At 43.2% G+C, this 72,089-nt stretch overlaps 3 protein-coding genes and 1 pseudogene across 3 annotated transcripts in view; 1 reads left to right on the top strand and 3 right to left on the bottom strand.

The window, feature by feature from the left end:
- Positions 1 to 9,029: 9,029 nt before the first annotated feature.
- LOC139471262 (uncharacterized) lies at positions 9,030 to 44,645 on the top strand. The gene is made up of 8 exons (XM_071253560.1): positions 9,030 to 11,144; positions 25,532 to 25,740; positions 36,724 to 36,877; positions 37,277 to 37,403; positions 38,092 to 38,201; positions 39,374 to 39,517; positions 41,270 to 42,115; positions 44,172 to 44,645. The coding sequence occupies exons 1-8, from the start codon at positions 9,030 to 9,032 to the stop codon at positions 44,229 to 44,231; spliced, it is 3,765 nt and encodes a 1,254-aa protein (XP_071109661.1). The 3' UTR covers positions 44,232 to 44,645.
- A 3,752-nt stretch (positions 44,646 to 48,397) lies between these two features.
- LOC139471297 (complement C1q tumor necrosis factor-related protein 3-like) lies at positions 48,398 to 49,594 on the bottom strand (annotated as a pseudogene).
- A 4,063-nt stretch (positions 49,595 to 53,657) lies between these two features.
- On the bottom strand, positions 53,658 to 56,143 carry LOC139471198 (beta-1,4-galactosyltransferase galt-1-like). The gene is made up of 2 exons (XM_071253483.1): positions 55,644 to 56,143; positions 53,658 to 54,576 (listed from the first exon to the last, which is right to left on the bottom strand). Exons 1-2 carry the CDS (start codon positions 56,141 to 56,143, stop codon positions 53,658 to 53,660), a joined length of 1,419 nt encoding a protein of 472 aa, XP_071109584.1.
- A 4,124-nt stretch (positions 56,144 to 60,267) lies between these two features.
- Positions 60,268 to 72,089, bottom strand: part of LOC139471275 (perlucin-like protein) — a 12,502-nt gene continuing 680 nt past the window's right edge. The window contains exons 2-6 of the mRNA XM_071253575.1: positions 70,863 to 70,920; positions 69,584 to 69,868; positions 65,051 to 65,206; positions 62,806 to 62,991; positions 60,268 to 60,456 (exon numbers count right to left, since the gene is read on the bottom strand). Coding sequence (XP_071109676.1) covers positions 60,347 to 60,456; positions 62,806 to 62,991; positions 65,051 to 65,206; positions 69,584 to 69,868; positions 70,863 to 70,911 — 786 coding nt within the window. The 5' untranslated portion in view covers positions 70,912 to 70,920 and the 3' untranslated portion in view covers positions 60,268 to 60,346. The remainder of the gene's footprint in view (positions 60,457 to 62,805; positions 62,992 to 65,050; positions 65,207 to 69,583; positions 69,869 to 70,862; positions 70,921 to 72,089) is intronic.

Genomic DNA, 72,089 nt, shown 5'->3' on the forward strand with positions numbered 1-72,089 from the left:
AAAACCTCACTCACTCACTCACACACTCACTAAAAGTTCTGGAGGTCTACAGAAGAATGTTTTAAAAGTCTGATTATTTATTTCGTGCTGTGAAATGACGTTATATATAATACCGATCCGTCAATATTTTCAACTTTAATTTGAACACGCAAAAGTGACACCCATTATAGATTTCAAAGGATATTTCCTCAGTGTGAAGGATGCGACGCTAGCACTCTTTATTCTAAGCCACAGACCGACCCCAGGTCAGCTGTGTTTTGTCAATCCCGAGGTCCTGAGGAGGCTTGTTAATGATGCGCTGAAAACAAATATTGGTGAAATGCAGTCTAAATAAACTACTGTCATCTCAAGTGTTTGTTCAGGCAATTAGCATTGTTGAAAGGCAGGTTTAGACTCCAAACATTGTTCAGAACAAATAACACTGAGTCTCACTGAAGCAAATACAAGAATGAGCCGAATTATTGTCATCGGGGGATTTTAAACAACGTCAGATTGCTCCCTCTGAGTTACGCGTTGGGCAAAGAGGTCAAGTTGTTCTCTATGACGTCCGCGCTATATAATTATGTTTTGATATCTGACACACCTACCATTTGTGTTGTCACCATGTATGAGATGATCGCAATCGTTCAATGGACTCTGTTATTAGTGTAAATTTCTCATTATGGAATTATATTTATCCCTTTTTATTTATTTTTATTTATTTCTATTTATTTTTATGATTGATGACTGTCTAGCATATGCAGTAGTACCTACATTGATGAAGCCGATGGATATTACAAGCAATAGGTAGTATGAATATATTTTTCACTTGGTATGTAAGCATAAGTTTTGGCTGAGGAACAGCCTTGTCACTTTAATCTCTACATAGAATTGATACCTTACCTTCATTTGTTGGTTCTGGGAAGGGCACCACGTACACACGCTGTATATAATTATTATCTCTCAGTCTACAAATATTTAATTTTTATTGACACAAATAAAGGGAAGCGTATGTATGAATTAATGATGTGAGGAATTCCAGTAGGAATGTAGCGAGTGAGTGAGTGAGTTTGGTTTAACGCCGCTTTTAACAGTATTTCAGTTATATCACAACGTGTTAGCTTAGTTAGGGAGTAAAGCCCGAAGTGATGCAGGTCTCAGACGTTTACCACTTCGGCGAAACCCACGATCACGAGTATGGTGCTGACAAACCTAGAAACATAATCGGGGCGAACCGGGATTCGAACCTACAATCATGTGTTTCTGGCGTGCCAAAAGGACGCAACGCTGCACAGCGAATCGCGGCGCCTCAGACGACAGGGCCACCCGTGCCCCCTAATGAGAATGAACACATACGTGATTGATTGATTGATTGATTGAGAATGTTGAATAGAACAGGAAAGTTTCGAAGGTGTTCGCGAGGAATTGTCCCGTGTTTGCCCAGCTAAACAGTTGACTTGCTCTTACATGTGCGGGATACGCTCACCTTTTCGCGAACACACGGTATCATCTCTAACTGATAGTGATTCATAAACATATGTCAGCATTGTACAAGTGACTATGGTATTTAGCAGAAATTTCTTATAATTATATAAATCCCAAGGACACCAAATTGGGGTTGGATAAATGTAAAGAAATGGTTAATGGAAGAGACGGTATGGGAAATACAGACTACTGGATTGCGTGGGTCAATATAATTAAAAAAACGATCAAATTACCACACTATATGCTCACGGATAGCACAAGCTGGTGTTCTCATATATGCACAGTCGCAATTTATGAACTGTAAATATGCCCTTAGGGAATTTCAAATATGTCTCCCATATCCTTCTTTGATTATTCTTCTAACAAAGTGAGCATGTCTTTAATGTAATTCAAACAAACATTTCAAAAGTTAGTTAAGGAAAGCAATCACACATGTTGTGTTATTTTACCAGTCTTGCATGTCCCCGTGAGCGAGTTATTTTAATCAAAGGAGCGATATTGACTCAACAAATCAACATTTGATGTTTCCCGTCTGTCAGATATGAAGCAATGTTGTAAGCATGCCTCGCATGAAATACAAGGTGTGATTCACTCCGGGCAACTTCTTCATTCATTGAAGACGGCTGGGTAGTCCAGTGGGTAAAGCGTTCGCGTTTCACTTCCCAAACTTCTGGTGTCCCCCTCCGTTATATTGCGTAATATTGCCGAAAGCGGCGTAAAATTCACTCACTTACTCACTCACTCACTCACAATGGGATAGCGTAAGGATATATTTGCCAGCGTCGCAGAAGAGGCGACTAACGGGATCGGGTGGTCAGGCTCGCTGACTTGGTTGATGCATGTCATCGTATCCCGATTGCGTAGATCGATGCTCCTGATATCAATCACTGGATTGTCTGGTCTAGACTCGAATATCTACAGACCGCCGTTATACAGCTGGAATATTGCCGAGTGCTGCGTTAAACAACAAACAAACCATTAAACCAGCGTCGCTTGATAGCGACTTCACGTTTCCCCCACATTGGAGCGTGGGGACACGTCTTGGGCGACGACACACCTTGGAGGACGACGGCACGTGTGAGATTAGCGCCATGGCTGTGCCAGTTCCGCCTATATGTGACATAATCTTCTCGGGATTATCTAAGAACTAGACCATTGTCTTCCAAAGCTAACTTGAGGGAGAATATTTGTTAGGTTTACTCGGATGAAAGTCATGACATAATCTGTTTAAAGTCGGCACAATACTCGGCACAATTCGCGAACAATAGCTACTGTTTGCTTCTTTGATTGTTTTACTAGTAATCAAAATGCGCTGACATTATGTATGCATGTTTCTTATATTGGACAAACATCTTGTCTCTGAAGTGAACATATTTTGATGAAATATCACGGATGTTAAATTATATTGATAGAATGTGATAGAAATGAGACCAGAGACTTTTCTGGACTTGCATGGGCTGTATTGGATATACGGGACTAAATAGCTCTGAATCAATCGGTTCCCACCCTTTGTATCGGATAAAGCCGAGTGTCGGATTAACGAGGCTTGACAGTATTGGTTTCAGGGTCGAAATGACAGACAAATTTTATATGGCAAATATACATCCGATAATGTTGTCTGAAACGTCAGTACATTTATATCTGTATTAATGGGTGTTTGGGGACAACGAGGACGCCACTTTTAAAGTTTTATTTAGCGTAGGACATATTCTCCCGATCTCCCGATCAGAGTGTTCACATGTGAGTGAGTGAGTGAGTGAGTGAGTGAGATGTGTTTCACACACTGTTCCCATATATTGTTTATTTGTTTGTATAACGCCGCGCTCAATAATATTCCAGCAATATAAGACAGCGGTCTGTTAATAATCGAGTCTCGACCAGACAATCCAGTGCTCGACATTATGAGCATCGATCCACGCAATTGGGATCGATGACATGCATCAACCAGCTCAGCGAGTCTGACCACCCGATCCCGTTAGTCGCCTCTTACGTCAACCATTGTCGCCTTTTACGGCAAGCATGGGTTGCTGAAAACCTCCTCTACTCCGGATCTTCACGGGTTTCCCATATATTGAATCAAACTTCTAGCTTTCATCTGGATACAGTGAGTGAAGGGGTGAGTGGTCCACACCATCACATGGCACGTTGAAGTAGTAATCCATTCATGTCGCCGCCGAGCGTTGGCCTTCAAATAATTCTCTCTTAGATATTTAGCGGCAATTCCTATCGCTTCATACACCAAAACATAAGCAGGTGACACCTTCTACTCCGGACCGACCGTAGTCCCATTGTGGTTGTGTGATGTGGCACCTGTTAACTCAGCAGTAACCGGTAGGATGATTCGCGGATGATGGAGCCATCTGGATCCGCACTAAAAGCATGAAAATGGCCAAAAATCTACTCCAAAAATCTCTTAATAAAATACAACAATGGGCTGACAAATGGGGCTTCTCCCTTAACACAGAAAAAACAACAGGAATAGTATTCAAACATAAAAACATGAAACCCGCCTCCCCAATCCTCCAGCTAAACAATCAAACAATCAAATTTCAAAAACAAACCAAATTCTTAGGACTTATTTTCGATGAACATCTCACCTGGGATGCTCACATCCAAAACCTAACAACTAAATGCAGTAAAGACCTAAACACCCTAAGATGCCTAACTGGCTCTAACTGGGGAGCCTCCAAAGATACTCTCCTCTCTCTCTACATATCCCTAATTAGATCAAAACTAGACTACGGCTGCGCCATATACAACACCCTAAACAACTCTCTATCTAAAACACTTGACTCAATACAATATCAGGCTCTCAAACTCATTACACGCACCCAACATGGCACCTCCTACACCTCACTTCAGGCCTTAACAGGAGAAATGCCACTAAGTCTACGCAGGGAACAGCTAAGCTTAAATTTCTGGGCCGCGTCCCAATCAAACCCTCTCATCCAAAACTTAATAAACCAAAACATCAGCCCCCAAAACCAAGCTCTAGCTCGTAAACACCCCTTACTTACCCCAATATCCCAAAGAATAACAAACTACCTAAATGAACACCAAATTAAAAATCTTAAACAAAACTGCAAACAATCAAATATCTTCACCCCTAAACTTAAAATACCCAAAATAGACACAACACTAGCTAGCCAAATAAATAAACAAACCGACCCAAACATAGCTAAAACTACCACACTAGCATACATACACAAAAATTGGCCAAATTGGTGTCACATTTACACGGACGGATCCTCAGATCCGACCTCCAAACACACGGGTTTCGGAGTCCATACCACACAACCAACTAAAACCACACAATCCTTCCGACTCCCAAATAACCAATCAATATTCACGGCCGAACTAATGGGCATGGCCTCAGCCCTCCACAATCAAGAATCCAAAAACAACCAAAAAATCCTAATACTTACTGACTCCCTAAGTGGACTACAAGCCCTCCAAAACAAAAATACCAAAAACCGACCTAAATTAATAAATCAAATACTTAAAAGCTCCAACGACCTAACAAAAGCAGGCAAACAAATAACCTTCTTGTGGATACCCGCCCACGTAGGAATATACGGTAATGAAAACGCCGATAAAGCAGCTAAACTATCACTCAAAATCCCAGAAATAAGCTTAAACTTACCCATCTCAAAATCAGAAATTAAAAGTGTAAACAAACAAAAAATCACAAAAAAATGGCATAACCTATATCTAAACTCAAATAGCCAAATCAAAAGAGTGCTCAGCAAACCACTAACCAAACCAAAAATTCTCCATCCATCAAAAAAAATCGACAGAGTAATCACTAAACTCCAAACAGGACACACCAACCTAAATAACCACCTAAAAAAACTTAAAAAACACACTACAGGTAACTGCCCACACTGCAAACAACCAGAAACCCCAGAACACGCACTCATCCACTGCACACACTACCTAACACATCGAACCGCATTACAAACCACCCTCAATCTAAACAAGGCTCTCACTCTAGAAGCAATACTAAACCCACAAAATAAACTAGAAAACTTCAAGGCCTTAGGCGTATTCTTAATAAAAACGGAACTAATAAAACGCATCTAAAACCATAATAACCTACCAAATCAAAATCACATAAACAAACAAACATCCACCATACCCAGCTCCCTTAGTTCTCCTCCCCAACCCCATCGGCATCTATTCCAAATCTCAAAATTCCCAAATTATATATAAGCAACCCCTAAAGCCCCCTCTTGGGTTGCACAGACCACCCTCGCCCCTCTCGGAAACACATTAAATGGCCTGGCCGGGCCCGTGTGCGAAAAACGCATCAGTCGGAAAGCGCACGTTAAATCTCCAAAGTAACTAAGTAAGTTAGGATGACTGTTTACTGTCTAGCGCCTCACTAGCAGCTTGGGATGTATTCTACACAGGGCTCTGAGAATGAAAATCAAGTGACCTGACGAAGTTTGAGCGTGAAGTCTTGCAGGGAAAATGCAAATTACACGAATAATAGTGAGTGAGTGAGTGAGTATGGTTTTACGCCGCTTTTAGCAATATTCCAGCAATATCACGGCGGGGGACACCAGAAATGGGCTTCACACATTGTACCCATGTCGGGAATCGAACCCGGGTCTTCGGCGTGACGAGCGAACGCTTTAACCACTAGGCTACCCGACCGCCCTACACGAATAATAATAATAATAATAACAATAATAATAATAATAATAATTAAAAAAGAAGAAGAAAAGAAGTGGTAGTGATGATGATGATGATGATGATGATGATGACGATGATGATCTCTTACAAGCTTCAAGACCCACTGTGCAGTTATCATGAATATTTAGCACTACAAAATACACGGAAGCAAGAAACGGGTTTAGGTCTAATCCGTTCTGTGTAATCCGGTTTGCTGACTGAACGTCACGCAGACACCAATCCTAATCCGGATTATGTAACCGGATTAAGGTGTGATCCAGCACAGCTCAGCAATCCGTTATGTAAATATGTCCCGTGCAGGTTTTTCAACACAGACAGTGTGTTTATGAGAGGTACATGTTTTGTAGGTAAAGAGTCTTTTGACCTGCGATCGGGTTTAAGTATTAACTTGAGGTAATGCATACGTTGAAGATCATCTTCATGCGGGGTTTATGTTTATTCCGATAGTCATTTCATGATAGAAAACCTGTTTTATTTTCATTCTTAAACTTTTTGAGTGAATGAGTGAGTGAGTATGGTTTTACGCCGCTTTTAGCAATATTCCAACGAGCCAACGCTTTAACCACCAGGCTACCCGACCACCCCTTAAACTTTTTGAATTTTTAAGACGTCGGTTCCGAAGAAAGGGGCGATGGGGGTAGCCTAGTGATAAATCGTTCGCTCGTCACCCCAAAAACCCGGGTTCGATTCCCAAGGGTGTAATGTGTGAAGCCCATTTCTGGTGTCCCCTGCCGTGTTATGGTTAAAAGCGGCCTAAAACCGTACTCACTCACTCGCTTCCAAGACGGGGACGACATATTTATATTTTTGAATCAACGCCGAGATAACGAGTGAGTGAGGCAATTCTATCTAACGGACAATGGAACAGTACCTACAGTTACGGTGTTCCCATAGAAACCTGTCTCGGGACTCATCGCTGCATAGCTAGCGGTGGGTTGGTTGATGTGTTGTTTAACGCCGCACTCAGCAATATTCCAGCTATATGACGGTGGTCTTTAAATAATCGAGCCTGGACCAGACAATCACGTGATTATTATCATGAACATTGATCCACGCAATTGGGATCAATGACATGCATCAACCAAGTCAGCGAGGCTGACCACTTGATCCCGTTAGTCGCCTCTTACGACAAACATAGTCGCCTTTTACGGCATGGGTTTCTCAACCTATTCTACCCCGGATCTTCACGGGTCAAGTAGGGTGAAAGATGGGGCCTTGATGTTAAAACATTAGAACGTCACTCCGAAGACCCAGGTTCAATTCAACACATGAGTACAATGGGTGAATCCACTTGCTGGTGTCCCCTGCCTTTATATAGCTAGATTATTTCTGACCACGACGGAAAACTGCCAACTGTACAGTTAGTTTCCTCGCCATTGAGCACTGAACTTACATTGCATTGACCTGGGTGTTGGTCAGACATACATACAACCGTATGCGAGACCCACCAATTTATATACTGCTAAAAACACGCTTTTTCTGTTTGAAGAATTTGAATTTCGTTTTTGTAAAACCTGGACAAATTATTGTTTAACGTTTCTCTCAATCAAATTATTATTGTTATTTTGAAAAAAAATATCCCAGACCCCCATAATATTACTTCATCACGTCAGGATATAGACCTACAACGAATTTATCTCACCACAATTTGAAAACAAACGGAGATAAAGATACGATTCGATTGTATGTCGCCATCTTGTCAAACGAAAATGTGTTTGTTTAGGCTCTGTGCACCACGTATATCTAAAGTCAGTATTAATATATATGACGCGACGCCGTTTCGCTGTAAGGAGCTTGAACCCTAGACATTCCAGAGATCAGACGGCGGGTATATTTACTCCAGCTGTAGCAGAGTACATAGTAAAATATCTTAACGTCATTGACCAATAAAATTCGAGTGTTGTACATGCAAGGAAAGATAAATAAACACTATAACTCTTGTAACATAAAAGTACTTTCATATGAACATATCACACCTGATAAAGGAGTAAGCATATACTCCAAGACGTTATGTTCCTCATTATAAAGAAGATGACATTCATATATTCTCCTCCTTATGTGTATCGATTCTAAATGCCTTTCAAAGTCCTCACACATATATTGTTGTGTTGTTAATATACAGTAAACTACGGTTATAACGAACTCAAAGGGACCACTAATTTTGGTTCGTTATAACCGTAGTTCGTTTTCAGCATATATACAGCATATATACAACAAATAGCCAGGGACTCAAAAAAAGTTTGTTATATCGGTCAGTTCGTAATAAGCGTGTTCGTTATAACCGTAGTTTACAGTAGTATCTATTTTAATGATAATTTAGTTTCAACACACGCCCCAAATGGGTATTTTTGTCGATCCATGTCATGATTTTCTGTGCTATACAAACCACAGTTTTATTTATTTCTGCCCTTTATCCCGAACTCCGGTTATGTCGAAGAATTGATATAGCTTCGTATGGGCCCCGTGTAATAGGTTCCCAGTAATATATTACTTGTAAGAGGCGACAACATGGGATAAGGTGAGGCGAAGTGGCTCGGTTGATCGAGTGTCATCGTCCCTAGACGGCATGGGACGTTGCTCATAATATCAACCACTGGTTTGTCGGACATAATATCTTTACAGCCCTCTGTTATAGTGTTATGATATTGTGAATGTAGTGTTAAACATCAGACTAACGAACAATCATCCTCCCCTAATAGAATGCATGACATGTTAACATCACCAAGCTAAAACTCCACTTTTTTATTTTCCAGAATGACTCTGACGACGACGACGATGATGTAGATGCCTATTCCCCATTATCCACTCGATCCTGGAGGCTGTGTAACACCACGCCCCCCTGTCCGTCACCCCCTCCTGGCCTCACGATGAACGGGCACCTGCGTCCTTCCCCTTCCAAACAAGGGCCAACTATGAGATCCGGCAGCTCATTGAAAAGGAACAGCATGGTGCATGATAGACCTAAAAGAATGAATGGACTGTCAGTGTCCGCTGACGTAATCACACTACGAGAAGAATCCAGTGTGAACTTCCCTAAGATCAACGGCTTGAGTCAGTCGTATGACCAGTCTAATGTCCATAACGGTTCCTGGAAGTCACCCAAATCAGCTAGTCCAAAGACAAAACAGGCCCCTCCCCCTCCTCCGCTCCCCAAGACCAGCCCCCCGTCCCCCAGGCAAGTGTCCTCGTGCGAGGTCACGAACCCCGACCGGACGGGATGGCTGCTGGATCAGCTCAGGGGGGAGAAGGTTTGGTGTGTGGTAGCTGACATGTTGTTTTGTGTGTTTGAATCCGACACTGCTGAGAGTTCCAAGGATGTGATCTTCCTGCCAGGCTGCAGGGTTAGATCTCTCGTGTTTAACAGTGCTAAAAGAGACAGTGTAGGGAGTAAGGATGGCGAGGAACACACTAAGACAATCACAGGTGTGGACAAGTATCAGTTCTATATCGAAAACGTGAGTATAAGGAGAAAATACTTGTTCGGGGCGAAGGGTAAATCTGATCTGGACGAGTGGGTAGATGTTCTGACCAGGGCGTGTGATATAGCTGTGTTTGACAATTGTGCTAACCAGGCTCGAGACTCTGATGGCTGGGACAGTGCTGACGACTCTGTGTTCCCCCCAGCCAATGGAAGCTATTACCCATCCCCCACACGCACAAGGAGGATGAGCATGATCTCCATGTCGCTAAGGGACAATGGTCTGGGTGATTCAAAGTGTGACTTCAGAAAACGTTTACGTAAGGAAACCGATGATCCTAAAGTAGCGCCAGTGAAAGGACTCCACATTATGGAAGCTCAAAAGCAGCCTAAGAAGTCAAGGTCGTTCTTAAAACTGAAGTCCTTTGGGAGTCTGGACAGCCTTCTGAAAAGGAAAAGAACTAGAAGTGCTGAGAGGGCAGCCAATCGTGATAGTCATTCTCTGGATGAGACCAAATCTCTGAACATCCCCGATTCCCCGAACTCTGACGTGTCGGACACTTCTGTGTTATCACGACCAGTCTCCTCTTCCCAGTCATTTTTATCGAGGTCGTGGGATTCAGGAAAATCTTCCAATGGTTTAGGATCGAGCATCAGGCGACGAGCTTCGGACCTGAAAGACAAGGTGTTTGGTGGAGGAAAGACTACGCACTGTTCCAGAACTCCTGGCTTGAGACTGAGAGACCTGAACGATATCAGGATAAGTGGCCATTTGCAATACAAGTTTATGATGAGGTGGATTAAAGTGTGGTGCGCGGTGAGCAGAGGGTGTTTCTATGGGTTCAAGTCTCAGAATGGAGGTGAGAGTCCCATGATTGCTGTCATCCTGACGCAGAGCATCGTCTCGTATGTCACGGAGCCTGAGAAAAGGAACAAGAAGCTGTATGTATTTAAGCTCGCGCAGAATCATTGTAAGAATATTTACCTCTGTGCACAGGAGGAGACGGATCTTTCACGGTGGTTGCAGACGCTGCAAATGGAGGCGTGTAGAATTCAGGCAGACGACAATCTTGCCTTAGAAAGCACGTCTGATTGTAACTATAGCGTTGACAGCGCGCTCAGTGCTATGTCAATCGCGTCTAGTCATACCGACATTACTGACAATTACCACACATTCAGTACTCATCTTGCCCTTAGCTCTACGTCACATTCAACAGATGCTCAGGACTATGTTCCGGGAATGTATGACTTTGCCGGAAGTGACGTCACGGGTCGTCTGGACAGCACAGAATCAGCAGACGACTGGGACAACTCAAGTCAAAGCTCAACAAATGAGGCTCCCTATCCTCGTTATAATGACGTCACACCCAAACATGACCCCAGCGTCTCGTATTTGTGGGGCAAGGACAAGGGGTACCTGTTCCAGGTTATACGAGCTAAGCTGCGGAAGGGGAGGAGAAGTCGGGGGGAGGGGACGCTGTATGACCGGGAGGTGTCACGGTTGGAGGGAGGAGGGTCGCTGCTTCTCATCCACGATGATGATGACACATTCAGACAAAGACAGGTAGGGAAATCTTGCTTTCTTCTTGTGATAAATTTTGTGACGAACATTTTTAATGATAATTTAAAAAAAATAATTCTGCCTTAGTTTTTGTAGAAAAAAATCTAAATTGTTCGGCTTATAGAATGTACGTCTTTAAAATATTCTGTCTCCAGACAACAACCGTTCCAAATATTGAATGGTGGGCCTTTATAACACTGACTGAATTTTATCGAGTGGTCAGGCGCGTTAAACTTAAAAACAATGCATCTTTATTTTAACAAAGGTTGTTGCCATGTTTTAATATTAGAGTTGCTTGTTTCGTGTATTTCTTAATTTATGAATAAACTTTTCAACTCGGTCGTCGTCAGCCCAACCTACGTACATGGTAATGCACGCTAAAACTCGCTTGTCAAATTCAACGCTCGCAATCTAAATATTTTATAATACTTCAATCGGTTCTCCATCACCAAATCGCCACATAAGAAAGGGGACATAACTCCTTTCTCCTTCCTCAATCTTCAACTACCGTGTACATCGTATCTTGATGAACAAACAATAGTTTCAGAGAAGGAATATTAATACTTTGCTACATCGAACATTCGCCAGACGTAGGGTATAAACCAACACTTGAACTAAACAAAGAAAATTAACCAGGCACACTGAACTAATGAAATCCAAATATTAACATAGAGAAACATTCCCACGCAGGTGCCACTGGTTTTATTAAATTCTGTTGCCGGCAATCCACAGCACACAATGGACGTACACACGTGTAGCTGTAATGACTTACAAGCGCCCGTTATAGTGGTTTAAAGGACCTGTAAATGTTGAGGAAATAAATCCAGGAAATTGCTTCACATACTCGTGTACACAATAGCAGGTCGTTACAATGTTGTTTTCATTTCGCGATTCTTTCTTGAGCCGGCTTTGAAGTTTCGCGCATTGTGTTAGAGGTATACTTAGTATTTATATATGTACATGATATCAGGAAGGCGAGGCAGGGTTTAAGGACTTGCCTTTCCTCACACATTTACTTGCCACGCCGTTAAATAACTGAAATACTGTTGAACCCAAATTACTCATTAACTCAAATATACAATCACGTTGTTTCCTGATACGAACAATCGGTTGTGACTAGAACTTTTAATACAAAATAACCCCGGTACTGTGGAACTCATAAAACGTTAGAGTGAGTGAATTGTGTTTCACGGTACTGTCTGTGATATTCTTCCTTTACCTCAGCAGCCTACAAATATTCGATCCTGAGCCATTGAAACGAGTGGTTGATAGCACGAGCAAAGCACGCCACAGCTTTAACGTTGATTTACGATCGTCATAACGCTAGACCCATGAAAAACCGGGTATGAATAAGTCTTCAGCAACCCATGCTTGTCGTAAGAGGCGCCTAACAGGATCGGGTGGTCAGGCTCGCTGGCTTGGTTGATGCATGGCATCGTATCCCAATTGCGTGGATCGATGCTCATGGTGTCATTCACCGTATTGTCTGGTGCAGACCCGATTATTTACAGACCGCCGTCATATAGCTGGAATATTGCTGATTGTGGCGTTAAACAACAAACAAACATAACGCTAAAGTTGTTTTGTGCAAGAGGTCTCTGGTCACAATGGAACTGCAATCAGGCAACGTCTATGGATGATGGTTAACGCCACATCAAGCAGCATCCTAGCAATGTCACGGCTTGGGTCACGAATAATAGGTTTGCTTAATTGTAACCAGGATAATGTACCCGCTTATGTTGGTTTGTTGTTTAACGCATCACTCAGCAATATTCCAGCAATATATGGCGGCCGTATGTATATAATCGAGTCTGGACCAGACAATCGAGTGATTAATATCATGAGCATCGGTCCACGCAATTGGGATACGATGACATGCATCAACCAAGTCAGCGAGCCTGACCACCCGATCCCGTTAGTCGCCTCTCACGAAAAGCAAAGTCGTTTTTTACAGCAAGCATGGGTTGCTGAAGACCTATTTTTACCCCGTATGTTGAGTGGTCGAATCCGCCTATGTATTACTGATGCTAATGGCATGCGGGGGCTGATGGGTAGTCCAGCGGTTAAAGCGTTCGATCGTCACGCGGAACGGACGGGTTTGACTTCGACTTCCAACATTGGTACAATGTGTGAAGCCCATTTCTGGTGTCCACTCCAGTGACATTGTTGGATTATTACTAAAGTCGGCGTAAAACCATACTCACTCATATTAGCTCATAGAAGCAGAACGACGAGGGAATACATCATTTGTGAGATATTGACTCCATGATACATTTAAGAAATCACACGTGACTTCATGGGCCACTCCCTCAGCCCGACATACACATGTGTAGGTATGTTTATGCGTACGTGACGCCCGTGCATCTCAGTGACGCCTAATGGTGTATCACGTGACAGGCTATTACCACGCCTTGCATCACTAATGGCCAATAAGGATCATCATCGACGGGCCCAGTTATGTGTAACGAGTAGTGGTGGGTCAGCGAACTTTCGCCCACGCGATGGGACCAGAAGCATTAATTGATTGACGTGTGACATAACTTGATCATACCGATCCAGATTTGGGGCAAGCACGTTTCAAATCATTTCATACCAAACAAAAATAACGGCAAATTTACTTCAACATTTAAGTAGATTCCTAACCACGTTTAGGGTGGTGCGAGATGTATAACCAGCCCGGAGCGAGCGTACGCAATTGAAATTTATTGAGCATAGCCATTGCTTTCTAAGCAGGCCTGGGACCTTGTTGATTTTATGACCCGCCCGGATCGAGTGTTTATGTGATCTTTTATGCTCCGAGTTCGTGTGGTTAAGCCTGAAACTAGACAGATTGGTGACTGACTGACTGACTGGCCAGTTGGACACGGGTGTCAGTATCACAGAATATAGAGTGAAATACACATCAATGTATCACCATGGATTATAGGCTGAGATAACACGTGTGAAATATACATCGATATATCATCGGGATGTGCTTGGATAATACGTGTAAAACGCACCGATACCAGGTTCGCATTGGACTCAGGTACGTTTTGAAACCATAACCTTGAGAAGACTGATCCTAAATTTCTGGCTGCAGGTTTTATATATACTACTCATAAAAATTAAAGAACACCCGATGTTTTCATATTTCCATAATTAATCCGTCACCTGGGTTGTTTAACTGCATGCCAGATTAACTATAGTATTATGAAAGAATCCGGTGTTTTTTAACTTCTTTTATGATATATTTAGTTTCAAGAATTTCTTTTTATTGTACAACATGAGTGAGTTAGTGAGTATGGTTTTACGTCGCTTTTAGGAATATTACAGCAATATCACGGCGTGGGACACCAGAAATAGGCTTCACACATTGTACCCATGTCGTATAACATGAGCTATTGCATATATGTGGTGTGGTCTATCTTACAGACCCGAGAGCCTATCTATTTATTATGAAACAATTCATATCTCACTCCCATTCAGCTTTGTCAGCCCATTTTCTCTCTCTCTCTCTCTCTCTCTCTCTCTCTCTCTCTCTCTCTCTCTCTCTCTCTCTCTCTCTCTCTCTTATTTATGAATTACTGCAACCACTTAAACAGAAAATTAATTTTTAAAGTCTAAAATTACAATATATCATGATTATATTCACACGAATCACTGATTAGAGAATTTCACAAACAACAGCAGTTTTGCGGATATATGGTAACGTATTTTCTTCAGAAATCGAGAACGTGAAGATTATCAGTTTTTAAATTCTGTTTTTAATTCTTGTGAAAGTACTCGACCAGAGACCACGTGGTCGACAAAAACGTCTCAGTTTAAACATATCTGTCGAAATTACGATTCTATATGTAACATATATGTCTTTGTTACATACGTGCATACCTATATTTATGTTTATATATACAATACCAGTGACTTTGTATCTTTTCAAATACGAATATTTTACACCCCATTTTCACTTGCATGACATTCCTGCCTTTGGAAATAAAAGCAATCAAGTGGAAGAATATATTTTTCATTCTAAAGAATCAACCCATGGTTAGTGATAAGTTACAACCTCATGTTTGACCCCGCATTGCTCCCGTTGTTCCCTTGGTTGTTGACACGCTTAGTTGTATTGATATTATAAGGGAGGTCAACTGAGATAGTAGTTCCGGGTCACTGAATTATGGGCAAAGTTCAAACAAAACTGAAGACGCAAGCTTGAACAACGTATTTATGATGTAAATTGAAAAACATTTCGGTTGGTTGTCTCCACAAACTTTCCCTTTTCGTTTATCTGATGAATCAAGATGAGAGATTTGTTCTCTCTTGTACATGTTCGTTGAATGAAGAAATCGCCACCCTAACTTCGCTACTCGAGTTGGGTTCGAGTCATGTCCTAGTTATTTTAACCAACAGAATTGCCTGTTTAGTGCTGCGATTACCATACATTCGTGGCCCGTGAAGATCCCGGGTAGACGACTTCAGCAACCCATGCTTGCCGTAAGAGGCGACTATGCTTGTCGTAAGAGGCGACTAACGGTATCGGGTGGTCAGGCTCGCTGACTTGGTTGATGCATGTCATCGATCCCAATTGCGTGGATAGATGCTCATGATATCAATCACTGGATTGTCTGGCCCAGACTCGATTATTCACAGACCGCCGTCATATAGCTGGAATATTGCTGAATGCGGCGTTAAACAACAAACAAACAAGATGCCTGTTTTCTTCCCACACCGTCGGGGTACGATGCCACACAAATCACCCAGCCAGATCACACGATCCACGAAGTCAACTCTATCGACCAGCCTAAGTTACTGGGGACATACTCAAACCAGAAACCATTATAGGGGCTCCTTATTACATACAAGGTGAAGGTCACACTATTACATGTTTATTGCACCTACGGCTTATTAAGAGTCACTACATAACAGGGTTCGATTCCCCACATGGTACAATGTGCGAAGCTCATTTCTGGTGTCCACCGCCGTGATATTGCTGGAATATTGCTAAAACGGCGTAAAACCATACTCACTACAAAACAGTAGTCCGCAACAAGGTCGGTCCGTGTGCGAAATACGTTACAGTCGGAAAGCGCACGTTAAATCTCCTATATCAGTCAGTCAAGGTCGATGTCTTCAAGTCTTGTCACTTCAAAACGTCAAAGACAGAAAATAACCAGTCTCGATTAAATGCCGAAACAGATTAAATAGTGATGAAGATTATATGAATGAGATTCAGTGATAACACCAGGTGTTCTCGGATCCAGCCCTCCAGATAGTATCCGCAACTCACACAATTTTCATTGTAAAAAAGTAAGTGTTTGTTGCCTAACGCCTCACTCAGCAATACTCCTGCCATACGACGACGGTCTGTAAAATAATCTGGACCAGACAATCCAGTGATCAGTATCATGACCAAAAATCCACGACGACGGGGTACGTCTCCACTCTGTCGGCCAAGTGACCAAGGCTGAACCCCCGATCCATCAACGCAAGTGTCCTTGAGTAGGAGATGTAAAAACTCCGCTAAGGTCATAATGTGGGATTGTATCTCGCATCATGTTGTCAAGCAAACGCAGACAGGTTCACTATTTCAATTAAAGCAACTTCAATTCCTTTTATTGACTGTAGGGGCATCACGTAAGACTCTCGCAAATCCTCAAACAGCAGTACGAATGTATGGTTTGTTTGTTTGTTTAAAGCCGCACTCAGCAATATTCCAGCTGTATGACGGCGATTTGTAAATAATAAAGGCTGGACCAGACAATCCAGTGATTGATATCATGAGCATTGATCTACGCAAATGGGATCGATGACATGTATCAACCAAATCAGCGAGCCTGACCACCCGATTCCGTTAATCGCCTCTTACAAGCATAGTCACCTTTTACGCAAGCATGGGTTGCTGAAGACCAATTCTACCCCGGATGTTCACGGGTAAAGGGCACGTTACACTCATGCCGCTATCTGTGATAGCATAGGTACACGGAAGTAGTCATCTATACATAGACGTTGCTCACAATATCCGTCACTGGTTTGTCTGGTCCAGATTCGATCATTTACAGGTCGCCGTCAATGTTGGGAGTTAACTGGGTGCTGCGCTAAGCTAACAACGTACGAACGAACTGCCTACAAACGAACTGCCAACAAACGAACTGCCTCGTCTTTCAGACCCAAGCGTGTCCACCAGCCTACGCCAAAGCGTAGTTTCCAAAAAGAGACCTAGACTTAGATTTGATAGGTCGTTCATTTGATTACAATAATTAAGTTTACAAGCCAGTATAAATCTGAGACAGTGTTGAAATGTAGATGAAAGAAATACGAAATGAAGGAATTTGGAATACAAATGTTTTTCTGACGATATTCAAATTTGGTAATGATAAATATATATATATATATATATATATTTCTTAAAACAAATAGTGCCCTGATAAGAGATAAAATGCCCTGACACAAATTGTCCCATGAAAGGTCACTGGGTACGTACTGCTGTTGAAACATTAATAATTACAAGTAGATTACAAGATATTCTTTTCCACGTTTACACCAAGGCTACTCAAACACAACCAACCATATTCTCACGCCAGTTATCAAATAACACAAAATGGCGGCCATCACAATCCTATCACGTGACTAATGATGACGTCACGGACCAGGCGTGTTCGCAAGTCAATTAGCAGCTACGTGTTGTTAAAAGTATGTTAATGAATTAATGCGTGGTTTCCGTTTGTTGATGCCGCCGGTGTTGTGTAATGATCAGTTTTGATAGCCATTTGAGACGCCATCTTATAATCCAGGCTATTACTTACCACAGTCATGATAATAACCCTCGAGACAATTGTCTTAGTAAAATGAAAGCAAATATACATTGACTAGACGATGTTATCGTAATGATAATATAATGTTAGAAAACTTGATTAATATGGAATGTATGTTAGGGAAGAACGGGACTCAGTCTTCAGTGAGTTTGAATTGGAAACAAAAGCGATTCGTTATTCCCTAATGTAAACGCACCGGGGGTACCTTCTCTCCCGTTCTGCCCCCCTCGCTCACCCCGTCAGGGTTATTCCGTGCCCCGGATAAACCTCACACCAGTCTACCGAAACATACATTGAGCTAAGGTCGTCATAATTTTCTATTGTCTGTAGCTATAACGGGAGGGTAAATGTAATCAGTGTTTGCACCTACGTTGGTATAGAGCACGTGGGTTATCGGGGTGTTAGGCAGCGTTCTCTTGTCGGGGGCACAAGTGCCCTGTCAACTGTCGCGTCGCAATTCGCCGTACAGAGTTGCGTCCCTTAAGCGTGCCGGGAAGCTATGATCGTCGGTTCTAATGCCGGTTCGCCCTGATTATGTTTCTTGGTTTGTCAGCACGAAGAGACAGTGATAGACAAAATGTTCGTAGAGAAATAGACGAGTATAATAATAGTCGGAAAGGAATTATATAAATAATAGCCAAAGAGAAATACTATTCGAATGGTAATACTAGTGGTGTGGAAATGGTAGAAATAGTAGTCGTAGAGAAAAAATAGTCGTATGAAAATTCAAAAATTAATTATTTTAACACAAATGTTAATGCAGTTCTACTCCATACAGCATTTGCTGTATACACGCTGTAGACGAAGACAACTGGCTCAAAGAATATAAATGTCGTTTTCTCGATGCCGCCTTATAAACAGTGTGCAGTGACACCACCTCAGTACTGACCTGCACTAAGAAGGTTTGGGGGGCTCGTTTAAGGTGCAGAGTTGCGCCCCTTAGGCACGCCAGAAACCTATAACTGTGTGTTCGAATTCCGGTTCGCCCCGATTATGTTTTAAGGTTTGTCAGCACCATACCCGTGCTCGTGGGTTTCACCGAAGTGGTAAACGTCTGAGACCTGCATCTTTTCGGGCTCCCCCCTCCCCACGTCAAACTGACACGCCTTGGTATAACTGGAGTACTGTTAATACCGCGTTAAACCCGACTCATGCACTTTAGAACTTTACTATTTGAAAGTCTACACAGGGACAATATTCCGATCCGTATAACTAGGATCTGTTGTTCCGCAGATGTACAACTCAAAGGAAATGAAAGAACACCCGATTCGTTCATATTACTACAGTTAATCTGTCATGACTATTTACAGACCGCCGCCATATAGGTGGAATATTGCTGAGTGCGGCGTTAAACAAAAAAACAAACAAACAAACAAACAAACAAAAGACGTTAAGGAACACCTGAATCGTTCATATTACTGCAGTTAATCCGTCATGGAAAATAAAATCTTGTGTCTTAAACTTCTCTTGAGTAGTATAAATTTCTCCGGTACTCCTAGGGACTGAACTGTCTGGATAAACGGGGTTATCTTGTACATCCGACGGTGTACTGATCACACCAAGGACATCGGCTGATTGATTGGTAAATTACGCTATTTAGTACCCCTGTGTCAGATGCTTGACAACCGTTGGTGCCCTCTGGGCAGGGGGTCAAGGTCGACAAATTGAGGAAATGTCGTGGCTTCCTGTTTTGGCAATCCTGCCCGGGGTATTATTGTAGTAATTTACCGGGAGGGCTTTCATGGTCTCGTCAATTTTCGATAATCCAGTGCAAATGTTAGACCGTAAATATGTTTGTTTTGTTTCTCTTTTCGTTCTAAAACAAGTCTGGGCGTTTCGCCATACATCATGATCATCACATGATCTTCTTCTTCTTCTTTTCTTCTTCTTCTACGGAGCGGGTCACGGGTGGCCCAGTAGTTTAAGGCGCCGCGATTCGCTGTGCAGAGTTGCGTCCCTTGGGCACGCCAGAAACCTATGATTGTGGTTCGAATCCCGGTTCACCCCGATTATGTGTCTAGGTTTGTCAGCACCATAGCCGTGCTCGTGGGTTTCACCGGAGTGGTAAACGTCTTAGACCTGCATCACTTCGGGCTTTCCTCCCATATTAAGCTGACACGCCGTCATATAAACCCAACTCACTCACTCTTCTGCAGAGCGGTGGAATAGTCTAGTGGTTAAAGCGTTGGTTCGTCATGCCAAAGTTCACGGTATGGAATCGCTCAACGGCAGATTTGAATTACAATTTGAACAGATTACATAAAAATGGCCGCAATTTGCATGGCATTCGTCCAGGTTAAATAAGCCCAATTGAGCCCATAAATATGTAATGTTCATTTTTTCATTTACATAACCTAAAATATATCCTGATATCTGTCATTTCCGTGTAATTTAAAGGTCGAGTTACCAGTAGAATTGGGCAAAACAGCCACTGCAACTCAACATCACCATCTTCTCAACAGGAAATGAGAATGATTTTGCTCATAATAACATATATCATCTAAATAAAATCAATCCTCATTCAACATTGGCAAACATGTTAAAGTAATAAAACTGATTTCGTTCTCAGGGACTAGCTATAGGGGCAGAAAGAGGTCTACCTTTGATATGGTATTGAACGACTAACATCCTTTACGTTTAAAGCGATTGAACGAATTATGATTCCCTGAATGTCCTTAGCGTAAACCGCTCAGCAGGATTACTAGTGACTTTCTGTATCCATGGTATGCCTTCTTTCCAGACCAAAAGACGTTAAAAGATGGTACTTGTTGTTACCCTGTCTGGCGCTCGGCATTAAGGGGCTAAAACAAGGACTGGTCTGCTCGGAGTCAGTATACTGTGTCTGAGTGGGGTGTTCATGTTAAACTGCGGCATGGTATCTCAGTGAGCTAGCACTATAAATCGGCATCAGTCCGGACTAGTACAAGCAGCCACACAAACACACACACGTACATGCACGTCGCTATATAAGTGCAATAATCTTGGACGCGATGTTAAACCCCATTCCACCACCACACCACCTTCTTTCCAGGTACATTATAATCAAGATAAAAATATTTAAATCAGTGCAGTGAACATCTTTGAAACTATCATTTGGAATGAAGAATACTTGTCAAATTTGTAATTTACCCGTGATATCAAAGGAACAGCATTATTGCAATTGAATGTTTTCGCGTTAAACAATACAGAGTGTTATCGGTATATGTACAGATTTTGACGTGGTGTACATGACGCATATATACATATAGTGTGTCCAATTTAGTTTGTATCTCCATGGTGATCCTCATAATCACGGTTATCATTGTTGCCGTCGCCGTCATCATGTAAAAACATTCTCCTCCTTCTTCCTCAACCCGCGAAGATCCGGGCTAGATTAGCTCCTCAGCAACCCATGCTTATCGTAAGAGGCGACTAACGGGATCGGGTGGTCAGGCTCGCTGACTTGGTTGATGCATGTCACCGATCCCAATTGCGTGGACGGGGTAGAATAGATCTTCAGCAACCCATGCTTATCGTAAGAGGCGACTAACGGGATCGGGTGGTCAGGCTCGCTGACTTGGTTGATGCATGTCATCCATCCCAATTGCGTAGATCGATGCTCATGATATCAATCACTGGATTGTCTGGTTCAGACTCGATTATTTACCGACCGCCGTCACATAGCTGGACTATTGCTGAGTGAGGCGTTAAACAACAAACAAACAAATAACAAGAACAACGATTATCAGAGATACTGATCATGTGCAACAATACTTTTTCAAATCCGGGTATTTTGTAGAATAATGCTACACCAAAGCATGTCAATATGGCCCTAAACACTGTAGTATCGGTTCAGCAGGGCGGGGACACGTCAGCATGTTATCTCCTTGTGGCACGGCGAACTTCTGACCCTCCCCATACCTGAGACAAGCCCCTGGGGGCAGGAGAGGGAGCTTGTGGGGTGGGGGATAGATTGGGCATAGACGGAAGGGTTTATCCATGTAGCGGGTCGGGGTTTGAGAAATGGAGTGACAGTTACTGGGAGGCGAGGAGGTGGTTTGGTTGTTCGGCGTTGTCTGAATTTGATGGAACTGTGAAGAAATCAGTGGGAAGGGATTATTGTTCTTGGGAGCAGTTAGTGTTACATGGAGGGGTTAGTGTTATGCTGAGACGTAATTCTTATGGGGAGGGTTATTGTTATGGATGGGCTTAGTTTAAAGAGGGGGAGATTAGTGTTTAGGGGTGGGGGTCAGTGTTTTGGGGTGGATTCTTGTTATTGCTGATTTTTGTTATGGGGGATTAATGTTATTAGTGTAAAGAGGGAGGGGTTAGTGTTAAGGGGTGGGGTTAGTGTTTTTGGGTGAGGGAAGGGTTATTGGGCGAGGGTAGAGTTTTGGGGTTGGTTGAATGGTATGGGGAGGGATTAGTTTCAAGATGGGGGTCTCAATGTTATGTGGAGAGATTAGTGCAATGGGGTTGGTTATTGTTATGGGGATGGATTAGTTTCAAAGGGGGGGGGGGGGGCGCTGAACACCCGGGTTCGATTCCCGACATGGGTACAATGTGTGAAGCCCAGTTCTGGTGTCCCCCGCTGTGATATTGTTGGAGTATTGCTAAAAGCGGCGTAAGACAAAACCATACTCACTCACCCACAAAGGAGGGTTTAGTGTTCTGGTACGTGCGTACGTGCGTGCGTACGTGCGTGCGTGTATGCATGTGTCAGTCAATGTGTCGGCGTAAAGAGTTGATAATGGAGCTGGTAAAGATTGTGACAGTTTGCTAAAAACAGATAAAGATGACACTTAGAATTGACACTTTGCCCTAAAACCCAGATCAAGATATTTTACAATTAAGCGCGGGACGGTTTTAATTCTTTTACAATGGTTTCCGACAAGTGTCAGCCTTACGTCACGTGTTCGGCATTTCCTGTATGATAACAACAACAACAACAACAAAAACAACAATCATTTTCGAAAATTACACGAACAGAAATTAAGAATTTAACATAAACTTGCAGAAAATATTAAATGTAATCAAGTCAGTAAAGTATGCGCGCAATTACCGGTGCGCGTCTAGCGTTGTTTGTAGACAGAGCCAAGTCGGAGACACATTCCCGCGACGTGACGAGTTGTTCCAGGCCTGAGCAATCCGGCAGGTGTCGCGACAACATGTGACTAGCTCAGTATGACCGTCATTGGGTATGTTTTCAGTTATCAGGTTCATTCATGGCTTGAGGGCTGGAAATGGAGAAAAGAAAATGAGGAATTTCCGAATGCTTCTGGGTAATCCGATCGCAGGGAAATATTTTGATTTAAGAACTGCCGCACCTGGTCAGCAAATGTGTTCAAACTTAAGAGCTACTTGCCACACTTTCCTGCTCTGGTCCCGCAGTCCCGCTGCTAAATATTTAATGCCCTCGCTAAGGGCTCTGCACTTACACCATCAGGCCCTTTTCGAGTATAAACGGTACTGTATCGTGTTGACGCTGAGTGTAGGAGCATTTAGTGCAGCGACACAGTCTGTGAGTGGCTCTGGAAATACGTATCTTTTTTTAAGATAAATGTATATAACTTTAGAACGTATCAGTGGTTCTATTGTAATGCTGTCCTGTTTCTGACCTATAGGTGAGGTGAAATAGGGTTTAACGTCGCGTCCAAGATTATTGCACTTATATAGCGACGTACATGTACGTGTGTGTGTGGCTGCTTGTACTATTCCGGACTGATGCCGATTTAAAGTGCTAGCCCACTGAGATACCATGCCGCAGTTTAACATGAATACCCTACTCAGACACAGTATACTGACTCCGAGCCGACCAGTCCTTGTTTTAGCCCCTTAATGCCGAGCGTCAGACAGGGTAACAATTTTTTAACAAGTACCATCTTTTAATGTCTTTTGGTATGACGCGGTCGGGGATCCAACCCCGGACCTTCCGCTCTCCGGGCGGACACTCTACCACTAGACCACGGAGGCGGTCTCTGACCTATATTGTATATGTAGAAGTCACAGGTACTGCTTGGTTAGCGTATGTTTAAAGGGTTAAGTGAAATGAGGTTTAGAGTTGCGTTCAAGATTATTGCACTTGTATAGCGACGTGCATGCATGTGTGTGGTTGCTGGTACTAGTACGTATTAACTCTCAGCCAACCAGTCCTTGTTTTATCCCCTTAATGCCGAGCGTCAGGCAGGGTAACAACAAGTAACAACGTCTTTTGGTATGACGTGGCCGGGGAGCGAACCACCGACCTTCGCTCTCCGGGTAGACGATTTATCCACTACCCACGGTCCGCATATATTTTTTCGAATCACCTGCTTTTATTTTCCGGGACACGATATGGTTCCTGGTAGGGTGTCATACTATCAAACGGACCACAACTTGTAATCAGGGTTTGCAAAAATGCTTGTTATGATAAGTCAGAGACCATCTGTATTTGATGTCTGGTGTTACTTAGAACTATATTTACAAAATTATTTTAAAAAACCGTAAGTTTAGGATTAATCGCGGCCTCAAAAGGGTCTTCACAAATTGTTCCCATGTAGAGAATCGAACCCTGACTTCGGTATGACGAGCGAAGGCTTTAAGCACATAACAACATATTATACTTAAAGCAATATAGACTAACATTTAGTCCCTGAAATCTTATATTACACAATATCCTTCTTGACTCTAAAAATAAAACAAAAATCCCTATGCTGATTTCAGAATAGAGCTAGCTTGAGCTGGCTAGACTTGCATTTCTAAATAATTTTTTTCCCATAAAATAAACATATACAACGGTCATGGTGCAGGACTAAAAGAAATATAGTGGTCCGAGATTTAAAAAAAAATGGTAGTGACATACAGTTATTTTTTAATGACGTTAACAGAACTAAGGGTCAAAGGTTTCTACATGGAATGGGTGGCCTATAGATAATTGTATATATAAGTAGGGTTATCTATACGATCTCTGAATCCGCTATTTCATTAAGTATTTCCAGTGTGTATCGATTACGTATAATCATTGTTATGGATCGATAACATTGATCACCTGCCCATGTCGCGTGGTTAACCCATGTAATTATGCTACGGGGAACTGTATAGGATAAGAAATAATTATTTACAGGAATTTTGATTGTGTGGTTACATCGCTACATTTTTTCCAGCACTGAATTGTCCGAGAAACTACAAATGCCCCGAGTCACGGTTAGAGTAAACTTTATAATAAACGTGAATTTGTTTGAGGTATCGAATAATTTTCGCTTACAAATTACATAAGAGAAAAGTTTTACGATCTGAATAAAAATGTTCCCAGCATGAAAACATATTTCACCCTTACAAGGCCCCTCGGAAACAGCGCATATGGTGCCTTGCAAGGACACCGAGGCAGGCTCTGACATTCAACTGTGTCTCCCAGATAACACTCTACACATGAGCAGGAGACCTGCTGTAATATTATCTTAGACATTCCGGATCAATTACATCGTTAAGAAACCGATTCCAGAAGCTTAATCCGGAACTAGTTCTGATACAATTTACATTATCACCAAATGGCGCGTGAAGTACCAGAACGATGGTAACGGATTCCAGAATCATCAACCGTTACAAGATTCCGCATCGTTCACATGGTTGCTGTGTTGCTTTCAGGGTCCACTGGACGTAAAGGCGGGACGATCCAAGTCGTTTGGCGATCCCCACACCCCCTGGACAGATAGCGTCACCCCCGAGGACAAAACCCGAGGGGGTAGAGCAAGACCCCGACCCCTCACTGTAAGAAGACTCCCGGCCGAGGAACTAGAGTCTCCCTCTATTGCAGGATATTTGGAGCGCAAAGGATTTATTGGGCAGTGGATCAGGTAGGTTGGGATTCTGGTAGTGTTCGATGCATGTACGTAATGGAGGCACGCTGGTGCCAGGAGGTCGCGTTATCGCTTGTTATTCCATAAGCTGTTATTGGAGAGATTAACTCAGTTTGGGGTATTAAGATAGCAACTTAAGTAAGAAGTGGACGCACGGAGATAGACAGGGGTGTAGGAGGCACGGAGATAGACAGGGGTATAGGAGGCAGGACGCACGGAGATAAACAGGGATGTAGAAGGCAGGACGCACGTACTCCGGGAACACGTGGGGATGTGTTTATAGTGGAAGGTAAGGTGCGTGTATTGTAAGGCTTTGATATAAACCAGTAGTTATATTATAGTGCATGCATAAATGGTATATTTATTTGCTACATCAATTTGGAGATGTGCTTCTCAAAGAGGTTTATTAGAGAGCCACGCTGTTTGACAGGAATAGAACCAGGGTTTATACAGGCACGTGTGTGTGTGTATGTGCACGGTGTGAACTACAAGTATGTGTGTTCTATGAGGTCCGCCTTTGGCAAAAAACAGAACGTATATTCATTCATTTACGCTTCCTGATAAAATTTCCTTTCTCCGATATAGGCATCTTATTGTTGCTGTTCAACACCACAAGCTTATTAACTGGATTTAGTTTTCAAATTAACTTTATACCTGTGATAGAGCACATACTGCAAGTCATAGATAGTGTTAAAACGATGTGTGAATTTTTAAAAGAGACAGTTGTCACGTGGGATATACTGTCAGGAAATAGGAGGGCCTCTGCATCAATATTTTGTTTGAACGCGTTGTTTTATTTGTGTAGTGTTTAAAAGAAAACATAAAAAAATAATGATATTGTTGGAGTTTAAAATGACAACAGGCTACCGCCCATTTGCGCACTCTTTCCCGTCCTTTCTGACTCATACATGCAGAAACAGCCAAAACGACTCATTTCAAGTTTGTTTTCCGTCTCTTTTATTCCGAGCAATGAATGATATGGGATATGGCGTGTTGTGACTTTGTGCAACCCCCATTCACACATTCTCCATCCTCATCTCGTATTCTATTTACACAGGGAAGGTGTATCCACCAAAATATCATTTCCTCCGCATATTCCCAGGCGGTACTTGTGATAACCTGTTTCCTGCAAATATTTCCCTTTCCCCAAATCTGCTGGTAATTCGAACACTGATCTACTGTGTAGCTGTGCCACACACCGTATGCAGATAGGAGCTTGCTTAGCCGTGGCGCGGGCCTTGTGGTTTGTAACTCCGGCCCCTATCGCGCATTGAGGTCATATTATTTGGTAAGGTTTCCATGTCACTGATAGGTCCTCTTCTGCAGTGTGTGGAAACAACAGCGTATAGCCAGCCGTGTTGTGTGAGTGTGGGTGTGCCTGTGTGTGTTTCTGTGTGTGTGTGTGAGTGTGTGTGCCTGTGTGTGTGTCTGAGTGTGTGTGTGTGCCTGAGTGAGTGTCTCTGTGTGTGTCTGAGCGTGTCTGAACCTCAGTGAGTGTCTGTTTGTGTGTGTGCCTGAGTGAGCGAGTGTGTGTGTGTCTGAGCGTGTGTGTGCATGAGTGAGTGTCTGTCAGCGTGTGTGTGCCTGAGTGAGAGTCTCTCTGTGTGTGTCAGAGTGTGTGCCTGAATGTCTGTGTGTGTGTCTGAATGTGTATGAGTGTGTGTATGTGTATACGTGTGGTTGTGAGTGTGTCTGTGTGTGCGTGTGTGTCTGTCTGAGTGTGTGTGTGTTTGTGTCTGGGTGTGTGTCTGAATGTGTGTGCGTGTGTGTCTGAGTGTATGTATGTGTGTGTGTCTGTGTGTCTGCGTGTGTGTCTGAATGTGTGTGCGTGCGTGTGTCTGTGTGTCTGCGTGTGTGTGTGTCTCGCGAACAGGTACGGGTGATATACACATAGATACACCTGAAGCTAGGAATATGTGCTTCAGACACACCATACAAACGCAGTTAGAAATAGAATCTGAAAATAAAAAACAGATATGCTTATCAGTCCCACATGTGCAATATTTCTTGCCGTACTGATAAAGAAATGTTATGTCAGTGTATATGTTCCTGTTTAACCTGGTGGAGACTCGCTGCTGACATTGGATATTGTCATGTTGTAGTGGCTTTGTGAGGTTGGTTTAACGCCGCCGTGAACAGGTATTTCATTTGATCACGCTGTGTCAGCTTTATTGGGTGATTCAGGTGTTAGATTGTAGATTGTATGACATTGTCAGTTAATTGTATGACATTGTCAGTTGATTGTAGAACATTGTCAGTTAATTGTATGACATCATCAGTTGATTGTAGAACATTGCCAGTTAATTGTATGACATAATCAGTTAATTGTATGACATCATCAGTTGATTGTAGAACATTGTCGGTTATTTGTATGACATCTTCAGTTGATTGTAGAACATTGTCAGTTAATTGTATGATATCATCAGTTGATTGTAGAACATTGTCAGTTAATTGTATGACATCATCAGTTGATTGTAGAACATTGTCAGTTAATTGTATGACATCAGCAGTTGATTGTAGAACATTGTCAGTCGATTGTATGACTTTGTGAATTAATTGTGGAGTAATGTCAGTTGATTGTGAATTGTAAAATAGTGTCAGTTGTAGGGCAAGTATGATGACGATGAGAGGATGTAGAGTAAACTGAGATGAGATGAGGCAGCTCCCTTATCTACTGTGTCACGTGACACTGCCCGTACATATAATCCTCAAAGATCAAAGACGTAGAGGGTCTTTTTTTTATAGATTATTTTGCCAGAACATACACCACTGTCTCCGAGAACGCGAGGTGTTAAAGTGGGTGTTGGGACGTTATCTGCCGAGACATAACACGTCCGACACAGATTAACCCAACACGTTCTCGAAAATAACACCTAAAATAAGATTAAGACGGCTTTACGAGAACACACAACTGTCGACATCATAGGTGACTTTTACAGTCTATACTGATATTGTGTAAGCATTTTAGTAACAAGCAAGTGACTTCCTACAATACCTAGATGGTCTTGCAATTTGACTAAATATCTGCATTTAGGTTAATCAAACCTAGTGAAGATAAAAATAGTCAAGTGCACGAATTTTAATCAAAAACAGCCCAAGTGATAAAAATAGGCACGTGCATGAATTTTAATCCAAACCAGCCTTGATGATAAAAATTGGCAAGAATAGCAAAACATATTCCACATCTGCGTTAGAATTAAAAAAATGAAATAAAACAGATTTTGTTCACAATTTATTTATATTTTATATCACAATTATTATTTATAAAATATTTCCTTGCCGTAGTCAAATACCAAGACAGAGTCAAGAATTTATATTGTTAAGAACACCCTTGTAGGACAGGGTACACACTATCTACATATGGAATAAATATAACTATCAACATGAGAGGTAGATATACATAATAATATACACTGTAATGAAGGCACATACTGAAAGTGTTAGGTATTCTTACTGATGGACAACCTCGACCATCTTGACGATGGCAACAACATGTGCGGCAGATGGCGGGGCCTGGGTCGGGGTATAGTTCCTCTGGACATGGAATGTAAATATCACGGACAATGACCTCAGCCGGCAAGATACGAACACGTGGGAAGTGGTCAGTCACGTTTCCGATGTCTCAGAACGGTTACGTGAGAATATGTTCCACCCGGTGTTGGTCCTCCGGACAAACGGCTACTGCACCAGTGTTGAGTTTTGGGATGGTTGGTGACAACTCGTTGATGTTGGTGCGTTGTCAGGGTGATAAATTGGTGCGTTGTTAGGGTGATGCTTTGGTGCGTTGTCAGGGTGAAACGTTGGTGCGTGGTTAGGGTGATAAGTTGGTGCGTTGTTAGGTAGTTAAGTTGGTGCGTTGTCAGGGTGATAAGTTGTGCGTTGTTAGGGTGATACGTTGGTGCGTTGTTAGGGTGATACGTTGGTGCGTGGTTAGGGTGATACGTTGGTGCGTTGTCAGGGTGATAAGTTGGTGCGTCGTTAGGGTGATACGTTGGTGCGTTGTCAGGGTGATACGTTGGTGCGTCGTTAGGGTGATACGTTGATGCGTTGTCAGGGTGATAGGTTGGTGCGTTGTCAGGGTGATAAGTTGGTGCGTCGTTAGGGTGATACGTTGGTGCGTTGTCAGGGTGATAGGTTGGTGCGTTGTCAGGGTGATAAGTTGGTGCGTCGTTAGGGTGATACGTTGATGCGTTGTCAGGGTGATACGTTGGTGTGTAAATGAGGTTTTACGTGTTGGTAGTATATCTGTGAACCCACCAAAGTCACAAGGTTCAAATCTGCTGGATCAAGTCGATTTTATTCTAAATCAATTATTCATAAACTCTCACCATAAGGGGTGTCCCTTTCTCATATTGTTTAATGCTGTGGAAAGTGAATGCCGATTTCCGCCAACAGTCAAAGCTGTCTAGAAGTAAGCGAGTCACGGCCAGGAAAACAAAAGGTTGATAAAATGAGCAACGATTCACTTCGTGGGGGGTGTCCACTCATTGTCCACTTCTGACCCAATCAGCTCTTACAAGTAAGGGTACTAGGAACCATTTCTCTCCCCAAAACTCCAACTCCCCAGAACTCCATGGAATATGATTATCTTTAAGTCGAGTGACCTACGTTGGTGGGGGGTGTCCACTCATTGTCCACTTCTGACCCAATCAGCTCTTACAAGTAAGGGTACTAGGAACCATTTCTCTCCCCAAAACTCCAACTCCCCAGAACTCCATGGAATATGATTATCTTTAAGTCGAGTGACCTACGTTGGTACCAATAATAGGCATGCTCTTCGAAAGTATTGACACAAATAATTCAAACTATAAGCTCACAGTTTTATGCAGTTAAAAAGATGAAATTTAATCTGCGTGTTAAAGTATACAGATTTATGAGTGTGAAAAAATTCTAAAAATATATTGCAAACCGACGAGACGTCTTAAAACATGTTAAATTTCGTTTGATTCGCCTGAATGGACCATTGATGGACCATTGATGCCCTTTTTCTAGGAAAACATCAACACATAAAAAGCCATAAAATTTAACCCTGGTTAATTTAATTAGTGGTTGATGATAAAGCACCAGGAAGCATCCCCCGCAGGAGAGTCTGATCAAGGGGTAGAGGATAGTGGCATTTCGTCAGGCCGTTGTGGTTAGGAGAGAACATTTGCTTCCACTCTCCATGGTTCAAAGGGTACGGTATTCAGCAGTAACCATGCTACATCAATAGTGCACCGCAGAGGAACGGTATCCATGGTCGGCTCGGTAACGTATGTGTTTCTTGTACCGATTTCACGATAGTCTTGTAGTCTTCTATTCCTCTATATACTTGGGAAAAGGATATATGTGAAGTGTATATATCGATATCTTTACATATCTATTTCGATATGTACGTAAACTTTATATATTAATATGAAGGAGATAAATCTGGGATTTTGTAAACGTTCGTTGTATCCGTTTGTTCGCTTTTTCCGTGTTCGTTATGCCCGTGTTCTACTGTATATATGTTATATCTATGACCATGCTATACATTGTATAGTAAGCGCTGTTTATCCTCGATTTAAAAAAGATATGACTTTTTATGGAAAACATAATTCCATAAAAGAACTCATTTTTCAAAAATCGTATCCTGTGTTAATTTTCTGACGGAACGCATTTGTTTTGGTTTACGATATGGCATAATAAGCGTATTGAAATACAGAAACTGAAATCGATTACACCCTGACATGTTATGAGTGAGTGAGTGAGTGTGGTTTTACGCCGCTTTTAGCAGTATTCCAGCAATATCACGGCGGGGGGACACCAGAAATGGGCTTCACACATTGTACCCATGTCGGGAATCGAACCGGGGCTTCGGCGTGACGTGCGAACGCTTTAACCACTAGGCTAGAATCTAAAACTGCATTGTAATCAGCTTTATTGACTGTCCATGGTAAGGCATCGTTGGTATAGGCAGGTTACTTGTTGTGCCGGAGATGTATTTATATCTCTGGAGGATGGTATTAATAATGATCAGCGCATGTGTCTGTTTATATTTGAATTGATGTGCCGACGCTGGTGGACCTGATGTTCTAAGCGTTAATTGGTCAAAATTCATTAATCTATTACTAAATAATATGTTCGACCCGTGAAGATCCGGGGTGGAATAGGTCAGCCACCCGCTGCATTAAACCCTGCTCGGCCACAATCATCACTATTTCCGCTATCTATCGACACTTAGTTCCGGTGGGGAATTCTGGTTAGGCGAGGTCCCCAGCAACCTATGCTGTCGAAAGAGGCGACTAAATGGATTGGGTGGTCAGGCTTTGGTGACTTGGTTGATGCTGTCCTGTTTCTGACCTATAGGTGAGGTGAAATGGGGTTTAACGTCGGGTCCAAGATTATTGCACTTATATAGCGACGTGCATGTACGTGTGTGTGTGTGTGTGTGTGGCTGCTTGTACTAGTCCGGACTGATGCCGATTTATAGTGCTAGCTCACTGAGATACCATGCCGCAGTTTAACATGAATACCCCACTCAGACACAGTATACTGACTCCGAGCCGACCAGTCCTCGTTTTAGCCCCTTAATGCCGAGCGCCAGACAGGGTAACAAGAAGTACCATCTTTTAACGTCTTTTGGTATGACGCGGCCGGAAATCGAACCACTAGACCACGGAGGCGGTCCTTGGTTGATGGCGTGGATCGATGCTCATAATGTCAATCACTGGATTGTCTGGTCCAGACTCGATTAATTACAGGCCGCCGTCATGTGCATGGAATACGACGTTAAAAACAAACAAAACAAACAAACACAGGGAGACAAACACATATGCACGATGATCGCCAGTGTTAAAGTATGGGAGCTGCGATCGTCGTAGCGCTATTATCGCTTTGTGAAAGTGGCCCAGCGACTCAATGCAATCCTAGCGGAGCGCTCCGTCTATGTTAAAGTGTAGGTGTTAGGCAGCTGTAGCATTAAGATCACTTCGTGAAAGTGCCTCCGTTCAGCACGTCCTTCCTAACTAGCTATAATGATGTCTTGTAGTAGATCACTGACACTCACCTAGATAAAGAACACGGTAGTTACACTGGAAAATGAGATAAAAAGGCCAAATAAATAACCATTGCATGTCATCGGCCTGTTTAACATGGCATACAAATGCCACGTGATGTGATTTATTCATCTTCATTAAAACGTGAACTTTGTTCTTAGCTTTTTAGTAGCTTGTTTACCAATAAATAGCCGGTCCTTATCCCCCGGGCATCTGTGAAGAGGCACCAGTCGATGTAAAGTGCTGATTAGTGCATCCCCATTCTCCTACATTCTCTTTCTAACGGTTAATTGGTGCCTAACGGTTCATAGACTCGAGGAGTCTGTCTCCCAGACCCTTGAGAATAAATTAGAAAACAAATTTAATTCATGTTCACATTGCCTCAACTCCAGCAATTAAGCATTTGGATTTTTCGGTTTAGTTTGTAGATATGTTTTTTTTTAAATAAGATAATTTCTTTCCGGGACTTAATGTTTGTCTAAGTGTCGAGTGGCGCGCGTAGCCCTGTCGCTGTGCAGAGTTACGTCCCTTAGGCGTGTCAGAAGCCTGGGTTCAATTCCAACATTCGATTCGTAATGTTTCTACCTTGTCAGCACAATAACCGTCCTTGAAGGTTTAACCACGTCTAAGACCTGCATCACTTCGGGCTTTCTTCCTACGTCAAGATGACGCTTGATGAATACTGTTTAAAGGGGCGAAAGGCCCAACTCACTCACTCACTCATAACTGCACACCTGTTGGTGAGGCCCGTGACGATCCGGGTAGAATTGGTCCACAACAACGCTTGATTGCCGCAATTGGCGACTATGCTTGTCGTAAGAGGCGACTAACGGGATCGGATGGTCAGGCTCGGTGACTTGGTTGATGCATGTCATCGTATCCCATTTGCATAGATCGATGCTCATGATGTCAATCTCTGGATTGGTTGGTCCAGACTCGATTTTTTACAGACCGCCGTCATATAACTGGAATATTGCTGAATGCGGCGTTAAGCACCAAACAAAACAAACAAACAAACAAAACCTGTTGATGACTTGTTGTGAAAGAAGACGTTGAAACCCAAAACCCAAACAAATAAAAATATCAATTTCACGTCTAATGTACTTCGGTACTTTGCACGCAACACTGACACTCATTTTTCACACACACCTGTTTGTATAGCTAATAATGTACGCTGTATTGCCATCAGCTTACTCGGTTAGTGTAACAGCCGGTAGTTTATGACATTCCGGGTCTGCGCCGACTACCTATAAACAAGACATGGCTGTGTTGTGCGAGGCCATGTCCATGGTTTAGTACAGTCTACAGCTAGTGGTGGTCTAGGGATCGGAACAGGTGCGTGATAGGGAAGCCGTGCAAGACAGCATACCTGGTTTTACCGTTAGTCTTTGGCTAGACGAAATACCGTTATCGGTCACCATTCAAATCAGGTCGCAAGTCATTTGTAAGTAAAATGATTATTTATGCTTTTTACTTATTTTGATGTAATATTTCAGTGAAGCGTTTGTGATGTGTGTCAGTAATGTGTTTGTGAAGTGTATTTTTTGTATATTTAATGCGTTTAATATTTTCACGGTGTTATTGGATTTATGTTCCCGTTATATCTGTATATTATGTATTCGTTGATATTTTTGTTGATGAATGAAGTTGTTTTATTCTGTTCCGAATCGAGAACATGGCTTTCGTCTGATTGCAAGCTTATGCGACAATTACTTGACGAAGAACATTATTCCTCGAATTAACATGAGACCGAGCACTGATATTTCATACTCAGTGTTTGTTTGTATGCTTCCCCGCACAATAATCGAGGATGGTCAATCGAGTGGTGGATATCATGAGCATCCCTTCATGCAATTGGGATACGATGATAAGTGTCAACCAAGTCAGCGAGCCTGACCACCCGATCCCGTTGGTCTTAAGACCTATCATACTCAGTGTGGATCTTCACGGGTCGAAAAGACATTGGGAGGCGCTTCGCCAGAATATAACAGTTTCAGTGTGCGCAGAGTTTATCACCGCGTTGACCAGTATTCCAGTTATAACGCGGCGTGTCAGCTTAATGTGGGAGGAAAACCCGAAGTGATGCAGGTCTCAGACGTTTACCACTTTGGTCAAACTCACGAGCACGGGCATAGCTCTGACACACCGAGGAACATAACCATGGCGAACAGGGATTCGAACCCAAAACCATAGCATTCTAGTGACGTAATTATGCACATCGAATTGTGGTACCTTGAGCCGGGATTACACCTGTTCGTTATTTTCGCCCCCGGTACCTATATACGTAGACTATCATATCTGAAATAAACATATCGTACAGAGAAAAACATCTGTTTAGTTATCTTAATGAAAATATAATAAAAAGGAGCCCAGTGACCCGCTTCATTTTCTGATACTATAGTAATCTAGACTTGCCAAACATTATAGACTTGCATGGGCTGCGTTTGATATATATTTGTATCAGGGTCTGTATGACAGACTACTATATACGTGATACGCATCCATATTAATGTTTACACTTGTCTAGTTATTTCCACACGTGTCCACTCGTAGCCCAAGTGTCAGATATGCGAAAAGGGAATTCTACGGGGTTCATAATATATTGCGATGTCACAAAAGTGGCTTTTCCATCCGCATTTTCATCCGTATCTGCCAAAATCGGTCTGAAGTTGAAAAACGTGTTCAAAATGTACAGATAGGTGCAGATGTTCCATTTTATTTTCTACATTCGCGATTTTTTTTCTGCGGAAACGAGTACGGATGCGGATTGAGATAAAATATGGATGTGTACAAATGGCTCATCAGTACGAAAATCTCATGGTGCCACTTTTGTAATCGAAATTTCGAGTTTATTGTCGTTACTTCGATTATATTTTCGTAATTTCGATTTCTCTCTCGCTATTCAAGCATATTTTGAAAATCATCTTTTTCAATTTCAATTACCTTCTCGTTGGTTATTTCAAGTCTATTTTAAAAGCTCCATAATTATGAATAAACTTGAAATAACGAGAAAGAATCGAAGTAACGAGAAAAAATTCGAAATTTCGAAAAATTAAACAAATAATTGAAATAACCAGAAATTTCGATTGAAATAAAATTATGTTTCTAAAGAGGCAAATTTCGAACATTAGACATCTGGGCCATCCATGTGAAACTGATCACATGAACTGATCTGAAACATAATTAGTGTTTTCAGGTGACATATATAGGTCATAAAAACACCAGAAACACTACGACGGGAGCTAATGTTGCTGTAAAATGCTAATTCGACAGCTGACCCAGTAATACGGTGTATGTTCCGTCTCTAAGTGAATTGTTTTCCTGATGGGGCCGCATTCGTGACGGCTCACATGTTAGGTCTTCTGTTCATCGTGGAAATCCTTAGCTCACCACACACAAACAGCCGGATCTAGGCCGCTATATATCCTCATGAATATTGTTTTAATTTGTCGCTATATATCCTAATGAATATTGTTTTAAATCTCTCCTGATGCGAAAACTGGATCGTTGCTGTCAACATGTTTCATACCACGACAAACGAATGATCGGCCAGATTATGTTTCATGTGTTAGTGTTAGTTGAGAACAATATCAGTTACCTGATTGTCGATTAATTACAGGCCGCATTCACAAAGTTGCGGACCCGTGAAGATCCGGGGTAGAATAGGTCTTCAGCAACCCATGCTTGCCGTAAAAGGCGACTATGCCTGTCGTAAGAGGTGACTGATGGGTTCAGGTGGTCAGGCTCGGTGACTTGGTTGATGCATGTCATCGTATCCCAATTGCGTGAATCGATGCTCATGATATCAATCACTGGATTGTCTGGTCCAGACTCGATTATTTGCAGACCGCCGTCTGTATGAATATTGCTGAGTGCGGCGTTAAACAACCAACCAACCAACCAACCCATTGTCTTTTCCACTTGTTGATTACAGCTCACCTGCATTGTGTTTGATCTATTGCAGGTACTGGTACATTGTCAAAGGTGCTTATCTTTACTGCTATCTCACCCCCGAAGACCAAGTAACGGTCGATATTACCTATCTCCATGGTTACCAAGTGACGTCACTCATTGACCAGTTCCGAGGGAAGAGATTCGTCACACATTTATCACACGAGGTAAGGGACGGTGTAGAAAACATAAATTCATGTTGTAAGTAGTATATAAACAATAATTTGTGCTTGGGGAAGCCTGCTATTATTACAGATATTTACTTTCACAAATGACTTTGTTTAACTTTTTTAATTTAAGTGGAATCTGTCTAAACGGGGTTTCTTTTTGACCGAAATCTAAATCCGGTTTAGAGCGAGGTCAAGGTAAGTGAGGAAATATAGTTAAAAGTTTGAAAGAAAAACTTATTTTTCAAAGTATATTCAGAACTGTAAATATGGTTTGGTATTGATAGAAATCCTGATTAGTCAGAGTCCACTTTCAAGAGATTCCGATGTATATTATATATGTGTAATGTCTGTGGTGTTATTTTATGTGCATATGACCTGTGTATTTTGATGTTGCAGAATTACATTCCTATTGTCCTGTCTTTTGAATCACGTGACGAGATGGAGCAATGGTCAGATGCGCTGCAGGAAGCTGCGCAACTACCGGAAGAGGAAAGTAGCGAAGACACAGAACAAGAAAACCTAGGTTTGTTTCTAGATCATCGTCTCCTCTGATTTCAGTACGATGCACGTGAATTCATTTACATATATATGGCCATCTTTGATGACGATACTCAGAGGCGATGGGTTAGCCTAGTGGTTAAAGCGTTCGCTCGTCACACTGGAGGTCCAGGTTCGATTCTTCTCATGGGTACAATGTGTACAGAAGTATAAGATTCTGTCCATTATTAGTATTATAGTATTATAGTATTAATAGTAGAATCAGAATACCATTTCTGCCTCCAAATCCATTCTATGCAGATTTAAGACATTTAAGACAGCATTTTACCAAAGTATTATTGTGTCCATCCAAACCAGCAATTCAAGCTCGAATCCGCCTTTACTTAACAGTCTTGGGAAATATATTTTCTTAGCACTTAAGAAACGCAATAGATATTTTATCATTAATTACCCTAAGTAGTAATACTGTCCACTATTGTACATTAAAGGCAAACATTTTGGCGCTCTGTCAAATATATATGTGTGTGAGTAAATACTTGTGTAATGGGCCGGTGGTCTGATTACGGAATATACAACATCAACATCAACAAAAAGCGTGGAAAAACAATCGTCACTCATACATTCTAGTTTACGTATGTATTCAAATACGACGCTTCACGCCACGAAGCGTCGTTTTTACGTTTTATGTAAATGTGTGTGTACCTGTGTTTCAGTGAGCCAGGATGAGTGTAGCTATACACGCACCAGCGTCAAACAAAAGCTGTTGGCTGAGGTGCTGCGTCAGAAGGAAGAGCTTGAGAAGAAACAAGCAGCGAGACGCATGGTAGGAGATTCCACTTAGCAGTTCAAAAAGCTTTCAAACATTCCACAGCACACTGAATTCAATATGTAACCTGGTCTTCCACAAAGCGTTCTCAGCGCTAAGATGATCGTAACTCCCATACTTTATGATATGCATTTAATCGTAGCACTAAGATCGCTTTTTTTGGAACGGAGCCCTGTCGAGAATAGATTATGCTGTTCACATGGTCTTGTTTTCGAATATTTTAAATCTGTGTGGTAGATTATTCTCTTCTCATTTGCATATATTGTCATCCAGAGTAAATGACAACCTGTTGCTATGGTAATAATAACTCACTATGTTATAGAAAGTAATAATGCGCATCAACAGCCACGGACAAGATCACAGTGTTTTCGCGTTGTAGCATCACTGTGTGATAGTGATTCATGAACACATTCGACCATGAAGATCCAGGGTAGAATAGGTCTTCAGCATCCCAAGCTTGTCGTAAAAGGCGACTAACGGGATCGGGTGGTCAGGTTCGCTGACTTGGTTGATGCATGTCATCGTATCCCAATTGCGTGGATCGATGCTCATGATGTCAATCACTGGATTGTCTTGTCAAGACCCGATTGTTTACTTGCGACCGTCATATAGTTGAATATTGCCGAGTGCGGCGTTAATCAACAAACAAACAAACAGAAACAAACACATACACATGTCGTCTAAGGCGCCTCGATTTGCTGTGCAGAGTTGCGTCCCTTGGACACGCCAGAAACCTATGATAGTGGGTTCGAATCCCGGTTCGCCCCGATTATGTTTCTAGGTTTGTCAGCACCATACACGTGCTCGTGGGTTTCACCGAAGTGGTAAACGTCCGAGACCTGCATCACTTCGGGCTTTCCTTCCACATCAAGCTGACACGCCGTGATATAACTGGAATACTGTTAAAAGCGGCGTTAAACCCAACTCACTCACTCACTCACACCTATAAGCAGGGTATTGTCTACTGCCTTATATCACTCCCGTTTTTGTCTCCAGGCTACCTAGGGCGGTGGGGTAGCCTAGTGGTTAAAGCGTTCGCTCGTCACGCCAAAGACCCAGGTTCGATTCCCGACATGGGTACCATTTCTGGTGTCCCCTGCCTTGATATTGCTGGAATATTACTAAAAGCGGCGTAAAACCATACTCACTCACTCACTCATTCACTCCAGGCAACCCAGAGCGAAGGTCCTTGTCGCCGTAGTGGCGTAGTCAACCAGACGTTGTCGTCACAGACGCCGGGGAAGTTGACAGGGGAGGAACACATCAGCACTGTGACCAGACTGAAACAACGTCGACTCTCCACGCAGATCAAGGTAAGAACAGGCTCCGAGATACAACCCTTGCCACAGAGACGACACCGCTTTTTCGTCCATTAATGGCGTAACAATATCGCTGTGCAGAGTTGCGTCCCATCTTCGTGCCAAGATCTCACGCTAGTGGGTAGAACCATGGCGTTTTTGTTGGTTTTACCATGTGGAAAACGTCTGAGACCAGCATATCTCCTTCCACGTCGAACTGACACGCCCTGATGCCACTGAAAAATAATTCAAAGCAGCGTTTAAACAAACTTATTTACCCGCTCTCGTTCATTACCATGCTCAGTTGGCTCTGTGGTTGCCTGGCGGCTTGGGTCTTTGCCAACAACTGCTCTACTTAGTCAAACCATCTTAGGGCACGGGTGGCCCAGTCGTCTGAGGCGGGGCGATTCGCTGTGCAGAGTTGCGTCCCTTGGGCGCGCCAGAAACCGTTATATAACTGGAATACTGTTAAAAGCGCCTTTAAACCCAACTCACTCACTCACTCAAAACTTCTTAATTAATGGGGTTCAGAGGTGTAGATGGAATACAGGGCATTTGTCTTTTCGTATCACACGGCCGGAGATTAAAGCCAGGACCTTCCTCTCCCCGGGCAGAAACTCTACCACTAGATCTCGGAGGCGGTCGTCTTTGTGAGCAGGGCCCCGTTGCACAAAACATTCTTAGCTCCCCTACTTAAACATAGACTTACGATAATCGTGAGCTAGCACTATAACCTCGGTATTTGTCCAGACTAGCACAAGCGCGCGCACGTACGGACGCACTCATGTACGCACGCACGCGCTCACGTACGCACGCACGCACGTTCGTACGCACACACACACACGTCGCTATGTAAGTGCAATAATCTTGAAGGCATCATTAGTATAGCCCCATTTCACCTCATCTCACTTTAGGGGCATGGGTGGCCCAGTCGTCTAAGGCGCCGCGATTCGCTGTGCAGAGTTGCGTCCTTTTGACACGCGAGAAACCTATGATTGAATCCCGGTTCGCCCCGATTATGTTTCTGGGTTTGTCAGCACCATACTCGTGCTCGTGGGTTTCACCGAAGTGGTAAACGTCTGAGACCTGCATCACTTCGGGCTTTCCTCCCACATTGAGCTGACACGCCGTGATATAACTGGAATAATGTTAAAAGCGGCGTTACACCCAACTCACTCACTCACTCACTCAACTCACTTTACTGAGGTGTAAAACAACATTCATTCACACACTCTATGGTTCAAGAGAAAACATAAACGCCACGCGGTTCCTGAGAAATAACGTGGTACTAAGGAATCTGATAAGTTTAATTAAACTCGTGTAATAACGTTTTGGAATATCCTTGACTATACATCCTGGATATTGTCAACATGCCAATCAGGTTTGACATGATATATTATTTCGTATTGTTATGACATTCCCTAAAGTCCAACGTCAGTGTTCCTGACAAAGGTTGTAAGAAAACAATGCGATTAGTGCCACGAGATGATACAGTTATACCGGTCGACGTCTGTCCCTGCCTTGGAGGCGGTGGGATTCGAGTCCGCGTAGCAGGTGCTATACGTGAAGCGCATTTCTGGTGTCCCCCGCTGTGAATTGCTGTAATATTGGTTAAAGCGACATACAACCCAAAAGGTTTATGAATAATGTAATTGTGTTGAATGTTATTATTGGTCACTCACTCACTCTCACTCACACACCCACCCACCCACGCACCAACTCACTCACTCACTCACTCACTCACTCACTCACTATTTCTGTCTTCAGATGGAGGCCATACAGAGGCAGCTTGGAGATGGGGGCAAAAACGGACAGAAGAAATCTTTGTTTAAAATCGGGAAGAAGAAATCCCAGGATGACAAGAATCCTCAGTTGGTGGAACAGCTGAAGGAGCTGTCGACGACGTTGAAGGAGATTGACATCAACCTCAACCACGAGGGCGTTCACACCAACAACAACATCAAGTCGGCCAAACTCGGCTTCCACAAAGTCCCGACTGAAAGTGATCTTTTGAAGAAGGGAGATTCCTTTGAATCCGACGAACAGGCCGTCCAACGAAGCAACAGCCTCAAGGCGAGTGTGCAGAGATTAGCGCACAGGACCTTTGCTAAAGCTGGATGGAGGAAGAACGCCCGTAAAAGCCAGAGTCTACACATTGACGACTACAACCCGGATGACCCCGAGCTTAGTCCTGCGAACCAGAGCCAAGAAATGATAGACTTGACAACTCATACTGCAGACATTATTTCGTCCATTAGTTTTTCGTCTTCTGCCGAGTTGACATCCATGGCGTCGTCAAGTGACTTCTCCCACCTAGGATCCCAGGATCCCGAGAGTCCTCTGTCGGGGCGATCCACCCCCGCGTCCTCCTATTCCCCTCGCTCGCCTCGCTCCCCCCGCTCTCCCTCCTCCCCGAGGGTGACAAGCTTCCCGGCTTCACCCCCTATGGCCCGCCTCTCCCCTCGGGACAGAGGGTTGTCTGCTGCGCGAGCCGAGATGATGACACGGTCCTACAGTGCAGGGCCGACTTTGTCGACGTCGTCGTTGTCGTTTGAAGGCGAACCCAGCTCCCCACGACGAGAGGTCAACCCTAGCATCATGGCGGAGATTGATGTAAGTTGACACGATCTGTGGGAACGATTCCTTGGGGGTCCTGTACTCTATATTTTTTGTAAGAAAAGGTGTAACTGGGATCGGATGTCCACCATGGCTGTTGGGTATGGGTAGAGGGGGGGGGGGGGGGGGGGGGGGATGATAGCGGATCCATGGTTTTATATTGTTTGTTTGTTGTTTAACGCCACACTCAGCAACATCCCAGCTATATGACGGCTGTCTCTAATCAATCGAATCTGGACCAGACTATCCAGTGATTGACTTCATGAATATCGATCTACCCAATTGGGATACGTTTACATGTATCAACCAAGTCAGCGAGCCTGGCCACCCGATCCTATTAGACGCCTCTTACGACAATCATGTTCCCTTTTACGGCAAGCATGGGTTGCTCGATTCAAAGATTCTTCGTGATCAATTTAATTTTTGTGCTCGCTGGGTTCATCGACGTGGTAAACGTCTAAGACCTACATCACTTCGGTCTTTCCTCCCACATTATGACGACACTGGAATACTGTTACTATTATACTGTTAAACCAAACTCACTACAAATGTATCTGACCCCTAAGATCTGGGTAGAGCATAGTCTTCAGCAACTCATGCTTGCCGTAAGAGGCGATTAACGGGATCGGGTGGTCAGGCTCGCTGACATGGATGATGCATGTCATCAATCCCAGTTGCGTCGATCGATGCTCATGATGTCAATCACAGGATTGGTTGATCCAGACTCGATTATTTACAGACCGCCGTCATAGAGGTGTAATATTGCTGAGCGCGGTGTAAACAACAAACCAAAACAAATGTATCGGCACGGACGGATTAGAAGACTGTAAAATATTTTTTCAAGACACGCCATAGTCTACCAGGTCCTATGTATGCTGACCGCCTCCGTGGTCTAGTGGTAGAGCGTCCGCCCGGAGAGCGGAAGGTTTGGGGTTCGATCCCCGGCCGCGTCATACCAAAAGACGTTAAAAGATGGTACTTGTTGTTACCCTGTCTGGCGCTCGGCATTAAGGGTCTAAAACAAGGACTGGTCGGCTCGGAGTCAGTATACTGTGTCTGAGTGGGGTATTCATGTTAAACTGCGGCATGGTATCTCAGTGGGCTAGCACTATAAATCGGCATCAGTCCGGACAAGTACAAGCAGCCACACACACACGTGCATGCACGTTGCTATATAAGTGCAATAATCTTGGACGCGACGTTTTTCACCTCACCTCACCTATGTATGCTTGTTTATTACTTGCCCGTGAAGAGATCACCCGTTTAATAAACATACAGCTTTATTACACATTGTGTAATACCAAAACGCGTGCATATGTACTCTCGGAACACGTTTCACGAACAAATATTTAAAGCTCTCAACATCCCTTGGCGTATTCAACGACATTGTGTGTGGAGATGATAGATCACTGGGAGGAGCTTATGCACACTCGATGACCCCAGCAACCTTGTTGCTAGGCTGACGTCACATGGCATTGTTTCGCCGATGGATCTTGCAACAAAATTCCACAAATTACGTCATCGGGTATTGTGACGTCATTGTAAACTTTGAGGTGCAAGGCCCCGTTCCACAAGGCGATCGTACTCTAGCGCAACGACAGTCGTTAGTCTAAGTTAAATTATGTGAGTTGTGATAGCCTTAGCACTACGATAATTTTGTAGGACGAACGCCTGACTTCTAAAGGTGGACTATTGTGTGATATTAAATTCATACGATTCAACTTTTGACGTGTTTGAAGTATTATTCTGTTAAACTCAATTGGATTATGCCATTAGGATCGTGTAGGTGTCAGCCTATTTACACTCAACAGTATAATTCTAAAAACATTATAAATGACAAGTAATAAATAAAATACTAAACTCGCTCTCGTGTAAAACCAATTTTATGAAACTCGTGAATAGTTGTGGTATCTGACTCGCTTTCGCTCGTCAGATACCACAACTATTCACTCGTTTCATAAAATTGGTATTACACGGGAGCTCGTTTAGTATTCTATATTTATCATGCCGAGTTATATGCTCTGTGACATAGACGTGTTTCCTCTACTTTCAGGCATTCGAAGAACTGACTAGACAAGTGTTGGGACAGAAGTCAGCATTGACGTCACACTGACGTTCTGTTCTGACGTCATTGAATTGTCAGTGTGTGGGTAGTGGATATAATGTGCAAATCTAAGAAAGCTGCGTGGAACTACATCGGGAAGTGTGACGTCATTGTGACGTAAGTGTATTATGACATCAGAGATGCGTGTTCCTATAGGTCATCACAATATGGCCGAAGAAGATAGAGGAGCGAGGACTTCGAAGTAGCATGAGCGTATTGAGAATGACTGTAGGGTGAACGAATCCATGAGATCGGAAGTGACCCGCTGGTGCGTGAACTCTGTCACAGGTCATGGCTGACCTTTCCGAGAATTAAAATTGCGGATTTGCATGTGGAAGCAGTGATGTCGGGATCTGGATCATGTGACGTATCGCGTCACTGCCAATTTTGCAGTATTCGTCGGTGCAATAAATTATGTTTATTTTCGTATGAAATCGTTCTTGTGATGTCATATCTGTTTGCTTTTCTGTTGTTTAACGCAGCACTTAGCATAAGTCGAGCTGCTTGACGGCGGTCTGTAAATAACCGAGTTTGGATCAGACAACCCAGTGATTTATATCATGAACATCGGTCTACGGAATTATGATATGATGACATGCATCAACCAAGTCAGCGAGCCTGACCACCCGATCCCGTTAGTCGCCTCTTACGACAAGCAATGGTTGCTGAAGACCAATTCTAACCCAATCTTCACGGGTCGATGTCATTTGTGAGTCCAACCATTTATTCTGGAAGCGATGTTCGTGAAGGTCTGAAGCAGTCCTATCTCTGTTACTGGTTATGAGATGTGGCAGGTGGTTGTATTTTTATTAAACACGGGCCATATTTCTGGTTAATCATGATCCGCATATACATTAAGCTGACACGCCGTGATATAACTGGAAAACTGTTAAAAGCGGCATTAAACCCAACTCACTCACTCACTCCTTGCTCATTAACGCACAGACTTCCCCCTGGTCTTGTGGTAGAGCGCCCGCCAGGGGAGTACGTTAAAAGATGGTACTTGTTGTTACCCTGTCTGGCGCTCGGCATTAAGGGGCTAAAACAAGGACTGGTCGGCTCAGAGTAAGTTTACGTGTGTGTGTGGCTGCTTGTACTAGTCCGGACTGATGCCGATTTATAGTGCTAGCTCACTGAGATACCATGCCGCTGTTCAACATGAATACCCTATTAAGACACAGTATACTGACTCCAAGCCGACCAGTCCTTGTTTTAGCCCCTTAATGCCGAGAGCCAGACAGGGTAACAACAAGTACCATCTTTTAACGTCTTTTGGTATGACGCGGTCGGGGATCGAACCCCGGACCTTCCGCTCTCCGGGCGGACGCTCTACTACTAGACCACGGAAGCGGTCCTTGCCGTAAGAGGCAGCCATTACGGCATCGTATCCCAATTGCGTAGATCTATAATCTCAATCACTGGATTGTCTGGTCCAGATTTGATTATTTACAAAGCGCCGTCAAAAAGCTGGAATACTGCTGAGTGCGGCGTTAAACAACAAACAATCCAACAAACCAATCAACCTGTTGTCACCCTGTCTGACGCTCGGCATGCATGGGATAAACCAAGGACTTGCCTGTGTGAGTGGGTTGTCTGTAAAACTGCGGCAAGGTATCTCAATGGAAGTTACACATATAACCCGGTATGGTGTGAGTGAGTGAGTATGGTTTTACGCCGCTTTTAGCAATATATTTCAGCAATATCACGGCGGGGGACACCAGAAATGGGCCCATGTCGGGAATCGAACCCGGGTCTTCGGCGTGACGAGCGAACGCTTTAACCACAAGGTTATCCGACCTACGATGGTGTAAGCGTATTACACAACGATACACAACCATAAGGTGAGGTAGGTTAATTGCTAGCGCCTTCACCCACCCCCATGGGTACAATTGATTAACCTACTGGCTGTTTGTGTAACTCGATATGGAGTTTTTGAAATTGTGGTAACACCTCGCAGGAGGGCTTACAATCATTGTAAACCCTTGTTAGAACAAAAACTACAAACAGCCTACGAGACGCAAGTGCAGATTTCGTGCACCGTTGCGAAACCCACGTGCTGAGGTCACCGGTTTCATTGAACCGAGTTCACGACTGCAGGCGATATTTCATCTCTGACACAGGTTATACTTTTGAGTGAGTGAGTGAGTGAGTATGGTTTTACGCCGCTTTTAGCAATATTCCAACAAATCACGGCGGGGGACACCAGAAATGGGCATCACACATTGTACCCATGTCGGAAATCGAACCCGGGTCTTCGTCGTGACGAGCGAACGCTTTAACCACTAGGCTACCCGACCGCCCCCTATACATTTGCGAGTTTTTATTACAGTTATGTAATTAAAAACGTTGTCTATGCGATGAGTCGGTTTATAAGTTGGACAAACCATGTCTCTTACGGCCCCCTCGGGACGTTCCCTCATGTGAGGGTTTACAATCTCTAGTAATCCCTCGGAGACATGAGCATCTTCAACGACACTGGCGACCCGTGAAGATTCCGGGGTAGAATAGGTCTTCAGCAACCGATTATGCTTGTCGTAAAAGGCGACTAACGGGATCGGGTGGTCAGGCTCGCTCACTTGGTTGAAACATGTTACCGGTCCCAATTGCGTGGATCGATGCTCATGATGTTAATCACTGGATTGTTTGGTCCAGACTAGATTATTTACAGACCGCCGTCTGGAATATTGCTGAGTGCGACGTTAAACAACAAACCAACCAACGAACCCTCGGAGACATGGTTTGTCCTACATGTATGACATACCAGATGTTCTGACACGATTACAACCTGTTACATGAAGACAAATTTACAAACTTATGTTTGGCAGTCAGCTAAGGATTATCTTATCGAGGAAATACACTGATATTAAAAAAACAACAACCAAACATCCAGAAAGTAATGTATCATTAAAAAAAAGAACCAATTCCCATTGTCCAAAATTATCATTTCCAAATAATGTATGGCAATGCGTCATTTACATATTAAATTTAACATTGATGGTATGTCATAAAGGAACGGCTGCGCTCGTTGCAGCTGATGGCCCCATATCAATTACTGTTGGTGATTTTACGAGCGCTTCCATTATGTGACGGACTTGATTTCATCAATTTTCCATCTCCCCGAGGCAAATGAGTTTACTGACATAAAAGTCCAGTTTCCACCCTTGCCGAATTAGGCTGAAAATTCGGGGCTCGATCGTAGCGCCACCTGTGGTTACTACGAGTTATGTCCCTTCTATGGCTCTCCTATTGACCAATCAGATTCCACATCACATGTCACATGCATTTGCTTCAAACAAAATGGCGACGCCCAGTCAAAACGATCTGATCGATAAACAAGATCTATATTGAAAAAAACTACTACTTCGTTAAGTGCATCAAATGACGTGATCACCTTCATAAAAAATCATCAAGATATTTGGAAAATATCTGATAGCGCCGAGTTGGCGGTACAAATGCTTTACAAATCATGCAGTTGACCAAAATCTGCACGACAGTTGAGGGACCGGATGCCGATTTTGATTGGACTATGCATAGATTCGTTAGTCCAGCCAAAATATAACTCCATAATACCAGCCTAGTTCGGCAAGGGTGGAAAATGGACTTAACTCCCCTGCCTCGGCAAGATGCAATTATCAGAAATTGTTTGAAATACGTTCGATATGTCCGACCACCTGGTCCCGTTAGTCACCTCTAACGACAAGCATAGTCGCCTTTTAGGACAAGTATAGTCGCCTTTTACGGCAAGCATGGGTTGCTGAAGAGCTATTCTACCCCGGATCTTCACGGGTTTGTTATTCATACTGACCATCACTGGTTTGTCTGGTCCACATTTGATTAATAACAGGAACAATGCTATCGCTAAACAACACTTACTCAGTATCTTTGTATCCGTGAAGATCCGGGTTAAAGTAGGTCTTCAGCAACCCATGCTTTTCGTAAGAGGCGACTTACGGGATCGTGTGGTCAGGCTCTCTGACTTAGTTGATGCATGTCATCGTATCCCAATTGTAGATTAATGCTGATGATGTCAAGCACTGGATTGACTGGTCGAGACTCGATTATTCACCGACCGCCCCCATATCGGTGGAATAATCCTGAGTGCGACGTCAAACAGCAAACAGACATTATCTTTGTTTTGAATATTAATTAATTAAAACATACACATTGAGTTCATGGTTGCATTTGTGTATTCACTAAGGTGCATCATCAGTAGCTGTGCAACAAAACGCCAGAAAACTGCGTGTACCCCCGTGACCCAACCAGGGTTCCAGTTCCCTGTGCTCCACACCGTTTGGCCAGCATTCAATCTGGCGACAGTTTGAACAGACCCTTGTACACCCTGTAGTCCCGAGGAAGTCCCGTACAATGCACCACCCGCAAAGAGATTAATGGCCAGGTAGCTCTCGGCCAGAGAGGTCAACTGGAAAACGTACAGTCCACCAACAGGAGTCGTGAAGATACCTGTTGTTTGGTTGAAGCCTTGTCCGAAGTTCACTGTGATGTCATCGTATATGATTGGTCCGTTGCGAGCTATAGTTCGATTCCAGAACGACGGCCTTGGTTGAGAAAAGCGAGCAAGAAACGCAACTTCTTTCTCCAGTTTTGCTGTAATGATGCAATGAGACAAGAATATGTTTAAAATAATATCTCAAACACGAATGCATTTGTATTCATGTAATTGTAACAAAACACCCAAGCATATTAAAGCATGCCTACTTTTGCCATTTAATAAACTAATGCTTACAGATATAGAATTCGAAAGACTTTGTGGGAATACGGGTCAGAATTGGCCCCGGTACCATTGCTTGTGGTAAGAGCTGATTAGAACGTTCAGACGTTGGACGGATGACGTGCTTGGATCGTTGCTCTTGATTTCACTCACTCAAGCCGAAGAGATTAAATGACAGCCCTAAAACAAGCCTAAATGTTCGGCCCCTTTAATAAATGGAAATAAAACTTTGGACTTACCAAATTTCTGCTGGGAAAGTTCTGCCGTTAAGTTCCTCAACACTTTGTCCTGTTGGTCAGATTGCATTGTCATGTTGTTAATAATGTCCTGTTGGCTTAGATGTTGTTTCAGGAGGTATTCAATAAGTATGTCTTTCTCTTTCAGCTTCAGGGCAAAATCCTTCATCTGAACGCTTGTCTGGACGTGCTCATCTTGCATCTTCTTGACGTCCTGCTGCAGCTGCAGAATCAACGAGTCATTTTGATTGGCACTTGGGCTATCCAGAAGATACCCAAGGCTTGATCCCAAAGAACAAAGGTATAATATGATGTAAGTCTGCATTGCCGTTGCAATTAATTGCTCTCAAAACGGAAGAAATCTTAACGAAACTGCTCACGTGGCACGAAGCAGACCTTACTGAGGCGCAATTACACTGTGGGAATGTACACATGCCGGATGTGTATCTTATCGGTGTCCAAACAAACAACAGAACTGCAAGACAATATGTGGCAAGTCACTTTATCCTCCATGCAAGACTTGATAAGAGGTATGCACGGATGCTTAATGTTTGATAGACGAAGAATTCGTGGGTCGCTCCTTATCATGAGGAAAGTTGCATATATCAAAACATGACATCAGCTTTCCCTTATATCTGAAGATTTAGAAATAATTAGAAATACCAATTAGAACATGTGTATATTATACTCTTCAAAAAAAGAAAAGCAAAGCCCGATTTGTGTGAGGTAGGAAAATACATTTATACGAGGAACCGTACAAGGTATTGAGCCAAAATGTTGTGGAGAGAACACGTGGTGATTGTGACTAGTCATCTCAGTTATCGGTACAAAGGAAAAGTCCAAGGTGAAGATCAGCTACCATCAATAACGTAAGTCCCCCGTTAGAATCGATAGCGGCCTGACATCTCCTGCCTATGTAAGAGACTAGTGTGCGAATCACATCCTGGGGAATGGCAGCCCACTCGGCCTGCAACGTAAACGCCAACTGCTGAACGTCTGGGATTGTGGTTGACGTCGGCGTAGCCGTCTATCCAATTCATCCCACATGCGCTCTATCAGGTTCACATCCGGGGATCTGGAGGGCCAGGGGAGAACATCAACGTTGTTGTTTAGACAGGTTTTTGTGATCCGTGTTGTATGCGGTCGAGCGTTGTCCTGCTGGAATACACAATACAATACAATTAATGCAATTGGGAGGACGTGTGGTAGGAGAATTTCGTTGATGAATCGTTGAGACGTAAGACTGCCCTGGATCATGTACCAAACCTAACATGCCATGATGAGAGATAGCCGCCCAGATCATAACGCTACCCCCACAAACCTGTTCGATTGACGCAGATACCAGGCAATTAAAAACCCTGCATTTCAATACCGTTCTTCGTGTTGCTGCACGTGCAGTACGTGCACCTCCATGGCCCTTTCGTTAATGCACTGGGTGCGTTTTTTCCGATTTGTACGTGTTTCCCGACTAATAGTTTGCATGTTGTGATCATTTTGATCATGGAAATTTGTCAATGACACTATAACACCTTAAACCCCTTCATTTTGCACCTCTTGGTCACCTAATTTTGCCTTTCTGGCAAAGACTATCCGTATTGCGTTTCTTTTTTCAAAGAGCATGCATACACATGAATATAAACATCCGTTACGTATATAAATACCGAATATATAATAGATATTGACAAGGCATGACCATCTATTTGGCGATTACGTGGCGATAACAAACCAGCTCTGTCGTCAATGTTTAACTCCCCGAGTTCCAATCAACGACGTGAAGCCCATTTGTGGTGTCCCACGCCGTGATATTACAGTAATATTGTGAAACGAGGCGTAAAACCATACACACTCACTCACTCCACTCAAGGAAGGAATTTTTTAATATTCGCAGAAAGAACATATACGGTTTTCTTTATATTCACAGAGAGGCGGTCGGGTAGTTTAGTGGTTAAAGCGTTCGCTCGTCACGCCGAAGTCCCGTGTTCGATTCCCGACATGGGTACAATGTGTGATGCCCATTTCTGGTGGTCTTCAGCAACCCCATTCGTGACCAACTCGTGTTATTCCGGGACAAGCCGAAAAGCGACTCGTGCCCCTCTCGTGGCGATTTTTGTGACCGGGTTCCGTCTTAGTGCAAACGGGCATACCTAAAATAATTGTCAACTCGTTGTGACCCATGCTTGCCGTAAAAAGCGACTATGCTTGTCGTAAGAGGCGACTAACGGGATCGGGTGGTCAGGCTCGGTGACTTGTTTGATGCATGTCATCGTATCCAAATTGCGTGGATCGATGCTCATGATGTCAATCACAGGATTGTCTGGTCCAGACTCGATTATTTACAGACCGCCGTTATACAGCGAGATATTGCTAAGTGCGGCGTTAAACAAAAAAAACAAAACAACAACAACAACGCAATAACGAACACGTGTCATATATTTTCAGTTAAATTACCTACTACCAAACAAATTGCCAGTTCAAAGAATGTAACTTGTTTTCCCAAATACTGTATCGACGCTTGAAAGTTAATATTTGTCGATATGTACAATTGGACTGCCGTATCATGGCGACAATAGAATTAACGGTACACCAGGTCAATAGTCAGGTGGAACTAGACTCGCGCCATTTGCCATCCCTAGTACATTTAAAGCAAGTCATTCAAGCCCAAAGTGTTTCCCTGCAAATTCAAATTTATGAGACATAAATCAAGTTAGCAGTTGATGATTAACCTAATGGCAGGGTATGAAACTCCCAAAAATTTCAGCCAGACCACAGGACTGGCTAGCTGAAATACTTGCCAGCCCTGACCAAAACCTGCCTGCCCACTATAATCCTATGTTTCTCAGGATAAGCTAACGGGGTTTCTTTTGGGTTACATTTTATCATTCATCTTTTCATGTGAATTAATGCTTATCATCAGGAAATATTAAGAATATTTTCACATATGAAATATAACCCGACGGTCAGGCAGGGGGATTTGAAAATCTGGCAGGCCGTGTTGAAATCAACCCGTCTCGGACGGTCGGGCAGGCAGGTATTTCGAACACTGCTAATGGCACCCAGTTACTTCCTCGGTAGGACAAAAGTCACTAACCATCACATCTAGATACTGAGTGTGAGTGAGTGAGTGAGTTTGGTTTAACGCCGCTTTGAACAGTATTCCAGTTATATCACGGCGTGTCAGCTTAATGTGGGAGGAAAGCCCGAAGTGATGCAGGCCTCAGACGTTTACCACTTCGGTGAAACCCACGAGCACGGGTATGGTGCTGACAAACCCTGAAATATAATTGGGGCGAACCGTGATTCAAACCCACAATCATAGGTTTCTGGCGTGCCCAAGGGACGCAACTCTGCACTCTGACGACTGGGCCACCAGTGCCCCCCTGTAACTGAATGAGAAGCGATACGTTTTCACTACTCACGAACGCCATGCATTCTATCTGAACACCATATGCACCATGATACGTTTGTGAATCTCTCCCTGGAGGCTATGGACCAATTGTATGGAAGTCAAAATATGAAATCCATATGTTTTTTGAAGAATACCAGTGAACCTGAACTTTTTACGCAGAGTATATTTGACATTTAAATGTCACCGTACAGTATTAACTTGATTATTTGAATCTGAAAAATGTTTCGATAGTCACGCGGAGGGAGGACTACCTGCAAATGTCACATTGAAACTTACGGAAAACTTCAAAAATATTGTTTTTACGAAAATCACACATGTTCGAATGCCTCGAAACTAGCTAGTGTTTCCTTCCAATACGTGCTCGTTGTGGATTAAATGAGTGAAAAATGTCGAGATATGAAACTCTAAGCTAAAACCTAACTTTGAACAAGTACAAGACCCAAACGTGCAAAAATTAACCTTTTAACATAGGTTTTGCTATCTTTATCTATATCAGCTTGGATTTAAGACTATTTCATGTTCAAATGTTTGAAAAAAGCTATTCGATAAATTGTAGCCTTATGTATACATTTAATGTTGTTAAAAGTCGAAATCGTGTTGAAACGAACAAGGTCTAACTTTCATATATATGAACGCATCTGATCTATAACCCTCTGTTTATTTCATAAAGTATGCTAAACCTTTGTTTGAAAAAGGGCTCGTATCCAACTAACCCGTTGTCCCGTGAAGATCCGGGTAGAATAGGTCTTCAGCAACCCATGCTTGCCGTAAAAGGCGACTATGCTTGTCGTAAGAAGCGACTAACGGGATCGGGTGGTCAGGCTCGCTGACTTGGTTGATGCATGCCATCGATCCCAATTGCGTGGATCGATGCTCATGATGACAAACACAGGATTGTCTGGTCCAGACTCGATTATTTACAGACCGCCGTCATATAGCTGAAATATTGCTGGCGTTAAACAACAAACCAACCAAATTCGTAACCCGTTAGTACCAGCCTAAAGAATGTATTGAGAGATTCAAACACGAATAAAATCTTTATTTGTACAATACCCAATATGACATTACAATATGCCCAGTTTAGTTAACCTAGAATACCGCCTCCGAACAGCGGACACAATTACAGAGCTGTAGCGGAGTAGAAGGCAGTCATCATCCCAGGGATGCTTCATGTCGGGGGAGGGGACGTAGCGGTAGTGGTGGAGCAGCGCCACGTCCCCGTCAACCACCCTGGGAATCCACTTCTCTTTGAACTTCTCCACCGAGTGGATCCAGAGGAACTCAATGGCTTCAGGAATAACGAGGACCTTCGACCGATAATACGCCGAGTGGACTTGTGCATGGGTTAAGTGGAGGAGGGGGAAGATGTTGAACGCCTGTGCTGCATACTTCTGGGGGAAAATCTGTTTTGTTTCCGGGAGGATTGCTGGAAAAAACACGTTTCTGAAAGCCAGAGCGCCGAAGAATTTACCCGTGAAGCTATCGTCAAACAGGAGAGACTCTGCGAGATGGATGAGGGATGTCGTCTTCCTGGGGATGACAAATTCATCGACATCAGCAAAGAGGACAAATCTGGACAGACCCGTTTGGCTGAAGAGACAGTCGTGTATAACCGCCAGCTGGCCCCAGTAGTGTATCGACTCGTGGTGTATGGGAAGGTACCAGTTTCTCACCTCCACGATGCCTTCTAGTTGGTACTGGTTCAAGATCTGACTTACTGTGCCATTCATGTCATAGTTGTAAAACACAAATTTCTCCACACCAAACACTCGGCTGATTTCTATGTTGGAGATCAAGCTGGAGACTTCGTTGTATGTGCTGTGGAACGCTGGGTAGCAGCGAGTCAGGTTGTATGTCGGGCGGCGTGGGGGGTAGCGGATGGGCAGGAGATTGAGGACTTCCTGGACTCCTGGTGCAACCAGGGACACCGTCTGGGGTCGAACCCCACGTGGTAGAGGGCAGGTGACGACACCTGATCTGTAACTGAACACATGGAATAGAAGTTTAATTGTTGCTACTACCACACTACTACTACTACTACTGCTGCTACTACTACTACTACTACTGCTGCTACTACTGCTACAACTACTTCTACTGCTACTACTACTACTACTACCACAACTACTACAACTACTACTGCTGCTGCTGCCACTGCTACTACTACTACTACTACTGCTGCTACTACTACTGCTACTACTACTGCTACTACTACTACTGCTACTACTACTGCTACTACTACTACTACTACTACTTCTTCTACTGCTACTACTACTAATATTGCTGCTGATGTTGCTACTACTACTTCTACTATTGCTGCTGCTACTACTACTTCTACTTCTGCTACTACTAGTACTGCCACACTACTACTATTGCAGCTGCTGCTACTACTACCACTACTGCTACTACTTCTACAACCACTGCTATTACTACTCCTATTACTACTTCTGCTGCTACTACTATTACTAGTACCACTAATGCTAAGTCTACTGCTACAACTACAACTATTACTACTACCACTATTGCTATTACTACTACTACCAATACTACTACTGCTACTACTGCCGCTGCTACTGTTTATCAGCCACTATTTGTAGTATGATTATTATGATACACATGTAACATACATTTTCGATTTTGCGAAAAAAATGTAAATATGACCGTTGAGACGTTATATAGATATCGTGGTACCTTTTTTTAAGTGAACGTTTTGGTTGATCTTTAATTTACATCCAGTACCTATCTTCCTTACATAAGGGTTCATTGTTGGTGCAATCATCTAAGGCGCGGTGATTTGATGGGCAGAGTTGCATCCCTTAGGCGTGCTACAAAACCGATTGTCGTGGGTTCGAATCCCGGTTCACCCTGATAATGTTTCTAGGTTTGTCAACACCATACCCGTGCTCTTGGGATTCATCAGTGGTAAATGTCTGAGGTCTGCATCGCTTCAGGCTTTGCTCCCAACATCAAGATGACACGCCCTGATACAACTGGAATACTGTTCAAAGCGGCGTTAAACCCAAATCACTCACTCACTCTCTTGTATTACATACGTGTAATTCCATTTTGGCTCAGGAATCAGCTTGAAGTCCCCATTGACATGGAACGCACTGGATGTTGGCGACGTGAACACGCAGTGAAACGTCAACTTCGGCAATTTGACAGGGGAGATAACCACTGCTTTTATCCCAGGTGGCGCAACGCGACGGTCAAATGTTGCAGAATACACAAACACTTCCGGCATGCCACCGACTCTTTGAAACCCACCATATTGATTCCTCATTGCCGGAGTCACGTAGGGCAAGAACGTATCGTTGTCACTGTGGTATATCTTTGGTATCTTGCTTCTACTTGAGCCGTCGTCTGAAGTGTTGTCATACACGCCATAGCGTGATGGAAACATAAAGGGATGTACGTCCACTTGCCGGTTGGAGTATCTTGTGGAGAACTGGGGTGGGACTATGTCCGTCTCAATAAGCACAATGATCATTGCCAGTGATATGAGGATGAGGACGTTCAGGAAGAAATAGCAGACTCGGATTGTACGGACCATGATGCATAATCCAGAGTCTCACTTCAAACCTAGTGATTTATCCATCCATTCGTCTGAAAAGGAAAGAGGGATACTGCATGCCGTCGAATTACAGACGGAAAGGTATCTCAAAAGGATTCACTTTAAGAGAAAAATATCTCAGAAGGATTCACTTTAAGAGAAAAATATCTCAAAAGGATTCACTTTAAGCCAGAAGAATATCTCAAAAGGATTCACTTTAAGCCAGGAAAATATCTCAAAAGGATTCACTTTAAGCCAGGAAAATAGCGCAAAGAGATTCACTTTAAGACAGAACAATATCGCAAAAGGATTCACTTTAAGACAGCAAATATCTCAAAAAGATTCACCTCAAGACAGAAACAATATGTAAAAGGATCTACTTTAAGATGGCACATATCTCCAAAGATTCACGTCAAGACAGAATAATATCTCAAAAGAATTCACTTTAAACCAGAAAAATAGCGCAAAAGGATTCACTTTAAGACAGAAAAATATCGCAAAAGGATTCACTTTAAGCCAGAAAAATAGCGCAAAAGGATTCACTTTAAGACAGAAAAATATCGCAAAAGGATTCACTTTAAGCCAGAAAAATAGCGCAAAAGGATTCACTTTAAGACAGAAAAATATCTTTAAAGTATTTGTTGAGAAGGAATAATATCTCAAAAGGATTTACTTTAAGACGAAAAATAGGATCACAAAAGGATTTAATATATTTACTAATTTATTCTGTTACGTGATGTTTAAAAGGTTTGACCTCAGTTCGCCTACACCTCAATTCACCTACATGTACGCCTCTAGATACTCTACATTATTGACCCTTATTTGAAAATGGGCACTTCAAGTTTTCAAAGTAAGCCATTATTCAAACTTTTGCTGAGAAGCTTAAACAGAAGAGCAATTAACGACCATGATACAGCAACATGGGTTACTATTTATAGATGGGTTAGTCCATTTGCCGGAAGGTAGTTTGACTTGTGTGCAGTAGAGTGTAACAGTGTAGGTAAAACGGGGTGTAGGCGAAACGAGTGAGTGAGTGAGTGAGTGAGTGAGTGAGTATTGTTTTACGCCGCTTTTAGCAATATTCCAGCAAAATCACGGCGGGGGACACCAGAAATGGGCTTCACACATTGTACCCATGTCGGGAATCGAAACCGGGTCTTCGGCGTGACGAGCGAACGCTTTAACCACCAGGCTACCCGACCGCCCGTAGGCGAAACGAGGACATGCCGTTTAAATGGGGGATTCGACCCGGGTCAACTGCCAGTGGGAAAAGGTAGAGGACCTTTTGGAAAAGAAAAGACGAAATCCTGGTTTAGAAATTGCCATTGAAGATATCAGATGTGTTCATATGAATGAGGAGTAGACTTTATACCAAAGAATAACTCGTTCACTGGATATTTTCTAGTAAAAATATTAACATATTGTTTGTTTTGAAGCGAGATATACCGTGGATAATTGTCCCCCTTTACGATACACACAGACAGACGTCCGACCAAGGCCGACAACTGCAGCTGAACTACGTCAGGCGTTCCTCAGAGTGTGGGCTCAAGTGCCTATGGCCTTGAGAACCGCCTCATCCATTCCATGTATCGACGTTGCACGGCAGTCATCAATGCACATGGCGGACACACGAGATACTGACTTGTGATGCCATTTTTTCAGAGACTAGTGATGTGTTTAACTTTAAGAACAGTTTCTTTGCGGTTCAGTATATAAATATATACAAATACAAATATATTACCTACATATACCTATATATATATATTACGCCACACGAATCAAAATCACTTTAACCATTAACCAAAATCACTTTAACAACATCATTGTATTTAGTTAGTCACTCTCACAAACCTTTTCAACATTATATTTTTCATTATTTGAACAGTTATTTTGTTGTAAGAAACAGAATTGTTTTTTGTCCGTGCTTCAATCCATACAATGTTTGTCTTTGAAACTAGGAGCCGATAGTTGATTTTCATAACCTATTTTTCAAACAATGCTGTTGATGTATAACCAGAAGCCAGATTATTGTTTCAACAATTTGGTGGAAAAAAAGACTTTCCCCAAATCCCAGGTCTCACCAAAAATTTCAAAAGGTAGTTCCATCAATACACACACTGTGGCAGAAATATGGTTACCAAATTCAACAAGCAGGCTAACTTAACGTAAATTCATTCTTCTGAAAATCAGAATTAATTATACATTGAGTTAATTGAAAAAAGTTGTATTTTGTATTTGTTATTTGAATATAATATCCAGTTTTTCCGAGTTCAGTCGAGTGGACACACCTAGCTACATCTTTCTAGTTTGTATGAACAATGGAATAAAATAATGAGAAAGACCATCTACACAGAAACATACTTAACCGATAGTCGGTTATACAGTGCCTACCTATTTTGTGTACTATAATTTTTGTGTGGATTATTGAAAATATTGTACATAATATCTCACCTCATTTAAGAAGCATTCCGAACGAAGTAACTGATGTGCTGCGAATACTCTGAAATATGTTTTGTTTACTGATGTCCTATTTTAACCCCCATCAGTACCGCATTTCCCCCAAAACACGTCAGGAAGCAGAGGTACCTTTTCCGTGAAATGTGATAAGGTGGTTTAGGGGTCTGTTGTAGGTAATAGCGTCCGCACGTCAAGACGTAACCCGGGTTCGATTTTCTCCAGGGGTACAATATGTGAAGCCCATTTGTGGTGTCCCATGCCTGTAATATTGCTTGGATAGTGTTTCTTTGTTGTTTGACGCCGCACTCAGCAATATTCCAGCTATATGACGGCGGTCTGTAAATAATCGAGTCTGGACCAGATAATCCAGTGATTGACATCATGAGCATCGATCTACGCAACTGAGATACGATGACTTGCATCAACCAAGTCAGCGAGCCTGACCACCCAATCCCGTTAGTCGCCTCTTACGACAAGCATAGTCCCTTTCTACGGCAAGCATGGGTTGCTGAAGACCTATCCTAACCCGGATCTTCACGGGTCTGCTGGGATATGGCAGCGTTAAACAAGTACTGATCTTTCCGTGAGAGACATTTTTTGATGACACCCAGGTGACAACCCTTTGCAGTCTGCGTGTACGATTCAAGTAGTTTGAAAAACGATCAATTCAATAAGACATTTGGCCTTTGAAGTGCTTATATCCCCTGACCGGTAAATCGGTTATATTTCAGCCAAGCAGCGACGAGGCCCAGATATTAAACTAATTGATATTTTATGTAACCATTTTTTAATATTTCTTGTGAGGCCGGTTTTCAAAATATACTTTAATGGTATTAAACCCCATTGAAAATCTTAACGGGGAGGTCGGGTAGCCGGGTGGTTAAAGCGTTCACTCGTCACGCCGAAGACCCGGGTTCGATTCCTGACATGGGTACAATGTGTGAAGCCCATTTCTGGTGTCCCCCGCCGTGATATTGCTGGAATGTTGCTAAAAGCGGCGTAAAACCATACTCACTCTCTCACTCAATAACTTAACATACAAGAAATGTAATTTCGTTTTCGGCTGGTCGTACATTAATATTACGTGATAAAAATACTTTCATTTTTCTCCAAGCATTTTTACGTTCCTTCCAATGCTATCAATGATTAATGCGTTCACTCGCCACTAGGATTCGCTTTTAAATAATAGGGGAATACCAGTGGGTTATGCGACCCCTCCACTGTTTATTATTGTTTATTATTCAGGACCGCGGTTAAACAGTCCCTCGGTTGTGTGAAACCCAGCTTTGTGGTATGGCTTGAATATTGCTAACAGCGGTTTCAAATCATATTCACCCATTCGCAATTTATCACGAACACGTCATTGACATATCAAGGAGCCATAAGAAGCAGGACTACGGTACAGAACCTGAATACAACGGGCATCCAATGGGGCTTTCAAGGCAGTGAGACGTGCGCGCTTTAGGCTCTGCACTGTTTGCTTGTTTATTTACAGGACAGAACAAATCTTGCCGTCGTTCGAGCCTCTCCAGTAGACGTGCGTGTTCCTATTTCACTGTCGTTGTTGAAGTTACTCTAAAACGTCACCCTCGTTGTGTTTGAAATAACTCTTTTCATAACTTGAATTAACTTACCAATTATACGCAACAAAGACAACAAACATAATCTCAGATGAAAAAGAATCAAGATTTGTTTTATTTTTCAACCACGAGAAGGCTTTGGATGTATAAGTGAGGCGTGTACGGTTTAACCGATTAGGGGCTTGGAACCAGTTGTTGAATGGACTGTCGGTGCGTCAGTTTGTTGTTGCCCGTCTGTGATAGGTCCGCCGTTAACCTGTGTTACGGGAACCATACCTGCAGAAAGGAACACGAATTTGGGAGATATAAATTCATACCTAGATTAACCGTCCAGGGCTTAGATCCAGTTGTTGAATTGACTGTCGGTGTAACAGTAGTTTGTAGCCCGCCTGAGATAAGTCCGGCGCTAATCGGTGTTACGGGAATCAAACATGCAGAAAGGAACACGAATTTGGGAGATATAAAGTAATGTATGCGGTATGTATGCCAGGGGTCGGAATGCCCAGTCGTCTAAGGGGCCGCGTTTCACTGTTGCGCGTTTGTCAGCACCATACCCGTGCTCGTGGGATTCACCGACGTGGTAAACGTCTGAGACCTGCTGGCTGCATCACTTCGGGCTTTCCTCCCACATTAAGCTGACACGGCGTGATATGACTGGAATAATGTTAAAAGCGGCGTTAACCCAACTCACTCACTCACACACGATCAGGATGGTAATGCTGGACGCCTCAAGCGGAGAGGGTGAGCGGTGGTGAGATGGTATCCCGCTGGTGACCAGGTTGTTAGTCAGACTATGGACCAATACGTCTACAGGTCTTTACAGTGTTGTCACTTACCCTAGTGTACAGTATATTCACCTTGTACACTCAAAAGAACCCACACATCCGTTAGTAGATGATCCGACGGTGGAGTGAGTGAGTGAGTGAGTATGGTTTTACGCCGCTTTTAGCAATATTCCAGCAATATCACGGCGGGGGACACCAGAAATGGGTGTGTCGGGAATCGAACCCGGGTCTTCGGCGTGACGAGCGAACGCTTTAACCACTAGCCTACCCGACCGCCCCCGATGGTGGAAACACGAATAATTACATAGAACCGCGAAACACAAGCGTCAAAACGCCTGCTGTCACCCTGGGCAAGGGACTTAGTTCAAATGTGCCTCTGTTCAACCAGCAGGGAATGGGTACCCGATATGTGAAGTGGATGTCAAAACCTTCAAGCCTGTAGGCAACATGAGCTGTATACTTCCCAGGGAGTTGAGAATGATAACTGGAATGCATACGGATCCACTGATCGGGGAACAAACATAAACTGATTTGAGCAGAGATGCCTGGATCAGTATATAATATAACAAGAACGTTGATCTGTGGTGATATATGGTGATCTGTGATTAAGGATATTAAGATAATAATCATAATAATTATGTGCATATTTATTATGTGTTAAAACCAAAAGCATGCTTATTACCCCGGTTAGAATTGGCTGTTTGAATTAGATATGAATAAGGATAACAACAACAACAACAACAACAACAACAACAACAACAATAATATTGTTACTGCTGGAAGGTACTGACATGAGTGTCAAGCAAACGAAGTGCCATATCAAATCGGCCCAGACTCAGTTTTTCAAGCAGAGGCTATATGAACGACACTACATCGAGTTTATGTGCAGTGTGTTGAGAAGTTCAGCAACCCTGCAGAGTTATTTGCTTGGATGAAGTCGGCTGGCCTGAAAAGAGAAACAGAAGGCTTTCTGTTTGCTGCTCAGGACCAGTCACTTCCCACTCGATACCGTCAATGTGTGAATTTACATCAAAATGTAAAATATGAAATGTAGATTATGTAATGAATTTAAGGAGACTCCAACACATTGTCAGTGGATGCCCAGCTTTGGCACAAACACAGTATCGTAAGCGACACGATGGAGTGGCTCGATCATATTATTACCGTCTTCACTATGCTTGTGGTTTTGACACAGAGGTCCATCCATGGTACGATCCGGAATATGTAGAGGGCGTCATGGAAAATGATAAATACAAAATTCTTTGGAATAGTCCCGTTAACAGCCTCAGACATATCCAGGCCAACCAACCTGATCTTGTCCTTTTTGATAAATCTAATGAAATCATTTACATCATTGAATTTTCTGTGATTGACAAGATTGAGGAAAAACATGGCAATTAAGCGGACCTCGCTTTCGAAATGTCACGCTTGCATCCCAAGTACCAAGTTGTCCTTCCCCCCATTGTTGCCTTAGGTTTGGTACCTTCCAATCTTTTGACTGACATTGGGAGAGTACCCGGGTTTGCTACCAGGAATACAGCCCTTCTGACAATCTGGGCAATGCAGGAGACTGCAGTGTTGGGGAGTCTTCACATTCTCCGAAAAGTTCTGGGTGTGTTTGAATAGGCAGCGCTTCCTGGGAGAAGTCCCATTCGCTGTCTGGGCTGCGTGTAGAGGGGGCAAGGGCCCTGATCTGATGATGAGCCTAACCAGCCTGACTGTGCCAGGATCACCTAAATCCTCTTGGCTGCATGTTTTATTTTTAATCTGTACATAATAATAGGAGATGTAGGACATGGCCTGTAGTAGATGGGATGCTGGTTGTAGGTTATGACCTTACCAGCTGTTGTAGCTTGACCTATGTTAAGTCCAGGGTCGTCAGATGTTTTGTGGGTTGTAGGTGGTAGGATGTGGGCAGTAGGAGATGGCTTGTAGGAGATGGGATGCTGGTTGTAGGATGTGACCTTACCAGCTGTAGCCTGACCTATGATCAGTCCAGGGTCGTCGGTAGGTTTGGGAAGCATATCTGTAGAACAAGGAAACGATGCAGGTTTTAGTAGTGGCAGTATTTAGATGCCTACTCTACAAATTCATTTTAGCTCAGACAAATATTTATGTTTTGGTGAAAGAATGTCCACAACTGATCCCTCGAAAGTAAACGTATGTTCTAAGAGGTCAGTTCGGGTTTCAGTATGACCGCCATATTGAAAATGATAGTTTGGCCACATGATGAAATTGGATTGTCTTTAACAATATAATATCTCTCCCCCTGCATTTAAACATAAAATATCAATACGAGAGAATGGCGTATTGCAGTGCAAAATAGCTCTGGAAATTATATGAATGGACCACTTTAAATCAGTGATGGCACCAGGTGTTCGGTTTGTGGGTCATAGAAGTGGGATGTGGGTTAAAGAAGTGGGATGTGGGTTAAAGAAGTGGGATGTGGGTTATAGAAGTGGGATGTGGGTTATAGAAGTGGGATGTGGGTTAAAGAAGTGGGATGTGGGTTATAGAAGTGGGATGTGGGTTAAAGAAGTGGGATGTGGGTTATAGAAGTGGGATGTGGGCTATAGAAGTGGGATGTGGGTTATAGAAGTGGGATGTGGGTTATAGAAGTGGGATGTGGGTTAAAGAAGTGGGATGTGGGTTAAAGAAGTGGGATGTGGGTTATAGAAGTGGGATGTGGGTTAAAGAAGTGGGATGTGGGTTATAGAAGTGGGATGTGGGTTATAGAAGTGGGATGTGGGTTAAAGAAGTGGGATGTGGGTTAAAGAAGTGGGATGTGGGTTATAGAAGTGGGATGTGGGTTAAAGAAGTGGGATGTGGGTTATAGAAGTGGGATGTGGGTTATAGAAGTGGGATGTGGGTTAAAGAAGTGGGATGTGGGTTAAAGAAGTGGGATGTGGGCTATAGAAGTGGGATGTGGGTTAAAGAAGTGGGATGTGGGTTATAGAAGTGGGATGTGGGTTAAAGAAGTGGGATGTGGGTTATAGAAGTGGGATGTGGGTTAAAGAAGTGGGATGTGGGTTATAGAAGTGGGATGTGGGTTAAAGAAGTGGGATGTGGGTTATAGAAGTGGGATGTGGGTTATAGAAGTGGGATGTGGGTTATAGAAGTGGGATGTGGGTTATAGAAGTGGGATGTGGGTTAAAGAAGTGGGATGTGGGTTATAGAAGTGGGATGTGGGTTAAAGAAGTGGGATGTGGGTTATAGAAGTGGGATGTGGGTTATAGAAGTGGGATGTGGGTTAAAGAAGTGGGATGTGGGTTAAAGAAGTGGGATGTGGGTTATAGAAGTGGGATGTGGGTTATAGAAGTGGGATGTGGGTTATAGAAGTGGGATGTGGCTTGTGGGTTGTAGGAGGGGGGTGGGGGGTGGGTGAGGTGTGGGTTATGAGTTGTCTGAGATGGGTTATGAGTTGTAGAGATGAGTTACTGGTTGTGCGGTTTGTAGCAGATATGGTGTGTGCTGTAGGAAGTGTGTTGTGTATGGTAGGATGTGGGTTGTTGGTTGTAGGAGGTTGGTTGTAGGAGATGGATTTCGGGATGCAGAATGTGGGTTGCATGGTGTCGGTGGCGGAAGTGGGATGTGGGTACTATGAGGTCGGTAGCGGGTTATAGGAATAGAATGTGGGTTGTGGGTTTGAGGGGTTGGGATGTGGGTGGTAAGAGGTAGGTTGTGGGTTGTAGGAAATGGGTTACGGATTGTAGGAGGTGGGATGTCGGTTGTAGGAGGTGGGTTTTCGGTTATTGGTGATGGGTTATGGGTTTCATGAGGTGGGATATTGGAAGTGTGTTATGGGTTTTAGGAGGTGGGATGTTGGTTGCAGGATTTTGGTTCGGGTTATAGGAATAAAATGTGGGTGGTAGGAGGTCAGGTTTTGGGTTGTGGGATGTGTGTTTTGCCTTGTATGAGGTAGGGTGTTCTGGGATGTAAGTTGTGGAATGTGTGTTGTTGGTTGTAAGTCGTGGGATGTAAAAGGTAGGAATCTAGGTTGTAGGATATTGGTTGTGGGTGGTAAGAGGTGCTATATGGATTGTTTGATGTGCTTATTTAACAGTTGCTATTACACCAGCACTAACCGTATTGACAGATACTTCCAAAGGCGTCGGAGATCAACTCGCAGGGGAAGTCGTGCCAGTGACCTGAGTCCGTCACCTTCATTGCCACGCAGTCCTCGAAGTTGTGGAGAAAACTCGGCTCTCCAGGGGCCCAATACGTGAACGTTGCCAGCTCACCTGGAAACATGTGAAAAGTGCTATCTCACCTGGAAATACGTAAACAGTTTCAGCTCACCTGGAAATACGTGAACAGTTTCAGCTCACCTGGAAATACGTTAACAGTTTCAGCTCAACTAGAAATACGTAAACAGTTTCGGTTCACCTGGAAATACGTGAACACTTTCAGTTCACCTGGAAATACGTGAACAGTTTCAGTTCACCTGGAAATACGTGAACAGTGCTATCTCACCTGGAAATACGTGAACAGTGCTACCTCACCTGGAAATACGTGAACAGTTTCAGTTCACCTGGAAATGCGTGAACAGTTCCAGCTCACCTGGGAATACGTGAACAGTTTCAGTTCACCTGGAAATACGTGAACAGTTCCAGCTCACCTGGAAATACGTGAACAGTGCTACCTCACCTGGAAATACGTGAACAGTTTCAGTTCACCTGGAAATACGTGAACAATGCCATCTCACCTGGAAATACGTGAACAGTTTCAGTTCACCTGGAAATACGTGAACAGTTTCAGTTCACCTTGAAATACGTGAACAGTTTCAGTTCACCTGGAAGTACGTGAACAATGCCATCTCACCTGGAAATACGTGAACAGTTTCAGTTCACCTGGAAATACGTGAACAGTTTCAGTTCACCTGGAAATACGTGAACAGTTTCAGCTCACCTGGAAATACGTGAACAGTGCTACCTCACCTGGAAATACGTGAACAGTTTCAGTTCACCTGGAAATGCGTGAACAGTTCCAGCTCACCTGGGAATACGTGAACAGTTTCAGTTCACCTGGAAATACGTGAACAGTGCTACCTCACCTGGAAATACGTGAACAGTTTCAGTTCACCTGGAAATACGTGAACAGTTCCAGCTCACCTTGAAATACGTGAACAGTGCTACCTCACCTGGAAATACGTGAACAGTTTCAGTTCACCTGGAAATACGTGAACAATGCCATCTCACCTGGAAATACGTGAACAGTTTCAGTTCACCTGGAAATACGTGAACAGTTTCAGTTCACCTTGAAATACGTGAACAGTTTCAGTTCACCTGGAAATACGTGAACAATGCCATCTCACCTGGAAATACGTGAACAGTTTCAGTTCACCTGGAAATACGTGAACAGTTTCAGTTCACCTGGAAATACGTGAACAGTTTCAGCTCACCTGGAAATACGTGAACAGTTCCAGCTCACCTGGAAATACGTGAACAGTGCCACCTTACCTGGAAATACGTGAACAGTTCCAGCTCACCTGGAAATACGTGAACAGTGCCACCTTACCTGGAAATACGTGAACAGTGCTACCTCACCTGGAAATACGTGAACAGTTTCAGTTCACCTGGAAATACGTGAACAGTTTCAGCTCACCTGGAAATACGTGAACAGTGCCACCTCACCTGGAAATACCTGAACAGTTCCACATCACCTTGAAATACCTGAACAGTGCTACCTCACCTGGAAATACGTGAACATTGTCAGCTCTCCTGGAAATACGTGAACAGTTCCAGCTCACCTGGAAATACGTGAACAGTGCTACTTCACCTGGAAATACGTGAAGAGTGCCATCTTACCTGGAAATACCTTAACAGTTCCAGTTCACCTTGAAATACCTGAACAGTGCTAGCTCACCTGGAAATACGTGCAAGCTCAGTACTCAATATACAATTCAAACAGTTACCTGACACATGGTATGTCAATTTTTAGCCCATGGGCAACACGAAGGTATAGGAAATATTCTGTAACACGGCACCTTGTATTGTACACGAGCTATGGGAAATATTCTGTAACACGGCACCTTGTATTGTACGGGATCTATAGGAAATATCCTGTAACACGGCACCTTGTATTGTAAGGGATTTATAGGAAATATTCTGTGACACGGCATCTTGTATTGTAAGGGATTTATAGAAAATATGCTGTAACACGGCACCTTGTATTGTACGGGATGTAAAGGATATATTCTGTAACACGGCACCTTGTATTGTAAGGGATCTATAGGAAATATCCTGTAACACGGCACCTTGAATTGTAAGGGATTTATAGGAATTATTCTGTAACACGGCACCTTGTATTGTAAGGGATTTATAGGAAATATCCTGTAACACGGCACCTTGTATTGTAGGGGATCAATAGGAAATATCCTGTAACACGGCACCTTGTATCGTAAGGGATCTATTGGTAATATTCTGTAACACGGCACCTTGTATTATAAGGGATCTATAGAAAATATTATGTAACACGGCACCTTGTATTGCAAGGGGTCTATAGGAAATATTCTATAACACGGCACCTTGAATTGTAAGGGATCTATAGGAAATATTCTGTAACACGGCACCTTGTATTGTAACGGATCTATAGGAAATATTCTATAACACGGCACCTTGAATTGTAAGGGATCTATAGGAAATATTCTGTAACACGGCACCTTGTATTGTAAGGGATCTGTAGGATATATTCTGTAACACGGCATCTTGTATTGTAAGGGATTTATAGGAATTATTCTGTAACACGGCACCTTGTATTGTACTGGATCTATAGGATATATTCTGTAACACGGCACCTTGTATTGTAAGGGATCTATAGGAAATATTCTATAACACGGCACCTTGAATTGTAAGGGATCTATAGAAAATATCCTGTAACACGGCACCTTGTATTGTAAGGGATCTATAGGAAATATTCTATAACACGGCACCTTGAATTGTAAGGGATCTATAGAAAATATTCTGTAACACGGCACCTTGTATTGTAAGTGAACTATAGGAAATATTCTGTAACACGGCACCTTGAATTGTAAGGGATCTATAGAAAATATTCTGTAACACGGCACCTTGTATTATAAGAGATCTATAGGAAATATCCTGTAACACGGCACCTTGAATTGTAAGGGATCTATAGGAATTATTCTGTAACACGGCACCTTGTATCGTAAGGGATCTATAGGTAATAATCTGTAACACGGCACCTTGTATTATAAGGGATCTATAGAAACTATTATGTAACACGGCACCTTGTATTGCAAGGGGTCTATAGGAAATATTCTATAACACGGCACCTTGAATTGTAAGGGATCTATAGGAAATATTCTGTAACACGGCACCTTGTATTGTAAGTGAACTATAGGAAATATTCTGTAACACGGCACCTTGAATTGTAAGGGATCTATAGAAAATATTCTGTAACACGGCACCTTGTATTGTAAGAGATCTATAGGAAATATCCTGTAACACGGCACCTTGAATTGTAAGGGATTTATAGGAATTATTCTGTAACACGGCACCTTGAATTGTAAGGGATCTATAGGAATTATTCTGTAACACGGCACCTTGTATTGTAAGGGATTTATAGGAAATATCCTGTAACACGGCACCTTGAATTGTAAGGGATCTATAGGAATTATTCTTCAACACGGCACCTTGTATTGTAAGGGATCTATAGGAAATATTCTGTAACACAACACCTTATTATGTAACATGGTATCCCGTATAAAGTCTTTAAAAGCCATATACGACGTCCACAGGAACAACATATGACACTTATGGTATCTTTACCTCCAAAACAACCACGCATCTTCGACAGTCAAGCAGCAACTCTCACAGCCCTTACAATCCCTGTCACAGATCATTCTCATCCCCAGGGGAATTTACAACCCTAGCAGTCGTAAAACAGTTACATTTCCATCTCATCCTACCGGGTACCCATTCAATGCACGTGAATACAGGCATGTTTCGAACATAGTCTCTTCCCTAGGAAGTTTGTCCGTGTTTGTTTGTTGTTTAACGCCGCACTCAACATGTTCCAGCTACATGACGGCGGTCTGTAAATAATCAAGTCTGGACCAGACAATCCAGTGATTGATATCATTAGCATCGATCCACGCAATTGGGATCGATGACATGCATTAACCAAATCAGCGAGTCTGACCACCCCATCCCGTTAGTTAGACAAGCACAGTGGCCTTTTACGGCAAGCATGGGTTGCTGAAGACCTATTCTACCCCGGGTCTTCTCTTCCCTAAGAAGACACCACATTTAACAGGTTATTGCTTAACTTTAACTTAGTTGGTTGGTTTGTTGTTTAACGCCGCACTCAGCAATAGTCCAGCTACATGACGGAGGTCTGTAAATAATCTAGTCTGGACCAGACAATCCAGTGATTGACATCATGAGCATCCATCCACGCAATTGGGATCGATGACATGCATTAACCAAGTCAGCGATCCTGACCACCCGATCCCGTTAGTCACCTTTTACGACAAGCATAGTCGCCTTTTACGGCAAGTATGGGTTGCTGAAGACCTAGTCTACCCCGGAATCTTCACGGGTCTAACTTTACCTTAAGTGTGACCTTTGTAAAGGTCCACGTGCCATCATTGATCTTACCATTCGTCCAAGTGTACACTCCTTCCTGCTGTATATCATTCAGGCCTATCCATATCGCCTTGCCATGGAAGCCCAAGTGTAAGAGGGTGCTAACGAGGAACAACTCCTTGTCCATGTTATCAATCTTCACAAGATGCCCGCCGTCGGCTACACAGTAGTCTCTAGCACCTTTCCAGTAGCGGTGTTCAGCGATCGCAAACTCGTAACAGTATTCTCCATGGCTGTAGAGATACTGGTTACGCTTGAGATTGGACGGGCAGCGGCTTAAATCGTTCCCGTTCTGACCTTGTACACAGGAAATAAATGTGTTATGTTAGTTCTGAAATTTGTCATCAATATTCAGGGGACACGGGCGTCTCAGTCGTCTACGGCACAGGATTGAGTTCCGCGACAGAAATGTTTGATGGTTAGTTCCAGTCCTGGTTCGCCCCGATTATGTTTCTAGGTTTGTCAGCACCACGCCCGTGCTCATGGGTTTCACCGAAGTGGTAAATGTCTGAGACCTGCATCAGATCAGGCTTTCCTCTCACATCAAACTGTATTGCGGGTTAATAGTGTTCAGGGAGGTGTTAAACCTTACTCACTCACCTACCAATAAAAAGGTTAGTGAGTGAGTGAGTGAGTGAGTGAGTGAGTAAATATTTAAGTCACATCGGCAAATATTTCAGCCATATCGTGACTATCAAGGGTTATACATAATAAATACATTGAAACCTGCCAACGAAGGTCAGTAAAATAACTTGACGTATCACAGAAAACATATTTAAAACTACATAACAATCTATTATAAAAACGGGATATAGATCGCCATCAATTGAAGGGAGATCACCACACTTGGGACCATGGAGACTTACAGTACTTTTGCGTCCTGCATGGTGAGTGAGTGAGTTGGGTTTAACGCCGCTTTTAACAGTATTCCAGTTATATCACGGGCGTGTCAGCTTAATGTTGGAGGAAAGCCCGAAGTGATGCAGGTCTCAGACGTTTACCACTTCGGTGAAACCCACGAGCACGGATATGGTGCTGACAAACCTAGAAACATAATCGGGGTGAACCGGAATTCGAACCCACAATCATAGGTTTCTGGAGTGCCCAAGGGACGCAACTCTGCACAGCGAATCGCGGCGCCTTAGACGACTGGGCCACCCGTGTCCTCGGTATGTTTTGAAGTGCATCACTAATGACATGTATAACATCACAAATACACGTGATTCTCAAGTGTTGTTTTAAATAAGGTTCCGATAAATAATGATAATAGTAATAATGATAATACAATTACCATTGACAGCAACTACAACAGCGAGGACGACGCAAAGGAGTCTTGTCATGGCTGGACACTGAAAGAAAGGATAAAATAAACTGAACCGCAAAAAGAAACGTCACCCCAAGTAACACTGCATGAAAAGTTGTCATTTAAATATCTGGGTAATTTTTGTCAACGCTTCTAATAGTTAACATTACCTAGTACGGAAAAATGAAATTTGATGATAAAAAACAAAGCAGATGACAAAACCGATCGCCCAAACGCATCACGGCAACGGCCATGGTAAGATCCATGCACGTGAGATCCGTGCAAATTGAAATGCACATGCGTTCCCCCAATTATTGCCCTTTGAAAATCCAGCCAGATCGGATAACAATCATCTTTATTGAATTGCTACCACGTGCCAAGATTGACACAGAAATCAGAGACACCAAGCCCTTGGACGATTGTCAAGCTGGACAAACCGCCTGGCAAGTAGCCAATGCATTTCAAGTCTACGTAAGGACCATATACAGGCTGCAGCAACGGTACCAGACCACCAACACTACAGATGACGGACCACATAGTGGAAGACCAAGGATCACCACCCGACGTCAGGATCATCAGATTGTGCGACAGCATCTTCAAGATCGCTTCTTTACTGCTGCGGAAACTGCTCGACAGACCATGGGGACACACCAGCGACACATTAATGCGGACACCTTGCGTCGACGATTGGCGAGCAGACACTTCCACTGTCACAGGCCAGTGGGAAACATTATTCGAAGGCTTGTGTTGTTGAGAGAGACTCGTGGGGTGGTCCGAGCATCATGGTGTGGGGTTGAATTGGTCTTGCACAGAGGGTCGGCCCTGTGGTCTTCCAGCACATCGGTCCAGGGAGAGGCAATGGTGTCACAGCAGCTCGGCACATAGATCAAGTCTTGAGACCACACGCCATACCTCATTTGGCACGTCGCCGTAACAACGAGTTTCAGCATGATAACGCCCGTGCCCACACTGCGAGAGCAACAAGAGACTTCCTCCAGCAGAATGGCATCAGAACCGTGCAGTGGCCTGCCCTCAGTCCCGATTTAATTCCCATATAGCACCTGTGGGACCAGATTCAAAGACGGCTGAATGACGCCCGACCAAGGCCGTCAACTGCAGCTGAACTGCGTCAGGCGTTCCTCAGAGTGTGGGCTCAAGTGCCTACGGCCTTCATCAACCGCTTCATCCATTCTATGTATCGACGTTGCACGGCAG

This window comes from Haliotis cracherodii, unplaced genomic scaffold (assembly GCF_022045235.1).
Source record: "Haliotis cracherodii isolate W230 unplaced genomic scaffold, xgHalCrac1.p SCAF_22, whole genome shotgun sequence".
NCBI lineage: Eukaryota > Metazoa > Mollusca > Gastropoda > Lepetellida > Haliotidae > Haliotis > Haliotis cracherodii.

What these genes read in the sequence shown, in the direction of transcription:
- LOC139471262 (XM_071253560.1), top strand. Translation starts at nt 9,030, where the DNA reads ATGAACGGGCACCTGCGTCCTTCCCCTTCCAAACAAGGGCCAACTATG. An exon ending in TCACACATTTATCACACGAG is followed by an intron (nt 36,878 to 37,276) that starts GTAAGGGACGGT and finishes TTGATGTTGCAG; the next exon opens with AATTACATTCCTATTGTCCT. An exon ending in GCATCATGGCGGAGATTGAT is followed by an intron (nt 42,116 to 44,171) that starts GTAAGTTGACAC and finishes CTCTACTTTCAG; the next exon opens with GCATTCGAAGAACTGACTAG.
- LOC139471198 (XM_071253483.1), bottom strand. Translation starts at nt 56,143, where the DNA reads ATGGTCCGTACAATCCGAGTCTGCTATTTCTTCCTGAACGTCCTCATC. An exon ending in GAGCCAAAATGGAATTACAC is followed by an intron (nt 54,577 to 55,643) that starts GTATGTAATACA and finishes CCATGTGTTCAG; the next exon opens with TTACAGATCAGGTGTCGTCA.